This window comes from Papaver somniferum, chromosome 10 (genome assembly GCF_003573695.1).
Source record: "Papaver somniferum cultivar HN1 chromosome 10, ASM357369v1, whole genome shotgun sequence".
Lineage (NCBI taxonomy): Eukaryota > Viridiplantae > Streptophyta > Magnoliopsida > Ranunculales > Papaveraceae > Papaver > Papaver somniferum.
The window spans coordinates 6,752,754-6,824,842 of NC_039367.1; the positions used below are offsets into that span (position 1 = coordinate 6,752,754).

Consider the following 72,089-nt stretch of genomic DNA (forward strand, 5'->3'; position numbering starts at 1 on the left):
AGTGTGGACAATTGTTAAGACTGATGCCTGTTTGTCATACATGATCAATTGCCCTAGTAACTCCATGAGGGTCTTCGCTGACGCTCCATTATTACGATGAAGTAGGCATTCTATGTCTCAGCCAGTCTGAGATAATTTTGCTGATCCTGATTATGAATGTTTTTTGATACTTCATACCTCATGTCATGTGTAAAAGGCTAAGCTTCAATTGACAAAGTATACTGCTGTATCTGCAAATTGTGATGGGTCTAAGCCCAGAAACAGCATAATTACTAATTCAATCGTTTTGAAGGACTGAAATTGAACCAATCTAATAATTTACTAGAACGTCCAACTCATTTGCATTCCTTGGCTTTCATTTTACATTGTGCTGAATCAAATTACCCTTGGATCTCGTTGTAAAGTTATAACCATCAGATGGTTTGCCTCTTAACTGGCTCATATTTCTGGTACATTTAAGCCTCGAAATACTACTTCAAATTATTTGGATCTAGACAACTATCTTCAAGGACCTAAAGTTGTTCCTTCTTCTCGTTATTTTGCTGCAGGTACTGTTTTTGCTTACGGGCAAACTAATAGTGGCAAGACGCATGGAATGCGAGGATCAGTTTCTGAGCCAGGTGTATTCCTCTTGCTGTGCGTGATTTGTTCCGCACTATTCAAGAGGTACTTGTTTATTTTTTTAACAAAACGCCAAAATAGCAAATGAAAAGTCTACATGTCTTCGTGCTTGCTCTGGCTTGTTTATTTTAGGATATGGATCGAGAGTTTCTTCTATGGATGTCATATATGGAGATCTATAACAAAGAGATGTTAGCTCCTGAGCACCGCAAATTGCAGATCCATGAAAGCATAGATGTAAGTATTTCTATGTGCCCAAAAGATAATGTTTCCTATGTTTGATTGTTAACAATTAAATGATAGTTTGTTTAATTAGTGTATTTGTTTGTTTTTCTGGTAGAGAGGAATATTTGTTGCTGGATTGAAAGAAGAAACAAGTTCTTCAATTAATGGACTTTGGAGAATGTGAGTCTCTTTCTCTCTCTCTATCTCTGCTTTGGTGGTTTTTTTCTCTTTGTTGGTTCTTTTTCTTCACCTTTGTGACTTTCGTTCTTGAATACTGATAGGATACTATTGCGTAATTAATAATACGCAGCTCATTGCCACTTTGGTGAGACAAATATGAATACATACGGTAGCCGATCTCATACAATTTTTCGCATGGTAGTGTTTTCATTCCTCCTTTATGACCTGGTTCTGGTTGTGAAATACTGATAATCGAAGTAGTTCTTCAACTTGTTTATTTACTTGTACTTTTACTTTGAACTTCAGATAATTGATAGTCGAGATAGGACTGAAGATGGGGAAGTTGGCATTTCCTGTGATGATGTTCGTATATCTGTCCTGGTATGCTGTTGCCACATTTACTCATCTCCTTTCTATTATCATATCTAGTTGTAGTTTACTTTTTGTTACGTGGCCTATTTTCGTACATGCAAAGCTGATTTTGTCTTCAATCTACTAGAACTTGGTGGATTTAACTGGTTCAGAACTTGCGACGAAGACTGGCGTAGAAGGTATTCGTTTGAAAGAGGGTTCACACATAAACAAAAACCTTCTGACTCATTGAACTGTGATTAAGAAGTTGAGTGAAGGGGCTGAGAGCCAGGGGTAGGCTGAACATGATCTAATAATCTATCAAAGATTTTTCTTTCTCTGCTTTGCTCTTACAATATGTTTTGATCTGATGTAGGGGTCATGTGCCGTACAGAGACAGAACTCACTCGTATTTTGCAGCCATCACTGGGTGGAAATGCTAATACTGCCATTATCTGCAATATGACTCCTGCACAGGTAGGTATTAACTAAGAAATTGTGTACTACTTAAGTTTACGTTCAAATTTTGGTTATATTTGCTTTTGAAATTCTAATCCGGTTTTAATCTCGAATGTGGTGTAGATCCATACAGACGAGACAAAAAGTAGTCTTCAGTTTGCCAGCAGAGCATTACGTGCTACAAATTGTGCACGTGTAAACGAGGTTTTGCTGTGACTCAACTCCACCTCACTTGTTCATTAGGCATAGTTTAGATCCTAGTATATTCATGTACTTGTAGTACTTATAAATAGTTCAGCTTTATTTTTACTCCACCTCACATGTTCCTGTCCATACCGTATTGCAATCTCGTCCAGCTCTTTATTTTTTAGCTTTATAGCATAATGTTACTAAGTTCGTAGATATGTGATGTTAACTGGTAGTTCTGTATGTTTCCTTGATAAAATCCTCCGTGACTGGTTTGTAAATTTTCTTTTAAGCTAGTATTCGAACTACTAATAACTCTTTCAGTATTGTTCTTCGTCTTCTCATGTGTTCTCCTTTTCTCATCACGCAGGATAAGAGGAGGGGAACACAAGAGAATGTCAAAGGAGAGGTGACTGAATGTTTTAAATTGATTTCTCACTTTTTAGTAACCATCAAGCCATGCTTTTTCTTTCGATGTAGCACCAGTCGTTGGTATGGCAATGATCATACACTACTTTGACGAGAATGTTATTCAAGCTCATAGCAATAGCTCACGGTATCCCTTGTTGTTTGCATGGTTTTCCTATTTCCATTAGTTCAAGTGATTCTGAAGTGGGGTTTCAAAAATGCGAGATGGAGTAGACGAAGTCAAAAATGCAGCACCAGCAACTGCTCGTGTCTTGGCTGTGAATGTATACTGAGAATTGGTAAATTTAGAGTTCAGGTGTACATTTTAACTCTGAATGAATCGCAAAATACATGGCAAAATATATGTAGTTGCAAAATTACTATTATATCATTCATTTCAACATTAGAATCTGCAAATAATCATAATATTAATGCATTTTAATTTCATTACACATGTAAAAATATTTATTTAAAAATATTTCTTTCATCTCACATGAATCTTTAGAACCAAAACTAATCAGAGAAGTGAAAGTGAAAGTTCTCACTGCTTTCACTTTGTGATCTATGTGAATATTTATCAGATTACAAACGTAAAGACTAAAGACAGGTTGAAAGTCCAGTCTTGACCGAGTAAAATTGGGAAGGACTTGAAAGAGCTGGTGCACTCCAATTCGGTGGTTACTGATTGATATTGATACACTGCTGTTATATCCTCTTCCTGTTATTGACAGCGACTGATGACGAAGCAACTTTAATTAGCCTTGTTGGATTTAGAGAAGACCCCTGAATACTCAATCCAGGAGCCAGTCCTCTGTTACTTTTGCTCCTTCAAAAGTGATCCTTTTGGTTTAGGTTGGGCTGAGCCTCCTACGGCAAATGCCTCTTCATGTGTCACCCCACTTACCTGGTTCAACCCAAGACCCTTATATTAAAAAAAATGAACATTGAAAACAATATAAAATAAGAGACAAAAAGAAGATTTTGTGTAGGCCATGTATTAAGCGAAATATCTGAGTACTGGAAGCTCGAGTTCGGATCATAATAATGTCCATTTAGTTAACCCGATACACTATCAAGCTCCCCGTCTGCAACCATCTGAAGCAATTCAGTTCACTAAACAAAATAAAATCAAAAATACTCAACAAAATATACATTGATTCTCAATAAACCATACACCAATACTTAAACAAACAAACATGGTAACAATTCAAGGTGACTGAAAATGCAAGTGAACATGGTGTGTGTGAACTACCTAAATCTGGTCAACTAGCTAGTTCATTGATGCAACCTACAAACTATCCGTAAATAAGTAGAAATGTAAGCATTCAAACACAAACATAAGTAGCAACAATGTCAGACTATTCATCCATTCACTTCACCTATTATTTAACAACCATTCTTATGTCTCAACTTTTTTGGCCCAGAGACTCCTAAACTCTAGCTCGTACATGCTTATTGCTCAATAACAATAGAATAGGCATAAGATATTACACTTGGATTACATGCAACTGACTAGTTTTTGTAAAACAAAGACTACACTGCTAAGATGCTTCATTTGACTGACAAATGCACATTGATATTGCAGTACAGGACATCATACAGAGGAGGAAACACTGACCTCTTCAATCCACTTTCCATATGGGCATTCAAAAATGAAATGAATTGACACATCGGTTCTAAGAAAGCCTGCTTACATACCTCAATCGCACCGTGAAAGTCCACTTGAGTTGATTAGTTAGGAAACGTGGAACCAAGATTAGATATAACAGGCATTGTTGGCCTATACTTTGCGATCAATCTGTAATAGTACGGTAGAATCAACAAAATTTTACTAGAAACTAGAATAATTTTGTCACAGATTGTAGGAAAAAAACATCAAATACCTAGCAGCCTTTCCAGTTGAAGTGAAAACGATCATAACATAGGCCTTGGTCTTAATTGCAGCAAATACCTGAAAAATGAATCACAATTATAAGCTCAGTGAAGACCTCAGTGTGTGTTCCTCAAACTAAAAGGTACATAAACAAGTAAACAACAACCAGAAACTAAGTATCTTTGAGGAAGCAATAGATTCCAGGTGTGACATTGAATCTCCGTTTCAAAGTTTCCTTAAAATACAAGTCCTGGTAATCTTTTCTGCCTGCAGCATACTGAGTAAACAACGTATTGTCAGAACTATTTTACTCAATAAATCAGACGCAAACGTATTGTTGAAGCAAACCATCCATCTTATGCAAACATGAGTTTAAGCGATTTACACAAGACCGCTTCTCAGCAAACCAAACAAGTCAAAAATGGCTTACCTCTGCACAAATTCTACGAACAGTGGAGATGCTCTCAATAGAGTACAATCCTCTAGATGCATAACAACAGTTGCATCTCCTGGACTTCATGAGCACAGCTTAACCGAGATTCTCTACAAAAAGATAACCATATTTCATGCATCGAGTAAGAAGTCATATTTTTGGTACATTTTAAAAGTAACCAAACAATAAAAACTTCATGTCAAATAGAGAAATTAAGCTAGCAAGGCATTACTTTAACTCGAATGCAGAACCATTTCAAGCACAGATGTTCCACGCCCAGTCCGCGCAACCTAAACCAATATATACATCAGTATCATTGCTGAAATTTTACAAATGTTGATAAACTTGAAGTTCAATTACATTGTCCATTTCAAGAGATAGAGAAAGGAATTACCAATATTCTCTGAGATGATAAGCTTTTTCAAACAGGATATGACCGCTAAATCCATGACATGAATGTAATCTCGTACCTATACATCATAGAATGAAGACATTAGGGATAAAATTTCTTATATAAGAATTAAAAAACATCAAGAATATACGGGGGAAAAACCAACAGTTTCATTCTTACCGCACTTCCATCCTTGGTGGGATAGTCAGGACCATATACATTCAGCTCTGGCAACCTACCAACAGCTACTTGTTGGATATGTCTCTGCTGTGCAAAGAACAACAGCTGGCCATGACTTAGGATGTTGTTACATCCAATTCCAGTTGTCTTAGTCAGCAGAAAAATCAACAAGAAACATAATCAAAATCAAAACCATTTGAAATTATTAGCATATAAATTAGAACCAAAAAAACACAGTCAAGATACCTAAACTTCATCATCAACAATTCTAAACCAACACTACAATTAAAAACCCAATTTGAGCATCAACCCCAGAAGTTGACAACTACAAGTCTACCACTCCATTTGAGCAACAATCCCAGAATCTAACACAAGATACAGTCACTCATTTCGAAATTCCTCACTAAAATCCTCTCCAAACACTAACAATTCGTTAATCAAAATCAAATCAAGTTTTCCAATTACGTCAAATCAGTACATCAAAAATCAAGAAAACAACAGCCCTAACAAGAAAAACCCCTCAAATCAACCCAATCATACCAACATTGATAACTAAAAATCGAGAAGAAAAAAAAACCCAAAATTAAATGGTGTAAATAGAGATATAGATAGAAGGAGAAGAAATATCATCACCCACAAACAAACACAAACAGAAACAAATTAGACCAAAACCCTTAACCCGTAAAATTGGAAGAAAAAAAAAACACTCAAAATTAAATATGAAATTGAATATGAGTAGAAGAAACTGAATACTCACCAGAAGTGAGAGATTTAATCAATCCAGCTCTTCTACCTTTAAAATCTCCTGTTCAACAGATATCATTTAATTCTATCTAGTCGTACGAATTGTGATACTTGACTCCTTGGGAAATAATAGTATCTATCAGTCGATTTTATCCACGGTCATGGTCATATTTGTTATAACATATTTTCTTTGAGTTTTCTTTTTTAAATCAAAATACGTATTATCTGCATTTTTATTGATAATAATATTTGTATATTGTCTAGATTCGAGAAATAGATACTTATGTCAATTTTGAAGGATATCGAAATAATCTGATAAACATAGACTCAATGAGGGTATCTTATTTGTTGGCCTCACATTTGTAAAAATCTTCATTGGAATCCTAAATGTACCGATATTGGACACATTTTTCTTAATAACCTAATCGATTGAGTAGGAATCAACAATAAAACCCTGAATATATTGATGTTGGTCGTATTCTGCTTAACTACATAATAGATTGAATAAGAATCTTCAGCGGAATACTCAATGTTCAATGTTGTTAATATTCTACTTAGAGCAACTGCAGTCGTACGACTATACCCAAAGATCAAAGATCAAAAAACGGGACCAAATTTGAGTTTACTCTGTACTGTGACGCTACGGGATGAAGATCAAATTTGATCGAGCGGATAATTTAGTTACGTTTGAAGACGGGCGGATAATTCAGTTACGTTTGATTTGTGGGCGGAGATTTAAATTACGTTTGAGACAGGCGTAGGTTAAATTAACGCCTGACGACGGGCGTAAATATAAATTACGTTTCACGTGGGACGGGTTTTTAAATTACGCCCGTTTGTCAGGCGGATGATCATCTCACCATGCCAACGCACGTAAAATAAAATTACGCCTGGCGATAACACGTTTCTTTAGCACGTATACATACACACGGGCGGAAGCATTCTAGTACGCCTGAATGGGGCGGAAGCATTCTAGTACGCCTGAATGGGGCGGAAGCATTCTAGTACGCCTGCTAATGAGGCGTAAATTTTTTTTACGCCTATGTGGGACGTAAACGTAATTTAGATACGTATGATAAAACTAAAGATCAAATAGGCGTGATTTTAATGTCCGTTTCCATGATCATCTCAGCTGGGTGAAATATTTCCTCTCTAATGCGTCAATATGGTTGTGGCTAACTCTTTCCTATAATGTGTTCCACCCATTTTCCTCCATGTATAACTAAACGTTTGCATAGAACATTTGGTTCTTTCCCTGATACTATTTTTTTCTTGCCGAATACAAACGAATGATATGAAAATGTGAAAGGAATTCATCTGGTATATATAGGTATAAAATAAACCCGTTATTAACATTCAATTTCAAACGTTCGAAAGATATAAATATCTTACCAACGGTCAAAAATCTGCTACGCAATCTCCAACGCCAACGTTCGAAAAATTTATCATTCTAACGTTCGAAAATTTTCATTTCATGTTTCATAATTTTGCTGATAAGGCGTAAAAAAAAAGTCCGTTTGAGAGGGGCGGAATTTTGGTGTCCGCCCCAGAGAGGCGGAATTTTGGTGTCCGCCCCAGAGAGGCGGAATTTTGGTGTCCGCCTGGCAACGCGCGGAATTCTTTTGTCCGTCTCATCAGGCGTAAATTTATGTTACGCCCGCAACAAACGTAAATTTAAATTCCGCCCCACCAACATACGTAAATTTGGTTTACGCCCGTTAACAAGCGTACTTTAAATTTACGCCCAGCATCAAGCGTACTTTAAATTTACGCCCGACTATATTAGAATTTGGGATTTGGTCGCGACCATATTTGGTCTGGAATTTGATCTTTGGTCCAAATTTGATCTTTACTCCGTCCCACTGTGTTAGGATCTCATCCCATAAATTTGGTTATACTCGCCCACTGTGGATGCTCTTAACGACCTAGTCAACTGAGTATGAATCGTAAACGGAACACTTAACGTACTAATGTTGTCACGTTGGTTTGTAATGTAAATTTTTTTTTTGACCCCGTAGCATAAACGTCTTGGCTTCATCCCTGAAGCTACTTACCGTATGGTAAAAGGGCGATCAAACCTAATGCGCCATCTAAGGCCAGGAAAATATATACTCCCTCCTTTTTAAAAAGACTATCCGTTTTGATTTTGTCAAAATATTAAAGAGACCATAGTATTTTACTAGATTATCCTTAGTTAATTAATATTTTATTTTAATAAAATGCTAGCGATAAAAACTACCTAAAATCGTTAGGAGGATTATAAATACGAAACATAAAAGGAAAATTATAAGTTAATTAATTTATGGGGTATAAACTTTATAAGGAATTTAATTGTTGGAGTTAATCGGAATGAGAACCATGGTCTATCTCATGGTTATATCCCATGATATCGAAAAAAGTATATGAATACATCTTATGTTGATGATTTAAGTCAATATCATAGGTGTATCCAATGATATCAGAAGAATTTGATGGATCATGTGTCGACTTAGGTCAATCTTATAGTTATATGCCATGATATCGAGTGAATTCTATGAATACACCGTATGTTGATGACTTAGGTCAATAGCATAGGTAGATCCCATGATATTGAAAGATTACGATGGACCATATGTTGACTTAGGTCAATCTCATAGGTATATCCCATAATATCGGAAGAATTTGATGGATCATATGTCGACTCAGGTCAATCTCATGATCATATTCCATTATATCGAAAGAATTATATGGATAAATCGTTTGTTAACGACTCAGGTCAATCTCGCAGGTGTAATCTATAATATCGAAAGAGTACGATGGATCATATGTCGGTTTAGGTCAATCTCATAGTTATATCCCATACATCGAAAGAATTTTATGAATACATCATATATTGACTTAGATCAATCTCACAGGTAAGATAGGTAAGATGTCTTTGAGTCTATATGCGTCGGATTATTTCGATATACAAATATTATTATTAATAAAATATAGATAATACTCCCCTTGTCCCTATTATAAAGGCGGAATATTGGATTTTTCTAGTCCCACTAAATAGGCGTAATTCAAACTCCGGAAAGACTTTTAACATACATACCTTTATTTATGTTGTATGGGAAATTATAATGAGGATAATACAGAGGGTACAAACAGGAAAAAACATAAAAATTTATGAAAACCAAACAATTTCTTAATTGAATTTCACCTTCTCCGCCTATATATTAGGGATGGAAGGATTTGTATTTTGACGAACAACAAAAGGGGGGGGGGGGGAGATATGTACGACCGAAGGATTAGGGTTTGTTTGAGGTTTCGGGGAATATTCCGAAGGAATCTTACCTGTAAATGGAAGGATTCATCGTTCTTATTAAGTTTCCGACTTATAGTAGTTTACTCCCGGCTAGGTTTCGATCTTGGAGCCAGGGTGTGCATACAATATGCCAGAATAGGGTTTGGTTAAGGTTTAGGGGAATCTTCCGAAGGAATCTTACCTGTAAATGGATGGATTCATCGTTCTTACCAAGTTTCCGACTTATAGTAGTCCACTCCTAGCCAGGTTTCGATCTCAGAGCCAGGGTATGTATACAATATGCCTGAATATGGTTTGTTTAAGGTTTAGGGAATATTCCGAAGGAATCTTACCTGTAAATGGATGGATTAATCATTCTTACCAAGTTTCCGACTTATAGTAGTCCACTCACGACCAACTTTCGATATCGGAGCCAGGGTATGAATACAATATGCCAGAATATGGTTTGTTTAAGGTTTCCGGGGAATATCCCGAAGGAATCTTACCTGCAAATGGATGTATTCATCGCTCTTACCAAGTTTTCGACTTATAATAGTCCACTCACGGTCAGGTTTCGATCTCAGAGCTAGTGTATGCATACAATATGCCAGAATAGGGTTTGTTTAAAGTTTCAGATAATATTCTAATGGAATCTTACCTGTAATGGATGGATTAATCGTTCTTACCAAGTTTCCGACTTATAATAGTCCACTCCCGGCCAGGTTTCGATCTCGGAGCTAAGTTATGCATACAATATGTCAAAATAGGGTTTGTTTAAGGTTTCAGGGAATATTTCGAAGGAATCTTATCTGTAAAATGGATGGATTCATCGTTCTTACCAAGTTTATGACTTATGGTAGTCCACTCACGGCCAAATTTCGATCTCGGGGCTAGGTTATGCATACAATATGCCAGAATATGGTTTGTTTAAGGTTTCAAAGAATATTCCGAAAGAAGCTTATCTGTAAATGGATGGATTCATCATTCTTACCAAGTTTCCGACTTATAGTAGTATACTAACGGCCAGGTTTCGATCTCGGATCTAGGGTATGTATACAATATGCTAGAATAGGGTTTGTTTAAGGTTTCGAGGAATATTCCGAAGGAATCTTATATGTAAATGGATTGATTCATCGTTCTTATTAAGATTTCGACTTATAGTAGTCCACTCCTGGCTAGGTTTCGATCTCAGAGCCAGGGTATGCATACAACATGCCTGAATATGGTTTGTTTAAGGTTTCGGGGAATATTCCGAAGGAATCGTACCTGTAAATGGATGTATTCATCGTTTTGAGTCTTCTGACCAAGTTTCCGACTTATAGTAGTCCACTCACGGCCAGGTTTCGATCTCGGAGCCAGGGTATGCATATAATATGCTAAAATAGGGTTCGTTTAAGGTTTCAGAGAACATTCCAATGAAAACTTACCTGTAAATGGATTGATTCATCGTTCTTACCAAGTTTCTGACTTATAGTAGTCCACTCCCGGCCAGGTTTCGATCTCGGAGCACTAGTGGAAAATGGAATTTTTAAGTCTGATTGGGCTTTATAAGAAAGACTACCCTAGGCATTCTTTTTATATTGGGCTTTCAAAAATAGACCTATCCATAATGAAAATATGGAAAAGTAAATCTAGTTTCCAAAACAGACTTAATGCCATGGATTAGTTTAGGGAATAAAATACTCTGTGGATTTCGGATAAGTATGCCGAAGGAAATTGTTTCTGTAGTATGAGTTTTAGGCGGGAGTTATCTGGGTTTTTCCTTCCAGAAATAAGGGTCAGATATAGTCCTCGAAAAATGTCGACGGTGATGATGAAACCTCCTCGTTTATAATGAAATATCTTCTCCTTTTTTATACAGATATATCTAACCCTTTCTCGTTTTTGTTTTTATCAGTTTCAGACAACTATTTTCTCCAGTTTAGAGCTCTAGAGAAAAAACTCAGATGATGATCTGAAAGATAAGATAATTACTCTTTTTTACCTCTAACGATTTAACTTTTTTTGATTTCCTCTCCCGATTTAATCGCCCACCTAACTTTTATTTTCGTTTGGTCCGTGTACCACATGTGCGCTGCATAGTGGTGTATTTCTCTGGTGTATAAATGCGGTGTCTCGGTAGCATTTTCGTTTTGGGATCCAAATTTCCCTCCCACTAGACCGCCCAAAATTTCATTGCTTATTCCAAAATTTCATTGCTTATTCCAAAATTTCATTTGGTCACGTGTCATTACATGGATTTTTCTGTGTCAGGTTATTTTTGGCCCACGCTGAGTATGGCCAAGAAATCTGAAGTGAGCGGCCGGATGGAGATACCTTATCTCTTTCTTTTTATCACTTTAACTTTACCTCACAGGCTCACACATCTCCCTCTCACCTCTTGTATCTCCCTTTATTCTCTTCCCTTATCGTAACTAAAAAAACCCTAGCTGTTTCTCCCCAAGAACAAAGGGGTTGAATTATTAATCGAATAAGAAATCTCAAACCATGACTAAATCATGTCTTTATATTATTATTTTGGTTCTAAAACCAATTTCATCTTCATCTAAACTCAGAAGTAAGTAGTGGTTGAAGTAATTTCTTTCCATCTCAGAAAATCCGATAATTGATTATCCAGAATTGAAGAGATGGATGGAAATAGAGGAGCTAATCTAAGAACAGTAGAAGAAGTGATTTTAAAGGTAGAAGAGCTGAAATACTTTAATCTCTCACTTCTGGTGAGTATTCAGTTTCTTCTACTCATATTCAATTTCATATTTAATTTTGAGTGTTTTTTTCTTCTTCCAATTTTACGGGTTAAGGGTTTTGGTCTAATTTGTTTCTGTTTGTGTTTGTTTGTGGGTGATGATATTTCTTCTCCTTGTATCTATATCTCTATTTACACTATTTTTGTGAATTTTGGGCAATTTTTTTTTAATTTTTTTTTTTCTCGATTTTGGTTATCAATGTTGGTATGATTAGTAGATTTAGGTTGATTTGAGGGGTTTTTCATGTTAGGGATTTTGTTTTCGTGATTTTTTGATGTTCTGATTTGACCGAATTATAAAACTTGATTTGATTTTGATTAAAGAATTGTTAGTGTTTGAAGAGGATTTTAGTGTGTGGTTTCAAAATGAATGACTGTATGTTGTGTTAAATTATGAGATTGTAGTTGAATTCTGGGACTATTGCTCATATGGAGTTGTAGTAGTCAACTTCTTGGATTGATGCTTAAATTGGCTTTTTAATTGATCCTGTTAAGCCTTGGCACACCCTAAATTAGTTAGCCTTCTGTTTGATTTCCCTGGAGGGATTCTAGTACTGATTACTTAAGAATGGACTTGTAATATTTTAGTTCGAGCATAGCCTTCTGTTTGATTTCCCTTGACACCAGAAGTATGTGTAACTTTTGGTTGCTGTCTGCAGAGATATGAATCACCATGTTGGTCTAGATTTTTTTATTTTTCCAGGATGATATAGTTTAGTTTTCTTGGCAGGGGTTTTCTTCCCTCTCCCTAGATTTTCATTGCATCAAACCCAAGGCCAAATAAAGTTTTCTTGTTCTTTTTCGGTTCTAGAGGCACTTAGTTTCGCAAGTCTATTTTTATACGAATTACTAGTTTGTGTAGAACATGACTATTCCAATAGAGTTACTACCAAACAATTGTCCGCTGCGCTATTTTTACTGATTGTGATTTCCATTCTTTTTGCAGAGAGCTGCTCAAGAAGCCTGTTGTACTTGATAAGAAGTCAGTTCAATTTCCCAATCCTTGATGTGGAGTTGTTTCTGGCGCTCATCTGTTAACTTTATGGAGAGACTTTTTTAACTAAGATTGTTCATCAGAAATATGCTTGAGGTATATCATAACTTGCTGATACTTTTGCTCTTTACTCATTTGTCACTTTAATAGTTATGATGTGAGTTGGTGTATATGACATGATATTTTTCTTTTCTTAGTATTACCAGAACGACGCTTGAAATGATTAGGAGGGATTTGCTCACTGGACATGGGCACCTTACCTTCTATGGTAACTAGTTTAAAATCCTGCTATGAAGAGGATTGATGGTGGCAAGGTATTCCTTGCTTTACTTATAAACTTTTAAGCATAACATGATACTTTTGTGCATTTGCACTTCCCACTTGTACAATTTATGGATTCAGTTTGTCTTTGTTCGTTCAGACTTTTGTTGATATCCATGTTTAGAAATTAACTTGCAATTTGCTGGATCATTATTTTCCAGTTGACGCATCTCCATCTCCAAGTTCTCGCCAACATATTTATTTTTGGCTAAATAATGTTTACCTTAAAATTTCAGTTGTTGTAGCTAATAGTGGCCTTGTTGATAATTGATTAGGTGACTGCTCGCATACTACAGTTTATGACTATTGGAAAGAATAGCACTCCACAAAAGGTAAATCTAGTTTGATTGTCTTAATCCAAATTGGTAATCTCATCTATTTCTGGAAAAAGATTTGTTTGAGATTAGCTACACCCATTAATGTGGTCAGTCATCTAATTACATTTTCTCATTAAACCATGTTTACAATCTTTTCTTACCATGTTCTTGGTCCTGTCCATTGCATCTGGACCCATATTCCTCGATCTGTGAGTAGTTGTGTAGTTAACATTTCAAGAATATCCAAATCAATTCACTTGTAGCTATGATAGGTAACAATTTGTTCTTATCACATGAATTCGGTGTATAAGTTTGGTGGTGGGAAGTGTTTTCGCTTTTTTCTTGCTTTTAACCAGTGCCATATTTATAGTCTCACTCTCATCACTGTGCACTAGGTGTTTTCACTTCCATTCTAACCTGAAAGTTCAGCTCTGGTCTTACGAATCATTATTTGAACACCTCTTAAAATCTTATTATCTCTTTATCTTCTTGTGTGTTTGACAGATTGTTACTGAATTTAATGTCGAGTACGCATAACCTGCATTTCAACTTGTAATTATTGAATTAGTTTCTTTTAGGCTTTTTAATTGGTTTGTACCTGATTTGCTAACATTTGGCTGTAGGGTTACTGAATGAAAACGTGTCCCCTTTTCCCATTTGTGTTTTATATGAAATTTTTATTTCATGATAGATATCTTTCATACATTATGGATGTGGCTACACCTACGGCTGATTGCCTCACCTTATTGTATGATTTATTATATCCAGTAAAAGTGAAGGGCAATGCCAAAAGCACTTTAAGTTATCGAGAGGTAATTATTATATGGGTTTTGTTATCTTGTGCATCCATGCACAAGATAAGAGCTAATCATTGGCATCGGGAATGATAAAATACAATAAAAAAAATATGAGAGATAGTGTATCTTGCATTGGAGAAGGTAATGTTTGCAGAAAAATTCAAAAAAACCATGAGCGTTTACCTTCTCCAATCCACGGATACGCACTCTCTCATATTTTTTTATTGTTTTTTTATCATTCCCAATGCCAATAATTGGTTGTTATCTTGTGCATCCATATTCATTTCATTATTTTTTTGCTTTTGGATGCATAATGTTTTCATTTCATTACTTTTTTGCTTTTGGTTTGTGAGACTAGTCTGTTACTAGATCTACCAAGTGAACCAAGAATTCTGGAATGTTACTTCTCCCATGAATCAGAATGTACACTGGAGGTTTACCAATGCACATACTACATAGTCAATCCTTGTGACCATTTCTGAAAGGTAATATCCCCTGTTGTTACTAAATTTCTGACCATTGTTGGCATTTCAAAGACAATGCTCTCTTTTGTTTTAGTATACGATATTCAAATTGAAATAGGTAAATAAATTTTGAACATTTTCTTGTTAGCACATAGATGAAAGAAGAAGAAGGACCAGAGTAGGAGAGATGGGCGAAGAAAAATATCCCATAGAGATGTTGAAGTTTGCTGAAGAGCAAGTCTATGCTAAAGGCTCTCGCTTCCCTTTCAAACTCAGGTCAAAACGTTGATTGCTTGCAAGTGCTTTTATCTACCAGTCGTTAGCTGTTGTCCCTTGTTTTACATGGTCAAATTTGGATGAAAAACAATTGTGTGGCATGGAAGGTGACACACACATGAAAGAGTGAATGTCTTTATGTCCGGAAAAGAAATAAAATTCGGAATAGTTATATTTTTTTCCTTCACGGAGATTGTGCAAATTAGATGTAATACCTTGGTTTTGGAGCAAGAAATTTTGGAGCTGCTTACATTCATGTGCAGTATCAAAATACAGTTTTACCACAATTAAATTGTGTTGACTCTTACCTAGATGTGAATGGTGTGCAAAATTTCTCCATGTATTTATATACAAAATTTCGGCTAAAGAGAAATTTTGAGTCATCCCTGGAAAGCCTCGGATGAATATGCAAAGCCTCCCTCCTTGCTTTATATACGTTCACATGCAGTGTTGTGTAGTCAACTATAATGTAACCAAAATCCAACACACATTTGCATATTGTCAGGTCATATCAGATAGGATAGTACAGTCTTTTTTCCCGGGAAACAGACTATACGTTTTTCTTTTGAGGGGAAAATGATTATGAGAGCAAGTAACATGGTGGAATCTATCCATCTTCCACGCTACCTCAGCCGTTGGAATTGTGGATGGAAGCGCAAGTGTAATGGTGGAATAATAGAAACGTCATTATTAATGGAGCTAAAAAAAACGCAATTAAGAATGAAGCTTTTTTTCAGCCGTTAGATTTCAACAATTCATTTTAAATTTATGGATAAAAAAAAACGCTATTCTTAATGGAGCTAAAAAAACGCAATTAAGAATGAAGTTTTTTTTTCAGCCGTTAGATTTCAACAACTCATTTTAAATCTACGGATAAAAAAAAACGAAATTAAGAATGGAGCTAAAAAAACGCAATTAAGCATTGAGCTTTTTTTCAGCCGTTAGATTTGAACCAACTCATTTTAAATCTACGGATAAAAAAAAACGTAATTTTTAATTACGTTTAACGCTATTCTTATTGGCGCTCAGATGGATTCCACGAGCCCTTCCACGAAACCGTGGAACCTTGCTTGGATTTTCTGTGGAAGACCCAACTTGAAAGCCACTAGACTTGACATTCCATGGTTTTTCCACACTTGGAATAGTTTGGATTCCACCATAAAACTTGCTCTCACTAGCTGACATGCAAGTGAGGTATCATAATTTGTTTCCTCAAGCGAAAGATTGAGATACATGTGAACTTTTTCGGGTCAACGCTAAAAAAATTCGTACATAGCTTGGATAAATCAAATGGGACCCAGTCTTAGTTATATTTTTTCGGCAGTGCTATTTGGCTCCCTAATCTCCATCTCCCTATTCTCCTCCTTACAATCTAAACCCCACATTAGGAAAATGGTGAACCCCATCTGAACCTGAATGCAAATCTCGATATGGATGTGGGGTTTACATTGTAGGGAGGAGAATAGGGAACCAACTAGCATTTCGGATATTTTTTCATGATTTACCATTACTAAAGTACAAAAGGGAACAGTCTCAGTTAGGTTTCAACAAGAAGTTGCAATATCCAGATATAAATGGAGGGAACTTGGAAATTTTGCCGCCAATAAAAATCCGAAACATATTTCTTTGCATTTCAAACTGCAAATATAAAAAATGGAGGGAAATTTGGAAACTTTGCCGCCAGTAAAAGCTTCCCAAACATGCTTATATCCATCGGATAGAATAGTAATCCGTATGATTTTTTATCTTGATAAAAAATGAAGGGAGAAGATTTGATACTTTAGATGTTTTGTCTAATTTTACAATGGAGTGGAAAGGCTACTTGGGATAAGAGAAAAAAAGACTGTAGCTTACAGAAAATCATCAATCACGAATTCATGAGAATCACAACTAGTGTTGCTAATAAACAAGATTGTTAACAGGGGGACGGATTTGTTTGGGTATACCAAATTACATATATAAGATAAAAACGCCATTCCAATGGGTTGGTACACCCCCATTAGCAGAGCCTTGCTAATAAAGGCATGTGACTTCCATCTTGTTTGTTTACAGCTGACTCGGCGTCTGGATCTGAGTCAACCTCTGATTCGGGCCGAGTCAGCAATCAGACCGTTTGTTTTGTATTTTGAGTCAGATCTGACTCGACTTACGATTCAGACATAACCCCTGACTCAGACCCATTTGAGTCAGGTAACAAAATACCCCTGATTCACGGGACCAAACCACTGACTCACGTTTTTTGAGTCAGATAAGTCAGATCTGACTCAAAACAAACATATTGAGTCAGATTCAGATGACTCAGGTGATTTCACTCAGATCCAGACGACTCAGATGAATCAAGAATAACCAAACATAATGTTCATCACCAGATTCACTATTTTTAATTACAAAAAGTGCAAACTATACCACAATTATTACTAAATTCGGCTAATTGTGCGTGCTCTAGTGGAATTTAAGGAAAATTATGCATATTGGAACAAATTGTCTTCACTTGTCCTACTAATGCCTGTGCACATATGAATATTGCCTGCATAATTTTATCTTATGCAAGTGGAAATTAAATACATACTCAAATTTTGTGCACATGCAAAATTTTCATTGAGAGAGAGAATTAAAAGAGAAACTATAGTGAGTATAATGATTAAAACAAGGGAGTAATTATAGCTTTGAATAGATAGAATTAAATTACCTATTGCTTAAATAAAATTATATATCCTGCAAATCGGGCGACAGATCTGAGTTAACTCAGTTTTAGTTTTTAAAAAAATTTCCACGATTTCTGATCTGTTTTCATGCAATAATCTTTTCTTTTGTTTAATTTTTGTTTCTAATGGTTACACTGATCTAAATTATCTTATTTGCTGTTCTGCTAATTTATGTTTTTGATACTAAAATTTGATTTTTATAAATCCATGAGTTGCTAATTCTTTTCTCCTTAATGTGTTTACAGTTTGTAATATCCCAACTGGTGTTTACCATGTTTGCTGGTGTGATTCAAGTGTTTGCAAAAGTTGTTATCATGCTTTTTGAAGCCATTGTGATTTCACAGTTTATCAATTCTGTTCTTCTGGGAAAATTTCTCCGCCGAGTCTCAACAACGATTTAGTGGTTTACAGGTTACCGGTTCCAAAAGAAATTCAAAATCCAAAAAAGCCGTTACAAACTAATTCTGTTAACCCTTCTCGTAATTATCGGTGGCAGTCACAACCTTTCTGTTAGCTTTCCTATTTTACTTCGTCCATTCAATAAGAATAATCAGTCAATTATTTTCTCTCAATTACAAGATTTCCGGATGAATATCTTTCAAAATTCAATCCGATCCCATGTTTTTATAGGGTTCTCTCTATTTAAAAGACTAAATCTAAGTTGTGTTATCAATACTGAATACACAAAAAATAAGTTCAAAGAAAACTTTCTTGCAACAATGGCTGAGGAAGGTGAGAAATCAATTAATAATTTAGCTGCAAAGTTTATGCAAGCAGCTTTGGATCTAGGTGATGTTGATGAAGTTGTATATCATCAGTCTGATGAAGCTGAAGAACAATCAGCTGAAGTTGAAGAAATTAGTCTTATTGGAAAGATAATAATAAAAGGAAAAATGGGTATCAAAAAAATTGAGAAGAATATTGGTTTAACATGGAGTTTCATTCCTGAAGGAGGAGTTAAAGTTTTTGAGTTAGATGATAATATCATAGAGTTTCAATTTCAAGACCATGATACTAAAAAGAAGATTTTTAACTCTCGTCCCTGGAGTATTAATGGGCTTCTCATTAATTTGAGGTTCAATAATTCTGGAATGATTTATCAAGAAATTGATTGGAGTAGGCAATGTTTCTGGATTCAAATAAAAAAGGTATTACCAGAGCATATGAATGTGAAGGCAATAACAAAGATTGGGAAGATACTGGGTGAAGTCTTAGCCATTGTTCCAGAAGATGGATTTCCAGCTGAGGATGAACATGTTAAAGCTTGTGTTCAAGTAGATATTAATTTTCCTTTAAGAAGAGGTGTGATGGCAAAAACAAATGCTGGTTCAACTCGTTGGATTAAATTTTTTTATGAGAAGCAGCCATGCAAGATATGTCCCAATTGTTATATTCTTAATCACAATAAGGATGTATGTAAGGCAGCTGCAGACTAGTTAACTAAGGCTCATGCTAAGCCTCATTATTTTGGGGAATTAAAGATTGGTGCTACAAAGCAGACTGTGATTGCTAGAGATGGGGAACAGATTCCTGCAATTATTCAGAAGAAGAACACTAAGGGGAAGGTCTTTGTTCCTCCTAAAGATGGATATGTGATTGGTTCTACATCTATAACTAGAGGAGATAAGGAAGATGATTTTTTGGATGAAAGACTTGGAAAAAGGCAGAGAAGTGAAAATCCAGATATTATTTTGAACATGAAAATGTTGCTGACAAACTTGTGGAATCACAGACAACTAACATAATCACAGCTAGGGAATTGCAAACTGGAAGCACCGTTGGAGCCAAGGTAACTCTTATTACTTTCTTTTCTTTAACCAAATTTTATTTCCTAGTTTTCAAAATGAAAATTATTTCTTGGAATGTGCAGGGTATTGCTGATAACTTTACCAAACAACAATTTCAAAACTTGGTTAAAACTCAAATCCTTGACTTCGTATTTCTTTGTGAAACTAAGATAGATGAGAGTAGAATGATATCAATTGCTCAGTCAATCCATTACCTCAACTATACTTGTATTGACAGAATTGGTATTGCTGGTGGTTTAATTCTTATGTGGAAGGATGGTATAGATGTGGAAATTATAGGATGTGAAAACAATATGATTCATGTTGTCATACATATAGATCCTAGCAAACCCAAAGCCCTATTTACTTTCATGTATGGTTCTACTTACTCTGAACCTAAGAAAATTCAATGGAATTTCTTGGCTGAATTCAGTAATGATGTTCAACAACCATGGTTAGTTATAGGAGATTTAAATTTCCATCTGGATAAGAATAATAACACTTCTGATAAATGGGTTCAAACAAAAGTTAATGATGCAGGTTTGCTTGATATTGGGTTTGATGGAAGAGATTACACTTAGACAAGTAACTCTTATAGAACTGAAAGTAGAAAGGCTAGATTATATATGACACTTAGCAATAATGATTGGGGTCTTAATTTTCCTTATGCTAAATTGCTTCATTTGAATTTCATTGTTTCTGATCACTGTCCTGTTTTGCTTATAACTGATCCTATTCCTAAGCATCTCTGGAGACCATTTAAGTTTTTTAGAACTTGGTTAGGTCATAATGGTTTCAAAGACCAACTTGATAATGCTTGGAATTTGGATTTTCAGGGTAGTCCTACTCTTCAACTAAAACAAAAGCAACATAGTGCTAGGATAGCTTTGTCACAATGAAATAAGATGGAATTTGGTGATATCCATAAAAATATTAAAAACCTTCAAGATAGTCTGGAAACTGTTCAAAATGAAGCCTTTTCTGACACTCAGCATGATAGAATTAAATTTTTTACTAATGAGCTTGAAAGATGGTATAAAATACAATCTGAATTCTATAGAGAAAATTTTAGAGATAAAACTGGTCTGGATCTGGATAATACTACTAGATTTTTCCATACTATGGTCAATAAAAGAATGCATTCTAATACCATTAATGTGCTTTGTGATTCTGATGGTAATTGGTTGAGGGATAAAACTGATATTAGTAATCTTCTTACTAGTCATTTTAGTAAAGTTGCTAGTACTTCCAATCCTGTTTTTACTAATAATGTTTTTGATGTGATTCCCAAAATTATTACTGAGTCTGATAATGCTATTCTGAATATTATTCCTACTGATTCTGAAATTGAGAGTGTTGTTAAGAGCATGCCTGCATGGAGCTCCCCTGGACCAGATGGGTTTCAAGCAGGTTTCTATCAATCTCAATGGCAACTTGTTGGTAAGGATATTATTGAAGTTGTGAAAAAAAAATTTCAATGTGGTCACATGGCTAGGAGTCTTAATAAAACTTATATTTCACTTATTTCTAAGTGTAAATGTCCTAAATTGCCTTCTGATTTTAGACCTATAGACCTGTGCAATGTTTCTTATAAGATCATATATAAGATTTTGGCTAATAGAATCAAGCCTTATTTGAAAAAACTGATTTCTCCTTACCAAGCTGCTTTTGTCCCAGGTAGAGCAATTCATGACAATATCATTATTTCTCATGAAATCTATGAAACATAAGGAAGGATATTCTGGTACTATGACTCTTAAACTTGATCTGTCAAAAGCTTTTGACAGACTTGAATGGAATTTTCTAAATGAGATTTTACTGAAATTTGGTTTCAGTACTGATTTTTGTAATCTTATCATGCAATGTGTTACTACTACCAGTATTAGTGTTTTATTTAATAGTTCTCCTTGCAATCAATTTGAGCCTACTAGGGGAATAAGACAAGGAGATCCTTTATCTCCTTATCTTTTTATCTTGGCCATGGAATATCTTTCTAGGTCTCTATTAATTTCTGTGACTAATAAAACTATAGCTGGTGTTAAAGTCTCTAGGAAAGCTCCAGCTATCTCTCATTTGCTTTTTGCAGATGTCATTCTCATATTTGGTCAAGCTGATATGCAACATGTTATTGAAATTTTGAAGCTTTTGCAGAATTTTGGTACTTTATCTGGTCAAATGCTAAACTTTGATAAGTCTTGTGTTTATTTTAGCCATAATCTAAACCCTGAATACTGTGAATTTCTTGCTGGAGATCTTCAAATGTCTGTTGTTACTGATTCTGAGAAATATTTAGGTGCACCTTTATTGCTAGGACACTCTAAGTTGAAATCTGTTGATCCTATTGTACAATCTTTTGAGGCTAGATTTAAAAATTATGTGAGTATCACCTTAAATCAATCTGGTAGGTCCACTTTGATAAAATCTGTTTTGAATTCTTTGCCAACTTATCAAATGGCTTGCTTTAAAATTCCTACAACTTTGCTTAGTAAACTTGATTCTCTTCAGCTTAATTTTTGGTGGGGTCATAAGAGAGGTAAAGGCATCAAATTTGTAGCTTGGGATAGTATTAATCAAGCAAAAGAGTTAGGAGGCTTAATAATGCTCTCATTTGCAAGTTAGTTTGGAAAATTATCACAAATGATGGGGAATTGTGGGTGCAAATTTTGAGTACTAAATATTTTAAAGATTGTAGCATTCTTCATTTAGGCATGCTCAATTAAAATTGTTCCTGGATTTGGAGGGGCATTTATAAATGTATTGATATTATAAAAGATAACAGTTTATGGGCTATTGGGTGTGGTACCAGAACTAAAATTTGGCTTGATAGCTGGGTTATTGGACTTGATCATCCACCTATTCCTGCTGAAGGTCTGGTGAACACTGTTTCATATACTTATGTTTCTGATATTTGTATAGAGAACACTAGATTCTGGAATGTTCACTTAATCTATTATCTGTTTGACAAAGATTGTGCTGAAAAAATTATTAATATGTCTGTGCCTGCTACTGGTAAGGATAATCTTATTTGGTTGCCTGATAGAAAGGGTTAATTCAGTGTTAAAAGTGTCTACAATGTGTTGAATAAAGGAACTAACATTATTTGCTATCACATTTGGCGCCCCTCTAATGGAACATGCCGCCCCTATAACATGGTTGAAAAAAATGCAAAAGAGGGGGTCATAATCCCAACCAGTTTAATTAAATAATAAAATTGAAAGCAGGGATAAAGAAAACTCCATTGGACAGAGACAACTCAACAGTACAGTAATATTAATTAAAATTAAAAGGAGTTAGGTTACAATTCTTCGTGGGTATGTGGTGGTCACGGAATCATGAAATAAAATTTGACTAATAAAAGATGGGATTGACTGGTCCCATATTTTAGTTGATAAATTCTCCATTTGACTTCTACCTGCTGCTTGATTGGCTAACCCGTCCGCCGCTTGATTTCCTTCCTTGTAGTTATGCTGAATATCCGCCTGCGGGATTTGTCGAAATTTGATTTTTATTTCCTTTGGTTGGATGCCCTTCCTTGTTTGAATTGTACTCCTAGATAGATTGAAGGTTTTGAAGTAGCCGACATATTAAAGAATTGTTGAATTTCGTTTAATTTGGTCGGGTCTAGTGTTGGGTGATGGATGATTACTGATTTAGAAGTATTAATTATCTGCCCCACATATGTGCTATATGAGTGCAGTAGGGTTTTAAGGCGTTGGTTACTATGATTGGAAGTTTTGTATGTGATTAGTAAGTCATCCGCATACATTAAATGAACAATGGGTGGTGTTTTTTTTTTTTTTTTGATATGTTGAGCCCCGAACTGACTTTTGATTTTGGAAGCTTTCCATCCCCGTTCCTAGGTTTTGTCTTTCATGTTTATTTTGTATTTTTTTTGCTGGGCAGGTGGTAACCCTTTTCAAACCCTATAGACAATACAAATAAGTATATATTAGTTTATAATGATCGAAAGTGCAAGGAGGACAGGGGTTGCGGCAGTGTGGCTTCCACACTTTGGTGGCACATCCTAGTGCAAGGAGGACAGGGGTTCAAATTTCTAAGATTTTTCTTCCATAAAAGGAACACTCCACTACTTATGCTCCGGATGTCCACATATTGAATTTTCTGATGTATACACATCGGGTGATCACACCAATTTTTTGTTTAGGGCGTAACCAAAGTTAGGAAAACATAAAACACAGTCTGTCTCGTTCTTAAATTTAAATAGGGTATTAATGTTTTCTTAAATTCTAACGATGAGGTACAAAAATTAATAGATAATGTAACTCGCCCTAGAAAGCTGATATGACACAGATACGTTGCATTTTTTGTGAAAAGCGAGTAGGAGGTATACCTCGTTAGCACGCTACAACTCATCTTGTAAATAAAATACTAGAAAAGATTAAAGGTAAGTCATGTTTTGTCTTTCATGTTTATTTTGTATTTGTTTTTGCAGGGCAGGTGGTAACCGTTTTCAAATCCTTCAAACAGTACAAATAAGTATATATAGGTTCATAATGACCGAAAGTTGGTTGCGACGTTGTGGCTTCCACTCTTTGGTGGCACATCCTAGTGCAAGGAGGACAGGGGTTCAAATTTTTACGTTTTTTCTTCCATAAAAGGAACATTCCACTACTTATGCTTCGGATGTCCACATATTGAATTTTCTGATGTGTACACATCGGGTGACCACACCAATTTTTTGTTTGGGGCATAACCAATATTAGGAAATCATAAAAGACGGTCTGACTCGCTCTTAAATTTAAACAGGCTATAGTGTTTTCATAGATTCTAACGATGAGGTAAAATAAATACATAAATAATGTAACTCGTCTTGGAAAACTGATTTGACACAGATACGGTGCATTTTTTGTGAAAAGCGAGTAAGAGGTATACCTTGTTAGCAAGCTACGACTTATCTTGTAAATAAGATACTAGAAAAGATTAAACGTAAGTCATGTTTTGTCTTTCATGTTTATTTTGTATTTGTTTTTGCAGGGCAGGTGGTAACTGTTTTCAAACCCTTTAGAATGTACAAATAAGTATATATAAGTTCATAATGACCGAAAGTTGGTTGCGGCGTTGTGGCTTCCACTCTTTAGAGGCGCATCTTGTAATTAAAATACTAGAAAAGGTTAAAGGTAAGTCATGTTTTGTCTTTCATGTTTATTTTGTATTTGTTTTTGCATTAAAAGGAATATTCCACTATTTATGTTCCGGATGTCCACATATTGAATTTTCTGATGTGTACACATCGGGTGATCACACCAATGTTTTGTTTAGGGCGTAACCAATGTTGGGAAAATATAAAACACGGCCTGACTCTTTCTTAAATTTAAATAGGGTGTAATGTTTCCATATATTCTAACGATGAGGTACAAAAATAAATAAATAATGTATCTCGTCTTGGAAAGCTGATTTGACACAGGTTCGGTGCATTTTTTGTGAAAAGAGAGTAGGAGGGATACCTTGTTAGCACGCTACAACTCATCTTGTAAATAAAATAGTAGAAAAGAATAAAGGTAAGACATGTTTTGTCTTTCATGTTTATTTTGTATTTGTTTTTGCAGGGCAGGTGGTAACCGTTTTCAAATCCTTTAGACAATACAAATAAGTATATATAAGTTCATAATGACCGAAAGTTGGTTGCGACGTTGTGGTTTCACTCTTTAGAGGCGTATCTTGTAAATAAAAGGTTAAAGGTAAGTCATGTCTTGTCTTTCATGTTTATTTTGTATTTTTTTTGCATTAAAAGGAATATTCCAATATTTATGCTCCGGATATCCACGTATTGAATTTTCTGATGTGTACACATCGGGTGATCACGCCAATTTTTTGTTTGGGGCGTAACCAATGTTGGGAAAACATAAAACACGGCCTGACTCGTTCTTAAATTTAAATAGGTATAATTTTTTCATAGATTATAACGATGAGGTACAAAAATAAATAAATAATGTAACTCACCTTGGAAAGCTGATTTGACACAGATACAATGCATTTTTTGTGAAACGATGAAAAAGAAACAAAGAATGATACATAATACTTTATGTAGCCATTTTTGGCTTATGCATCAACTTATTTTCAATTTCAACTAATAAAACGATGTACTCCCCCGTATCAAGAAAAGTGATACTTTCACTTTAGATACAATTTTCAAAAATTGAATGCATAGCCATTATGTAAACCACCAGAAATGCTGCATAACACATTATGCAGTCATATTTTGATTTATGCATCGGATAAGTTTTCGTTTTTGGAAAAATGATATTTTCACCCTTATAAAAAAAATGATATATTCACTCCGTCTTATACTTTTGCATCTAGTATAACACATATAAATGGGTCCAATGGAAAATAAATAATCATGGCTAGGCTAGTGGTTGCTGCAGAGAAATAGCACGTGAGGCTAGAATAGAAAACAAACCTTTGGCTCTTAGGCATGCATGTGATGTGACTACACCACTAGGGATGCACAGAACCGAACCGTAACCGCGGACCGAACCGATAACCGCAGAAACCGAACCGTAACCGCACCGAACCGATAATCCAATGGTCGGTTACGGTTTAAATTTTAATAACCGTTAGATCTTCGGTTAGACCAACGGTTTCACCCATTAACCGCACCGAACCGAACTGTATTAACCGATGATTGATATCCATTGATTTATAATGCTATAAGATCTTAGCCGTCTATCCTCATTATATATTTAACTTATATCTAACCCTAAAACTAAATCACTCTTCTCTTTTCTTCTTCACTTCTTAGCAGCAACTCTTCCCTCTATCAGTTGCACCACAATCACCAGATTCACCACCTCTTTTTCCTTATTCTTTTCTTTTTCTTCCTTCCTCCCTCTTCTTCTTCTTCTGTTTTCGTTACTTTTTCTTCTCCTTTTCAACATACACCACCATCAACTGCTACACCATCATCTCCACCACCACCACCTGATACATTACCATCAACTGCTACACCATCGTCACGAGTACCACCACAAGCTACACCACCAGCACAAGCACCACCACCTTTTAATTGGTGAAAAATCAAAGATTAATAGAATTTTAGGGTTCAAAAATTGGTTTTTTTTTTGTCTTAATGTCTAATTAGTTAACTTTATGGGTTTCAATTCTTATTTTTGTAGTTGGTGTGTTGAATCAACTGTTGATGGATGTTTATTTGATTGGATTTGTTTCATGTAATCTGAAGAAATTGCAGATTTGAAGAATATATTAGAACTTTAGGGTTCTTAAAAATCCATATTTTAGTTCTATTTATCTTTTGATTGGAATCTTTGTACTGGGTTTCTTTGAATTTATGAAATTGAGACGGGGCTATTGAATTTTTTTTTTCTTCCTGTTGGATCGGTTAAAAACCGTAGAAACTGGCAAAAAAAGCCGAAATAATTGGATCGGTTAAAAACCGAACCGAAAATAGAAAACTTCGGCTATGGTTTCAAATCTGAAAACCGCAGTGTACACGGTTAGTTCAACGGTTTTATACATAACCGCACCGAACCGCACCGTGTGCAGGCCTATACACTACTACTGTCAGTCTTTTCTTTAATTACAACAAAAATTGTCAATTGGACCAGCACCCTGTTAGGGGAACAAACATCAAATCATGTTTGTTATTTTCTCGAGGGATTTGTTAACTTGTATTCCAGGATATACGTTAAGAATCATTTATTACACAAGATTTTATCTTGGATTTGGTAATTGTTTATTGAAATGACAAGAATATCGGGAAATTGAGTCACATTTATCAGTGAAACAAAAGTTCCTGTTTTACCCTTATTTCACGGATGATGAAACTTTTTTGTCGTACACACACTCTAGCTTCTTTTTGTTGCCGCTCCCATTACTTACTTACTTTTTTATTGTATTTGAAGGGTTAAATTAAAATACTCTATAGCCATTCGACGTCTTCCCTCTTTGCTCAAAAAAATCAAAAGCATCAAAATCTGACGTATCTTCATGATTAATAGTGAGGCCTCGTAAAAATGCTTCAAAAAAATAATCAAGATCAAAATTTTGATTTGTATCTTCACTGTACATAGACCCTTTCTTTAATGATAAAATTCCAAATTGTTAAGCAAATATCATTACTAAGTTTGGAGAACTATACTTAGAAAGAAATAAAATTAAAAATGAGAAAGATCAGTAAAAAAATTAATGAAACCCAAAAGAGTTAGGGTTTTAAGATCTTGAAACTAAATATTTACCATTCATACTAACCAAAAAATATTGTAAATCAAAGTTTTTCTAAAATTAGTTGTATTTTCCATTGATTAAGACAGCGGGTCCCACTGTAATTAATGACTAAACACATAATATATTAATAAACTTTGAGGGTAATTGTGTAAATTGATCACTATTTATTATAACAGATTTATTATTAATGATTATTTCGTTGTTAGCATAAAAAAGTGGGAAAAATAAGATAAAAGTGTATCATTAAATGCTCCTTAATCTGTATACGGGTATATAAATTAAAAGAAATAAAATATATACTTTTTTATTTATGTTTACGGGACAGTAGCTCCTCTCTCTCTTCTATTTCATTGACACTGTTGTGTATTCATTGAATTAATTTAGTACTTGAATTGAACTAATGAAGCAGTAGAAGAGACAATGGAACTTTGTTCTGTTTTCATTTCTAATTCATTTTCTTGAAGTACATATTACACTGGCCGAATAGGCTATTTATAGCCAACATTCCAAGCATGGTATATAGTATAAGGAGGACACGTATTTACCTTGGGTCAATGTGTAGGATTATGAGACAATCTTTAAGGGCTAAGTAGATAAATTCGTTTATCTTTATCCCAAGTATGTGGGCCCTATTTGACTCGTCAATGGTGGTTATCCACCAAGTCACCGACTTTAGAATACTCCCCTTGGATGACCACCATTTTAAGATCGTTGCCTCATTAAAATCTTGCCAGAAAAATATGATGGGATAAAAACTGGTCTAAAGAAAAGTACAATCTTCGTAGCCTCAAAATGGTGTCAGTCATGTCAAAGTTGTCCGGGAAAAACCGTATGGACAAAAACCCGAACACTTAAAGCTCCAAATGAGGTTGGTCACTTCGATGAATCTCTTCCTTTATCGAAACAGCGCCAGGAAAACCATTTAGGACAAAACCTGAGCTTAAAATGAGGGTCACGAAAAATTGTCTTTGACAAAACGGTACCAGGAAAACCACTTGGGACAAAACCTGAATGACAAAACCTCATAATAATATTGACGTCAATGCAAATGTTGCCTCGTTAAAAACCTTGCCTTGAAAACCCCGTGGGACAAAACCAGACCAGAGGAAAAGAGTACAATGGACGTCGCCCGATAATGGTGCTGGACACGCATGTGCTGCCTCGTTAAAACCTTGACAAGGAAAACCCATTGGGACAAAACCTTAGTGAAGGAAAAAGAGTACAACGCGTTTAAGTCCAGCCTATGATTCTACGAGTTTACTCCCCCTGAAGCGTGACTTCTTAAAGCGGTTGGTGGCGTGAATATTATACATCTTTCAAGAAACTGCTTTACTAGTCGCAGTTTATGGAGGATTGACTGCAGGTCTTGCGCCGGGTGTATCTGTAAGAATGTACACCTCGCATTTAAATCCTTCATCCGTCACACACCAAATTCAGATTGCCGCTTTAACTTCAGGCACAACGGTGTTTTTGTAAACTCATAAACACTGTAGAATCAATTTCAGCCTTTAAAAGTTTAACCTGCAAAAGAAAAGTTAGAACAACAAGATAATACATGTATTAAATCTGTAAATGGTACTTCTGGACCATAAAATATTATTTCTACGTACGTAACAGATGAATCACTTTTTCCACTCTATGTGATCCAAACTAATGGTGCTAATTTAGAAGCACGATAAGTATTACGAGTATCAAAACTAGATACTCTGGTATATACAGACAAGTTTTATTATGCTAGCATGTCCTCGACCTTCAGGTCGAGTAAATATTTCGATTTCAGCGAGATCTCAAAATTTAGTTCAAGCGTAGATTTTAGCACTATTAAGGGCTCGTTAAGAGGTCAAAGATGATATCATCAACTCATCCGGATTTTAGTCATTTTCGTAACAACTCAAAATACACAAAGGATTGTTCACAAACTTCTCCTCTTCTAAGTGGTGATTATGAATTGATTTCAAGCCTGACATAATTCATAAAGTCAGGTGGCTGCCTGAGTCAGAAACTCGAATCCTTTAGGGATTCATTACAATCACTAGTCAAAACAATATGTAATATGACTCCTTCAGGGACTACCACGCTAAAGTGCATCAACATTGGGAGAATATTTTAGTTTTACAGAACTAATCCTTGGGGTTCAGCAGGAAAAACCCTCAATCGCGCTTAAAGCGATAATACTATTCTCTCTGCGCTTCATCTCAAACACCAACCCGTAACATTCAGGCCTTACAATTTTACGGTGTGAGTCGAATCCGATCTTTTTGCGCTTTTCCGAGATATTTCATCCTCTAGCTTAGTTAGAGGGGAACATGTCATATTCCTACCAATCACAATGTCGATGTTCCTCTGCAGAGGGGTACACAACCACTATTGTAAACAGTAATCGACAATCATATACAATCTAACACATTCTCTAGTGCATGCACATTCATGAAAATTTTATAGACTGGTACCACTACCACTTCAGGGGCATTATCATATCCTCATTTTAATGAGGTATAAGCTTAGAGAATGTGGATCATATTCTGATAGTCTCCACGAGAACTATCTGTAGTCTCTTCAAGAGCACTACATATTATAAAAGCGATTGGATTCTTTTTTGTGAGGCATATATGAGGCATTCATTCAGGCCTCAAGCGTGTCTTAACACATGACTTGGTCATTGTGAGATGCATGATTTAACCTGCTGAGATAACTTCCTGTGTCTACATCCTCAAGCAAGTGACCATCAATATCATCCCAGCGCTCCTGCAGTTATTTGTTTTAATCATGAGTAATCTCCAACACCTCAATTACATCCAATATCTTGGTGTGAGAAAAAAAATAAGATATTTCACGCCAATTCTAGTGGCAGCCGAACTTTCTTTGATCAGGATAAAGCTTAATCAGATAACCTATTTAATTGTCGACTTGTTACTGCAACCTTTAGGTAATGCCTGTCATATCCATGACTTCAAAGGAAAGCCCTTAAATTTGTCGACATAATACGTACCATCTTCAGACGACAATCTTTCTCCCCCTGGTTGAGGCGGGAGAACCTTTTTAGGTTATCAACATAATTCGCACCATCCTCGTGTGGTGACTTTTCTCCCCATGATTAAAGTGGGAGAACCTTAAAGGTTATCAACCTTACTCTTGGCAAACTTCTGGTGGAGGGTTGTCATGCTAACTTCTGGTAGCATTTTAGTTTTTCTGATCATGGCGGAAACATTATTATCTCATTTCTGGAAGCTTCTGGTTCCATAATTGCCTGATTTTCAAAGGTAATTCTGCTCATGATAGTTTTTGGGTTTTAATTTAACCACACAAAAAGTACCCAAAAACAGTTGCAGGCTCGACAAGAGTGAGACATTTCACGCCGTTCCTTTTTGATGGCTTACTTCCTCCCCCTAACGGCGGGAATACAGTCTCATCTTCAATAAGACATTACCAACACATGGTTTTAAATGTCTTATGAATCGAAACCAACATATATGGCTAGGTGACGTTATGGACCAAACACGTAAATTGTAAGGCTACTTCGCAAGACATAATTGATGGTAAAAAGCTGTTCGAGCAATAAACTAAAGATGCTTAAACAAAGGACTCAACTATACCGAGTTGAGTATGCACATGTGCAATTTTGTGCTCGACATAATACCAAGTGAGGAAAAGCATCAGAAGCCTGTAAATTTACCACCAATATAAATGGACTTAATTGGAAAGTACAAAATGGATACGCAACCACAATATTTGCACAAACAGTTTGGCAAATAAAAAATTACGTGTTAATATAAACAAGAGACCATCTTTTAGATGCGTCTAGCAATACAGTAAAGTATTGAAAAATGTCTATAGTGTAGGATCCCTACAAATGCCACCATAAACTCTCTGCAGGTAATGTTGGTGATTCAATGAGTTACAATAATGCAATTTTTAATGCTAATTAAAGAGCCAAGTGTCTCAAGGAACGACCAACATAATTTACATCTTTATCTGATAGAAGCTTCAGGTTCTGTAAAAGATGTCTATGAGCATTTTGTATTGTGTACTCATCTTGGTAGAACTTGGATGCCCAAATCTATCATGCCGAAGCTTGAAAATTCAAATTCATTAAACTTCTGGTTAATAACAATGTGAGATTCTACTGATAGGATTTTCATATGGCGCACTCCATAAAAGAGAGAGTCACAAGCTTCTCTAAACGTGCTTCTGGCAGAAAAACAAATGAAGTAATAAAATATTTCATAAAAATGCTCATTTATCGTTTCAAGGTAGTAATACCAAATATTTTCAAGAATCGATGGATTCTTCAGGAATCCGTGATTGGGATAATAATAGTCTTTGTATCACCAGAATGATATACGCTCCTCCAGAGCTGTCTAGCATATGATTCGAACCGAAATGATATTTTCACATTTCCAGAAACCTCTTCAAGGTTATAAAATGGTTCGAAAATTTGTGTTTGTTGTTCCACTGTCTTTGAGACAAATATCTCTATCGTCTATTACAAATGGATGGATTACTTCAGGAATCCTTATCCGGTAGTACAAATAGACGAGAGAGGAATAGTTGGGCAGTTAACAATAACATTTTAGTAACTATGGGTTATCCCTGAATCCAAATATCATTGTAAACCACCTCGGGGCCCGTATTTTATGGTTACTGTTGGAGCCCATAAAATTTGGATTATTAAAGGAAACCAGAAATTCAATGGAGGATCATTTCTGGGGTCAACAACATCTTATGGATTGCTTCTGGAATCCATTATTTACATGACAATGACAAGTAAATAAAATAAACAGAACTTGAAAATAAAGAAAACATAAAGAAACAACAAATTTCCATTTTCGTTAACTTCGCTTTGACGCAATATAAATTTCTAAGTGTGCACATGGATATAGTCTTTGTGGCAAAAAAATTACCTCAATATTAGTTACAGGTCACTTCAGGGACCATTGATAGGAACCGACTAGCACTTTGTAACGGGTCACTTCTGGGACCCACCGGCTAGCGGAGCGCGCTTTTTGTATCCATATTGCCACACGATATTCTAACTTCTGGTGGAATTATTTCAAAATTTCTAGAGATCATTAGAATAACATAAATTAAATGTATTTCATCCTTTATGGATGCGATAATTTCTCGCTTCACCGGTATTTACCGTTAATACCATAATAAAAATAATAAAGCGAAAACTTATAAAGTTTGCGGACCGTTAATACCATAATAAAAATAATAAAGCGAAAACTTATAAAGTTTGCGGAGTCGCGGCTCTCACGTTTTCCTTTCTTACCACTGACCCCACTCACGTTTACCAAAAAAAATTTAGTATTTGGTTCTGTTTCCACTGCAGGCTTGAATCAGGTACCACATACAAATGGAGAAGCCAATAACCGACTCGATGTGGTTACTGCTAGTGACTTAACACTACAACTTTCCACTTGACTTTTGATAATTCCTCGCTTAGTTGAGTGATTCCTGCCATGTAACAAGTACAAATTAAAGGCAATTAAAACTCAAAATTATAAACGCCAGTGGAAACACAATGAACAAAAAGGGAGAAGGGATTCGTCTTTCTCTCTCAGTGAGATAGATGAACTTCACACGTATATTATCTGTGAAGTGAGTATCTCTGCTTTGATGGGTTTAACAATTGGAGACATGTCTTTGTCATAGTCGTCCTTCACCAGATTCTTTCCAACAAATACAACGAACGAACTGATAAGCCGATATTCATTAACGAGCAATTCGTGCTGATAACGTGTTGTGTATTCATTGAATTAATTTAGTATTTGAATTGAACTAATGAAGCAGTAGAAGAGACAATGTAACTTTGTTCTGTTTTCATTTCTAATTCATTTTCTTGAAGTACATATTACACTGGCCGAATAGGCTATTTATAGCCAACATTCCAAGTATGGTATATAGTATAAGGAGGACACGTATTTACCTTGGGTCAATGTGTAGGATTATGAGACAATCCATAAGGACTAAGTAGATAAACTCGTTTATCTTTATTCCAAGTATGTGGGCCCTATTTGACTCGTCAATGGTGGTTATCCACCAAGTCACCCACTTTACAATAGACACCTTTTTTTTAGTTCTATTTACTGTTCATTATAAGACCTTTTAAGGATAAGAACACATGGACTAATTACATCCATACAATTCAACTACAAGAAATATACCATGTGCACAACATCTGTTCACATGACCAAACTAGACTGCATACCCATATGCAGGTAAATTGGCTGTCTGAACAACACTTGTGCACATGCACATTTCATCTCATTACTCGACATGGTTGGTCAACCACTTTACACTTAATTAACTTAACCAAAAGGATGAAAAAAAAAACAAAAAATTATGCGACTACAAACTTCTCTAACCTGATCGGTTAATCCACCTCCCATACCACAGGGCATGAGGCTATGTTCGAAATCTATTTTAGACTACAGAAGCACCAATAAGTGACTGCACCCAAAACCAAAATGTGAATAAAAAGCAGATTTGGACTGACGGGATGCAATTTGATTTTATTTTTTTTTAACAGAAGGATGCAATTTCATTAACACCAATACCTATATAAGTGAGCCATATACATTTCATACGCAGCATTAACAACAGCCAAATGTGCCCTACTTGCTACGCATAAAATGTGGATGAAATTCTTTTCATCGGTTCCCATCTTCTTCTCTCCATCTTTAAACAAAGATTTGGTGGCCAAAATCAAGTTCAGATCAATATTGTCGCTCATTACCAAAAACAGACATAGAATCAGTAGCAGCTTGAGCAATCGCGGAGGAAACTAGCTGTGATAGGGCAGCTGTATATGCTCCTCCATATGAAGTGCTAGATGGACGAAGCATGTTATACTGAAACCGTTGGTAATGAGCATTCAACAGTAAATTATGAGCACGAGGTCATGACCATCCAGAACGGATGCTTACTCAGAAGTCACAATATTGCTAATAAGCTCAGAGTAAAATAAAACATTAGGAGTATTTAGTGGTAAAGATGGTATCACAACACATAAAGTCACAAGAAGTTTTAGTTCCTACCAAATCGCAGTGGCATTTAACATAGCACATACCCTTGATAAGGGACAGCAGATAAAAACATATAATCACAAGATGATCCTCTAATCTTACCATCAGCACCAATTGGCCATGAAGGAGCCCTAGTTGGAGCATCCAATTGCTTCAATATGGATTCATCCGCCTTCACAATGGATATCGAAAATCCTGTCGACACGGTCTCTACTAAATTAGTAATGCACTGGTAAGGACCCATATGTTCCCGAAAGCGAAGAGTTTCCTGCTCATTAACCCTAGTCACAAAATTTAAAGGGCAGTATATGACCGAGGTAGCTTTTAAGTTAATGTTGAAAACACACCGTTGACAATATTTGGTCGAGAACATGAGAAATCACTATATCCACAGGTTGAAAGTCTACCACCGCAGCACCAGGCTCTCCATGCTGAAATATGAATACACATTACAAATTTACACAAAAATTAGTATAATACATAGTGTCAAATGTAATTGGTTACTAATACAGGTCAACAAACAAACAAGATATGTCATGTCATAAGCATACTGATATCTTTAACTTGATTAAGCAGTGAATATTTTGAAGGTTATATGTAAACTGGACGAGCAGTACAAGATAAGCAAATCGTATGGCTAAGATAATCAAACTTTATGGCCTTAGCCTCTTATGACTGCAGAGGTATAACATAAGACACCTCACACGTGCAACAAAGACTCCAAACAGGCCAGGCCATACCATTACGACAGCCCAACATCCAAGTCTAAAGACAAAAAGTCAAAAGAAAGAACAGTAAAAGCAAAAGACTTCCATGAGCCTGAATTATTCACTACTGAATTTTTCCTATCAGCACAGTTTGCTATGTACAAATAACTATCATGAAATAGAAATTACATGCCAAATAGTTATAGGCTTACAACACTAAATAGAATGGATATTCGTTTTGTGAAGGAAATTAATCTCAGTTTGCCTAGTTCTTCATTGCACGTTGCGATAAAAGAAGACTATCATTGCAGTAGAAACATAGAGAAATTCCATTACTATATGAAATTATTTCAGAAGAACTATACCTTGCAGGCAAATTTGCAGACACCTTGTCAGTGGAGTTTTGGTTCCTTGACTAGTGGAGAAAAGACAAAGCAATATGTTATGTGAATGAGATAGGAAAGGACTTCCAATCGGATAAATTTCGAGATCAAACTTAGAGTTCAACATATGTCATACCTCGAGAACACAAATTTGTGCAACATATCACAAAGTACAAGGTTTCTGAACTCTATGGATCCTTCGTGCCGCAATTTGAATCTGATCATATAAAATATTGAAGTCAACGAAAGCTAACATCATTGAGATTGCTGGAATTCTGTTATAAGCTCTCTTCTACTGCTATAATTCGACAGAAGGCATCTGATAAGCCAGCCATTTACATTTTAAATATATACACGAGCACAAAATTTGCTTTTTGATAGTGCTTCAATCATTTGAAATCCAAGATGAATTTAATTAAATTTTGCAGTTAACTTCTTGTGTAAACAACAACCAATATTGGAAAGAAAATAGGTACCTCGTTGTGTGCCAAAAAAATCGCACATCCATCAATTGCTTGTCCTATACGCATCTGCAAATTAACAAAGAAGGTTTCTTTCAACTCATATGCAAGAAGAGCACACTTCTGGGTCATGTATTACCACAGCTGGTTTGTAAATAAAGCAGAAAGAACACAGAGAAACTGGAATATGATGCACAGAACAACTGACACTATTGACATACCAAATGGTCAGTTTTTGTTTACTCCTGAGGATTCTAATTTTATAAGACAAACCTTCCAGATTCCTTCATACCCATGGAACTTTAGCTCGTTCTCGAAGTCCTGGAACCTATTGACCTCCTGCAAGTGGAGGAATCAAAGTAAGAAATCAAGTCATGAAAGCAAAGTATGAACAGTCAGGAAACATTTTACTAAAAGTAATTTATAACTAGTGAAGTGCCATTCGTTCAGACTCAAAAATAAGCTAACAATGACAACTTTGACAGAGCTTGCAAGAAACACATGGTTAGAATCCGGAAAGCATTGACCGCCTAATATTCACTATCCCATAATTCCCAGAAACTATAGGAAGACACTAATCGTGCCGCCACTCTCCATCAACCCAAAACTTGTACTGATGTTATCTTGGCGGTAAGTGAGAATAACTTGAAACTTCCGCCTGCATCACACCGACGGGAAACCCTCCACCGGGGACATTGGAATAGACTCTATCCACCTAAGTTCAAAGTACACACTCCAAAACATGCCTACATTCGAGATACGTATGCAGCACATATACAAAACAAATCCAAATTGTTCAACACCGAAACATATATAACATCCCTGAATTTATAAACATACAAATTTAAGACACAACTCACCTTGCAAATTCAAATTAACACCCGTAGCAGCTCCAATCGATGATTCAGAGACATAATCTGCTCCCAAAGAGTACATTATTGTAGCCTAATCTCAATTCACTGTATAATAATTTCTTAAATCAAAAGCCCCAATTCTTCTAACAATCACTTGTCACAAAAATCATCAATCCTCCTACCAATTACTCAAAAAGGAACCACATTTGAACATCAAAATCCAAAACCCAGGTTTTGATTTTCCTTCCAAGATCATCTACTATTAAGCAGAGGATATATTAGCAATTACACATCTCTCATTCAGATTTAAAACCAACCTCCTTATACGCAGAAACAAAAAACCCAAATTTCCAACAATAAATCCTCAATTAAACCCAGCCCCTAAGTTCAATTTTCGCTTTCAATCCCTAAGTATCTAAATTACTCGATATTTGTTTTATAAATTCAACAACATTTGGTTACCTCAACCATATCGAATATTCAAACAAAAAAAGAAGAAGAAGAGAAGGAAATTGACAGATTCTATTCCATAGGGTAAGAGAATCAAAACCCTGGACAATAAGACATAGAAATAAAAACCTGATCATGAATAGATTCTACTCAATATTTGATTTCAGTTGCACGTCAGTTTATGGGGGCAGTAGCTCCTCTCTTCCTCTTCTATTCCATTAACACGTTTTTCTTTTAATTGATTGATTACATTTCTTTCTATTTACTGGGTCACTATAAGACCTTAAAAGATAAGAAGACACGTGGACTAATTATGGCCATACAATGATACTACATATAACAGACCGTGTGAACAACATCTGTTCACATGACCTAACTAGACCTGCATACCCATATGCGGGTAAATTGGCTGTCTGAACAGCACTTGTGCACATGACCAAACTAGACCTGCATACCCATATGCAGGTAAATTGGCTGTCTGAACAGCACTTGTGCACATGCACATTTCATCTCATTACTTGTTCAACTACTTTACGCTTGGTTAATTTTACCAAAAGGATGAAAAAGAAACAAAAAAATTCTGCGACTACAAACTCCTCCAACCTGATCGGTAGGGATCCACCTGCCATATCACATGGCATGGGGCTATGTTCGAAATCTGGTTTACTAACTACGCAGGACAGGACTCGAGTTGAGGCAATCAGTCTTCAGTTTGTTTTTTTATGGTATGCTTGAAAAGCAAATTCTTACAATGTTGCTGAACAACCAAACCCTGAACCTACAACTACATTTGCCTAGTTAAAGAATCTTAATTACTCACAATCCTGTTCCAGGCTACCTTAGTTGTTCTAGTCACACTCGCAGCGTAAGAAATAACATATATTATCCATAAATAATAGAAAAAGTCCATAGATTCTAAGAAAAAGAATAACATGTTATTATCCATGGTGGAAATTTGCCTTACGGAAAAAAGAAAAGTACGTAGTTTACCAATATGAAAACCTACCAAGTCACGCGTAATAAAATGATCCATGTAAGGGCGCAAGTTGACAGGACATTGTATTAAGCTGATCAAAAAAATAGATAAAAAAACTAATGCATTAAAGGAAGAAACAAAATCTAAACAGCCATCAGACTCAATAAATGAAGAGTATCACTCCCTCAAGCTGTGGTTCATTTAACAAAACCCAGCGTTACACGTACTGTCCTACTTCATCTGCCCAACCAGTATTTTTGATATAAAACCTCTATAAAGATGAAATTAATAGTTTTAACCAGTAACACTGACTAAGTTACTGCCTCGACTTTCGACCCTAAGAATAATTTCCAGTTTCTCTAAAGGTTTATGTATAAATAGTTGAGCTTAGTTGATGAAAATAGGACTTTTACAACTTACCAAATTGAGAATCCGAGAACTCGTGAATACCTCCTCCAGACTGCACAAGTTAAGAAATTCAACCACGATATCAGTCATAACTCATATATTCCAGCAAGTATCGGGAGGTCAATTTTAACCTCCCCCGTAGCTCTAGTGACCTGTATAAGGCACTAGGAATCCTGTGCAAAGGTCCAGAGTGGCCAACAATGAATATGATTATATATAAAACGAATGGCTGGAAACAAAACAAAAACTTTATGCAGACTGCGTTGCCTTGGAGTGCCTGGATTGTAAGGCGTAATGAACAAAATCAATAAGAAGATGCGTAACACCAGTTCATTTGCATGTAAGTAAACATCATCCATAGTTATTCATAACCCGTAGAAGACGAATATCCAGAGAAAAAAAATTCATGCTTACATGTGTATAAACCAAATCCCTTTCCCCCTATTTTTTGCCTTTGTATCTTTCCGGCTAAGAATAATACGGTAATAAAAACTAGGGAATGTTTGAGCTTGTTACAAGTTGTAACGAAGGCAGTGACTTTTTAGGGTATACACACAACAAAAAGTACCACTTTGTATTCCTTAAGAGGTAGGATCAAAACCAAATTGACACAAATAGCAGAATGGAATCATGTGGTTGGCAAAGAACAAAATTAAAGACAGATAGTATATAACCTGACAACCTGAGAGGTGTATAACAAGCTCAAAAATAAATATGACTTCCGCAAATGGAGAGGAAGAGTGGCCAACTGACCATGTAAAACACATCTTCCCAATCAAGTCTTTGGTCATCTGATTTGACTGTGTCGCCCAAATCCTTCACCATCTCCTTCTTTCTGCCCATATTGTGTTTAAACATTCATTGGAACGTCAAGAAACCTCTCAATCACTGATTTTACATTTTCCATCCACAAATTGTTAACTCCATGTTTACCACCTGCAACAACATTAAAGCAGATTAGCATTAGCTAACTAGTAATACAACCCGACAACTGGATGCAATCACACTGCTTGTATATACTACATATCTACCTCAAAGAAACCCCGTTCTTTGCAAACAAAATGAATCCTATCCAACTCAAACTTTGTAGTTATGGATTCTGTATCAGACCCTTAAAACTCATTTAATTACCACGTATTCTTTGAGGTCAGTCCATCCATTTTCCTGCTCCATGTCACATAACATCATCAAATCAGGCATCAGGGTCACTCACCGATGCTTTGCATTTAGTTTGATAAGATGAGACCTCGTGGTGATGCCACTGCCCCCTTTGTCTTTCAATGTCTCTGCAGGTAACCGAACAGTTAGTTGAAAGTTTAACCAAACAATGAAGAACCCACAAGCATTCACATGCATCCATTCATGCACAAACCAGTAGTTCACAAAGATAGTAAAATAAATATCTTCATAAAAGCCAATGCTAAAAAAACTAATATCACCTGTCCAAAACAACAGAAACGTAATTTAAAAGAAACTACAGTAGTTGTCCAAAAACATCAAAATGTCAACTATAGTACTGATCCAAAATCAAAACTAAAACTAAAGATTGAAACTTTATGAATTGTACATTATCAGAAATCTGAAATTGTTTATCCATGGGTTTATAACATACCCAAGATATTAAAATCCACCAGCAACTCCTCTAAATTATTCAATTGCAAATATCAAGAACAAGAATAACCCGCAAAGCAAATACCAAATCTCCACATCGTAGGAACCCGTAAAACAAATAGTTACAGGAAATAATATCTCTCTGCAACATGTCATCAAACATTTGCATAGCATTACTTCAATTTCAAAATTTCAACAAAAATTGATAACATAATTCCATACCAACAAATCTCCACCAAACCAATTCTTAAAGTATGACCATCAACAATTCTACCCGTTTTTTCATTAACCTGATTAGTACAACACTTAACTAAGAAATGATATGTAGGATAATCAGGTAACTCCATTTTCAAGCATTTTCTCTGTATAAAATGATGCATGAATTTTCAACCTCAGAATGAAAATCATCAATGTGATCCACAACAAATTCAACTTTAATCAGTTACACTTGCTTGACTATCGGTTAGATCTGAATTTCCACCTACAAATTTCGGGAAAAAAAACGCAAATACCTGTCGTCTTCTTCTCTACCAGCAACAGCCAACAAGTAATTTGTTTTTCGATTATCACATGGATGGGAAAAAAGAAAAATTGAGGATTAGGAATTTTGACCTAGAAAGATGAACTGGAAATTGGAATTTGATCTAGAAAGATGAACGAAAAAAGAGATTTTTACATAACAACTATGAAGATCCCTTTTAATTCTCAATCACAAACTTCATTGGAAGAAGAAGATGGGGTTGGGTTTGCTCCATGGAAGAAGAAAACTAGCTCTGTGGGAGAGTTGAAAATGAAGAAATAGAAGTGAATATCATTGATGAAGATGAGGTAAATCAAGATCATCTGGACATCAAAGCTCATTAGTAATAAATTACTGTTCACTATTTGACCTTAAAGATAAGAAGACATGTGGACCAATTGAGTCCATATAATGCTACCATATGAAACAGAATATCTGAACAGCACTTATGCACATGACCAAACTAGACCTGCATACCCATATGCAGGTCAATTGGCTGTCTGAACAACACTTGTGCACATGACCAAACTAGACTGCATACCCATATGCAGGTAAATTGGCTGTCTGAACAGCACTTGTGCACATACACATTTTACTCAACATGGTTGTTCAACCACTTTATACTTGGTTAACTTTGCCAAAAGGATGAAAAAGAAACAAAAAATTCTGCAAATACAAACTCCTCTAACCTGATCGGTAGGGATCCACCTCCCATTTTACAGAAGCACCAATAAGTGACTGCACCCAAAACCAAAATGTGAATAAAAAGCAGATTTGGACTGAGGGGATGCAATTTGATTTTATTTATTTTTTGAACAGAAGGATGCAATTTCATTAACACTACTACATATATAAGTGAGCTATATACATTTCATACGCAGCACTAACAACAGCCAAATGTGCCCTACTTGCGATACAAAAAATGTGGATGAAAGTCTTTTCATCGGTTCCCATCTTCTTCTCTCCAGCTTTAAACAAAGATTTGGTGGCCCAAACTACAAGTTCAGATGAAGCTCATTACCAAAAACAGACATAGAATCAGTAGCAGCTTGAGCAACCGCAGAGGAAACTAGCTGTGATAGGGCAGCTGTATATGCTCCGCCTAAGGTTATGAAGATAACCTGCAGAACATAATAAGAAACAGACGTATATGTTATTTAATTAGCTGTTAGAGAATTGAGTTCTTAACCATTAAAGTTTTCGGTTACATGAGTCCAATCTTTCCATTTTTCAGTTGTAGCAGATTGGTCTTAACAAATTGGTCGATTGTCTTTTAGAAGTTCAATTCTTCAAAAACTGTGTCGATTGTGTAGATAAGGTATACTTCAATAATTTCCAGTTTCTCTAAAGGTTTATGTATAAGTAGTCGAGCTTAGCTGATGAAAGTAGGACTTTTACAACTTACCAAATTGAGAACCCGAGAACTCGTGAATACCTCCTCCAGACTGCACCAGTTAAAAAATTCAACCACGATATTAGTCATAACTCAGATGTAACGTCAAAATCTATGTGCAGCCATACACGTCTAATCACTCAGAATATTACCTTTACAGAGAAGTACGCCCATGCATTTGGTTTGCTTTTAAAACTCAGTTCCTAAAAGAATCAAAATTTGAGATTTATCATAAAGGTGGCAGACAGAATGATAGACAAAATACTTTTTGAATTCTCCGCAAATACAAACCTGCACTTCTCACCAGTAGGCTTAAAACCTCCATCTGGGTCTTCACAAATAAGATTATGCTTCGAAGGCTTTACACAAAAATGAAGTTTGCGTTCTAATTTTTTCGCGAAGATTGTGGTCCGCCTCTAATTATTATAAAAGTCAGCAGAAGAAAGACAAACAACCTGAAAGACTACCCCGAAGAAATGAAATGCTAAACCTTTTCTCAACTACCATCATGCAACTTGAAAGATTACCCCACAAAGTACAATTTTTAAACATTTTAAGCTACCATCATTCAGCTTTTAAGTCTGCAAGGGGAAAAGAAATGTTACCAAACATAAAAAAAACTACAGTAGAAAGACAAAATAGATAAACTTCGTCAGATGAACACTTATATACATTCTTTCCGACTCAAAATAAGGTTGTGAGGTGTATGCCACAAAGTCAATAAAGGAACATTCTAGTGTTAACTGTAGTAGCTAAGAATTAGAATTCCACAAGAAATTATATCAGCTTCCCTAACCCCTTCTATGACTATAGCAGAAAGTAATTACTAGCTAGAAAACTCTAGATGGCTAGATCACTTGTCATTCTAATTACACGCTAATGTTTGTTTTGAGACTCTACAGAAAATCTGGATAGAGGTAGCATTTTTAGACTAACCCAACCTCACACCAAGAACGTTCATTATCATTCACAAGGAAATAACTGAAAAATCACAAAAAAAAAAAAAAGGATCCAGAGGGTTTTGAGACATATACCATACCTGAGTAAGTAAATCCTTAAGTATATAGCTGAAGCAGGTCATGCATGTTCAATCAACGCAGGTTCAGGCATTCTAAGTGCAGCTGGCATCCAATTTGAAAACGTGAGGTACGACCAAATTTCTCAATTGACGAACTTGGTTAATGCTCCTGAGCCTGCCGGACTGCTTCTTAGACCCTTGAGATACCATTTGGGAAAGTATACTCTATCATTGAAAGGTTGACAAAGCAAGCAAAGGCATATATGATATTGATACCCGCTGCAATCCCTATGTCTCGTAGAGTCGCCATCTATCTGTTTGAAATGACAAAGAAAACATATTACAAAACATAACAAGCTACTGATCAGACAATTATTCCGCAAATAGCATTGTAAAACCCACATAACTAGGATAATGACTAATAACCTGACTTCGGACCTGCCAAACTCAAATTCACAGTTTATATGATTTGTTGAGGTCGGAAGAATCCACTAAAGGAGGCTATTTGGTAGTATTTGTTAATTGATGGGTAGGACATCCAACTATCAAACTAGATGATTGCTGCGAGCAACTAAAACACTAAGACATGAATAACTCATAAAAATGTCACACTGAGATCGACAGTAACAGCAAAGATGAACACCTAATTGTTGAAGAAATGCAGTACACCTAATTCCATATTATGCCCAACTACTGTGAGGAGCATTCCTATTTGGAAATATAGAATGATTAGTGCATGGATTTTTGTTCCGAACTTGTAGGGTTCCTGGTATGATAAGCACGAGTATAAGAAACAGGGTTTGATGAGAGAGTGGGTGATCATTATTAAAGGAAATCACAAACTTTATGAGAAAGAGTGGGTGATGATAAATTACAGTTGACCACGAACTTTACGAGAGGGGAGTGTCTAACTACCCCAATTAACAAATAGTTTCTTTAACTCAGGTAGTTCACTAGGATGGACAGCGTATTCACTAAAGAAGTTAAGAGACGCTTTCTATTCTAGAGCTTTTCAGAGCATAACTTGATAACCAAGTGATCAGCACAGCATCTCCTTGACCAAGAGTCTGCCTTAGGTTAAACAAGAGTATGGCTCAGGAAGACGAAAAATAAAAATTAGGTGTAAACTTCTTAAAAGAACCACATTGTCCAGTATAATCACAAGCATTGTGAAATTCTTAACTAGTAGGAAACTGTTATTATGAGCAGAACGAAGGAAACTAATAACTAATTATGCAGTGCAGGTTCTTACCTATGTAGAAGAACATGTTTCAAATATTTCGATCGAGAGGACCATCGGAAGTTATGCAACATGTATACTACATAATAATAAAATTGATTATCTCAATATCTGGCTAAACGAGTTGAGCTTTGAAAATTGGCATACAAGAAGCAAAATAATCAAACTATAAAGAAGTGATGTGCTTAAGAAGTTCAAAATCGCATCTAATAACAATAGAACTGCAGAGATCTAATAGTTACATGGCTAGTGATGATATACTCACTGTATAAAAGCTATATAATTGGCATAAACACTCTTACACAAATCCTTAGCAGAAGCCTTCTTCAAATCATGAAGGTATGAGCATAACTGCCTTATTTCCTGTAATAGATGCAGAAATTTATTTAATTTTCCCACAGCATATAACTAAATATTATCTGAAGAAAAAAACCGTTGTAAGAATTGAGATAACATATGACGGAAGTAACCTCTTTTAGTGTGATGTGTGCAGTTAATGATCAAGTACGAAGAGAAGCTGTGATACAGAAGTATTATAGGTCTACTGCCCATGAAATGTCTTTATATGCATGAGATCGAAAAAAAAATGTAGTTCACTAGATTGACCATGTAAGTCTAGTTGTTTGACATTCTTGCAAGGATATTCCAGTTGCATATGGAGTAGAATCCTAATTCCATCAAGGTACAAACATGATCAAACCCTCACTCTTGTTAACTCACCTAACCCCCATCACTGATGAAACATTCTAAACAGCGCTGGGTTCTGATGTTTGGCTAATTTTTCTTCACTCAACTAAGATGTAAACTTGGTACCACAACATATGATAAAGGTATTTTGGACCCTTCAAACTGGAAATTTGGGACTAGATGTTTTCAACCATCTGCATACCACTAGGCATATGATGCAGACCAACCATTACCAATTTGATAACAGATATTTCTGATTTTCATTGAGACACATGGGTCAATACTAACATAATTTCAACCTAATTATAACCATCAAGACTCAAATTCAATCTATTTCTCACTAATTTAAGGCACCATTCCTTATCAATCAAATCACAATCTAGTAACTAGAACTAGAAAATATAATCAAACTAAAAACATTTTGTAATTCAAAAACTTGTAAATTGTCTAACAATCTAGTGAAATGGAATATACCAAATCCCCAGAAAGGGCGCAAAATCATACCTTTTCATTCAAAGACCATCTACAATTAAGCAGAGGATTTATTGGCAATTACACATCTCTCAATTAAGCTAGATTTTCAAGTCACTGAGATATTCAACTCAATAGCACTTCAGAACCGAGTTGTGAACAATATCTTAGTCATCAATTTGAGATTAAAGACAGATTCAGGAAAAACCACAAACTGTAACTCTGAAATTTGGAACCCTAACTTATCAGTTTACCAAATTTAAAACTGAAAATTGTGAAATTGACATAAACTAAATTGAGATGGGGATACTATATTCGGTTATATGAGTTCATACTTGTAGATTGTAGCCACCTCAAGCTTAGATGATATCTTGTCGACCCACCCTGAAATTACTGAAATGTGAAGGAAACTTTAGGTTGGGGACCACAAATGGGAATGAAGACATGTACTGAATATAGACATTTCAACATTCTGAAACAGAAGGCACAAAATCAAGTACATTAGGAGCCCAAGATATACGTAACTCTATTCTATGTAAGATATAGTTATAGCCTTGCAAAATAACTTAGATTCCAAATACCAATTGTGTAATTCGAATTTGCTCGTCTTACAATGAGTATCGTAATAAAGGTAAGCCTAACAGTCAGTAAAGTTCACTTTTAGTATTTGGATGAAATTGGAAAAAAAAAATCCTCCAGATTTTACACTTATTATTGTGAAGTGCATTAAGCAGTAACCTTATCTACACGTGTCACTCCATTAGAGTTAGATAATGTATGAATGAATGAATCTAGTCATGAAATCTGAACAAACACTTCTATAACGTTTGGAAGGCTAAACATACTTAGTTTCAAACTACAAGTAGCATCAGAATTGGGGTGCGCATACTTGTCCCATCAGAAAAGCGCTTACTTGTCCAAGCAGAGAAGCAAGACATGCACCTGTATGGACAAAAGGACCTTCTTTGCCTAGTGCAAGTCCACCTCCAACTGAGACTCTAATAACAGTCCACATTCGAGGTATATACGCAACGCACATACAAACAGATCCAAATTGTATAACACCGAAATATATTAAAAAATGGAATACCCGTAATATCCCCAAATTAGAAACATGCAAATTTAGGACACAACTCACCTTGTAAAAGATCCACCAATCCAAACGAAACGTGCTGGAATTGAATTAACACCCGTAGCAGCTCCATTCGATGATTCCGACACAGAATCTGCTCCCAAAGAGTACATTATTTCAGCCTAATCTCAATTCATTATATACAAATTTCTTAAATCAACAGCAAACTGAAGTAGGAGAATGGGAACAATGTGAACATGAACGCATGTAATAGACGTAACTTGGAAGTTTGAGTAGAAGAAAATGAAACCCTACCAGTGATCAGTCCACCCATTAAGCTTAAAAAGCTGTATGGTTGTTTATGTACATGATTTCATCGAAATTTCCCCACGCACTTTTATGCAATATTCCTCGAGATAATAGGAACATTATCTCCATTCAGGTCTGTGGTTGGTGCAGCCTCTATGGCCAAAGAATGGACTTGGCCAGCATAATCTTTATGTAAGATTACCTGACCAGCATACAACTGCAGAAACACAAATAACCACAAATACAGAAATACAATTAGTCCCAAGTCCCAAAAAGGAACCAAACCCAGATGCACATCAAGAGTTCTACAGAGAGTAAGAGGAAAAGACCTTCGCATTCACTAAGCATATTTACTAAATCTACAGACACCACATAATAAAATAAAAATAAAAACATATATCTCTCATATCTGTAGCAATCATATAGTGCCACGGCCTTTCTAACAGATTACTTTTCTCTACTGCTGCATAATAGTGTTAACACATCGAGATTACCCTTTCAGGAGCCTGTGAAACACACTGATTCATGATAATAATCATCTAATGCTTATGCTTTTGTGATAAAAATTCGTATCTAACACGCTAAGACATTGCCTATTAAAACAATGGAATAGACTCTGTCCACCTAAATCAAATTACATTCCAATTGAGACTCCAAATCATGCCCACATTGGAGATATATACGCAGCACATATACAGACAAATCCAAATTGTATAACACCAAAACAAATTAAAAAATGGAATACCCATAATAGTTTCTACTACCCATAACATCCCCAAATTTAGAAACATGCAAATATAAGACACAACTCACCTTGCAAATTTAAATTAACACCCGTAGCAGCTCCAATGGATGATTCAGACACAGAATCTGCTCCGGAAAAGCACATCATTTTAGCCTAATATCAATTCACCATATAATAACTTCTTAAATCGACATCCCGAATTCTTCTAACAATCACTTGTTACAAAAATCCTCAATTATCCTACCAATTACTCAAAAAAGAACCCACATTTGAACATCAAAATCCGAAACCCAGGTTTTGATTTTCCTTCTAAGACCATCTACAATTAAGCAGAGGAGGATTTTTGGCAATTACACATCTCTCATTCAGATTTAAATCCAACACAGAAACAAAAAACCCAAATTTTCAACGATAAATCCTCAATTAAACTCAACCCTAAGTTCAATCTTCATTACAATCCCTAAATATCCAAATTACTCGATATTTGATATGTAAATTCAAGGTGACCTCAACCATAACGAGTATTCGGAAAAAGAAGAAGAAGAGACTTTAAGGAAATAGATAGATTATATTGTATAGGGTATGAGAATCAAACCTTAAATCAGGATAGAACATTTGTTTTTCGACATGGATGAGAGAAAAGAAAATTGAAGATATGGAATTTGACCTAGAAAGATGAACTGAAAAATAGGGGTTTGATCCAGAAAGATGAACGAAAAAGGAGATTCTTAGTTCTTACATAACAACTAAGAAGATCCCTTTTAATTCTCAATCAAAAACTTCACTGGAAGAAGAAGAAGAAGAAGATGGGGTGGGGTTTGCTCCATGGAAGAAGAAAAATAGCTCTGTGGGAGAGTTGAAAATGAAGAAATAGAAGTGAATATGAAGATAGGTAAATCAAAGATCATCTGGACTAGGGGTGTAAATTTTGCCCGGCAGCCCAAGGCCCAGTACCGTCCGTCCTGTCCCATGACAGCCCATGGATGACCGTGGCCCTTTACAGGCTGGTCCGACCTAGCGCATTTAAATAAGACGGCGGGCACAGGCCACAATTCAAATTTTCTTGCCCGGCCCAATACCCTCCCTATTATCCCGTCAATGTTACCCGCCATATTAGCCCGCTAGTGTTATCCATATACCTAGCCTAAGTGACTGTTCTCATTTGTTTTATCCTAGAATATACTTGGTACATATACTTAATACAGTCAACCCTCATAGTTTTCATATGTATTTCTTAACTTTTATTCCATTGGAGTCTAATTTTGTTAACCATATAGAGAAAATATTGAGCAAAATCTAAGGCAGTTTTCTTTTCTGATGATTCAATTCAGGAAAAATTATAGGAAGTTTGGTTTATCTTATTCCCATCTCAATTCTCGTATTTGGTTATTAATTTTAAGTAAAACTTGTGTATTATTACTACTTTCTTTTTATTTTTAACAATATATATGTATAATATATTTGTTTGTAATATTCAAGGCCCTCCCGACCCTACCCGCCCGAGCCCAAATTACAAAACAGGCTTGGGTTGGCCATGGGTACTAACTATAGATAAATAATCCTGCCCGCCCGGCCCTTTTAATTTCATGGATAAGAGATGTTCCGGCCCGCCCTATACCGTCCCATTTAATAAATAGGTCGGGCTGCCCGTCCCAACCCAATTTACACCCATAATCTGGACATCAAAGTTGATTAGCAATAAATTACTGTTCACTATTAGTCTAATAATTCTTCTTTAATCCGTATAATTCTTGTATAATCAAATAATTTTTGTACAATACGTTATAATCTTTTTGTTATTATGATTAATTTTTTTGTTAATTACTAATAGTTTCGGGTGTGCAGAAGTTTGAAACATGGTTGTCTATATTTATCAAACATATATTATGTCTGGATTCTGAATGTCTACATATCCTTGCTACACATCCACGTGGCACCAATAAAAAAAATGGTGGAGTCTCAGTCAAAAATAAACTTACCATAATATTATAAAACCAAAAAGTAATAATAAAAAAATCCGAAATCCACACTCCACATATCACAAGTACGGATAGGATAAAATCCGGGATTTCTGTAAAATATTAGGGCATATACGTCGGTTTACCGGTCATGGTCACACTTTTAGAAGAATTTTCAAATTGGTCACATTTTTGGAAGAAATGACAGGATTGTTTGGTGACGATGTTTAGGTAAGTTCCCGAATGACGATGTTTGGTGACTGACAGGGATTGTTGTGCTGTTGGAGTTGACCGGAGAAGTTCGAGCTGGTGATGAAATCGATGGAAAGAATTGCCGAGAGCTGATGATGTTGTGGGTTATGGATGGAGCCTGAGATTGCAGTAGGCGAGAATGGCCGAGTCCTGAGATGGAAAGGAATGATGATGATGCGACATTGTGGTGCTGTGGTTCGATGTAGAGATTCATATGGAATCACGAGCTATTCATGGAGATATGTAGCTGCTTCCATGCTCGGTGGTGGAATAATGTAACTCGAACAGATGGAGGAATCTGTAGTTGATGATGAGAGAGCTCTGTGGTGTGTGGTTAGTACTGTGAATGACTCGAGTCTGGAGAATGGAGAAGGCAGTATTGATGCTAACTCTCGATGGCGAGAATTGAGCTATAATGGGTTTGAGGCTGTGGATGATTGACTGATGGATGTCGAGATAATGGTGAGGAGGCTATGGTTGCTTACAGTCATCGCAATAAAGATGAAGATGACTACGGATATAGTTTGGCAGTGAAAATGGAGTTGAGATGATTGCAACCATAGACGAGAATGGATTGATTACTGAAGCTGATGGCAGCTGAGCTCGAGCCGTAATGGGAGATAGAAGAACTAGAAGTCAGTGATGGAGAAGATGAAACTGAGTTGGAGGATATGGTCTCTGCTAGTTCGAGATGGTATGAAGTAATGATCAATGAAGGTCTGTAGAATGCATGGAGGACGACAGCCGAGTCTGCATGGAGTGGCGTGGAGTTTTAAACACAGTAGAGATGATGGAAGCTGTGGCTTTGGGACAATGGAGAGAGTTCAACAGGGAGAAAATTCAACCGTAACTAAACTCAGGGAATGGCTGGAGTTTACAGTTTAACCTACGGATGGGTTTACAACCGTAGGAAAAGTCAGGGGAAAAGAATAGAATTCCGTGGAAATTTTGAAGGAATACATTGTCGGTCTTCTGTAACCGACAGGCCAAAGACAGCTGAGAGTTGGATTTGGGCTGGACTTTCCAGGTTCCTGCGAGCCCAATGTGCAGAACTTGAGTGTTGTCACACGGCCATATTCTGGGACGTGACTGGTTTTAGGGAATTTGCGACTTTAGGCAACTGTTTTCGACCGGGATTGGCGCACGGTCACATATACATACAAAAAGAGATTTTCTATCATATTTTATACTCCCTCTGTTTCAAAAAGACCGTCCTCTATTCCATTTTCGTCAGTTTTAGAATTATGTCCACCTTCTGTTTATAGGCGTATTTTTTCAATAAACTCTCTGTTATAGCCTTTATTTTTTTATATTCATAAATACATATTAATGGGACCTAATCTAAAATATTAAAGAAACTTGTACAATTAAGGAAACAAATATGTTCTTCATTCCTTTTAAAAGACAATATATTTGGCTCCAAGAATTAAATTCCCTAAGAGCGTCTCCAACAGAAGGTAGATTTATTTATTTTTAGTGACACATAGGATTTTAGACTCATGTTTGACATAAATTCATCTCCAACAGTAGGGTCCTACAAGTTAGGAGGAACCAATTATTAAATATGAAGGTATTCAAGAAAGTGTTATCTACACCTCCGGTTGCACCTCCACGTCATGTTTTTAACTAATTTCCTTTTAATTCTAAGGGTTGAAATTCTCGCTGTTGGTGATGGTATTTTAAATATGAGGTCCTATATTTACTCTATGTGTGGACCCCATAAATAAAAGGACTAAATTAAAAATCCACGTAGAATTTTTTGCACCTTCTCTTGGAGATGCTCTAAAGAGTTTATACTCCATAAATTATTTTTTCTTTTTTATTTCCTATTTACAATCCTCTTATAGGCAGTTTTTAATACTTGCATTTTTATTAACATAAAATGGTAAATAATTAAGGGTAGTCAAGTAAAGTATTATGGTCTCCTTAATATTTTGACAAAGTCAAAGCGGACCGTCTTTTTGAAACGGATGGAGTATCATATACTTTGGAAGAGAAGAGCTAGGGCTTGCAGTTGGAGATTTTTCTACAACCTATGGTTTGGTTTATTCATTCTTTTTTAATATATTTTTCATGGGTTTTAAGAAACCCATGAGTAGATAAATATTTCATATTGGTTAACAATGTAGTCGGATATCATATACATGCTACTAAATTAATAGATTGGTTTTGTTATCTCAATCAAATTATTATTGTCTTGTTCTACGATTTATTTTCACATATGATTGTATTGATTGTTTGTTTAGGAGCGCTACTAAATGACCATGAATGCATATCTGTAGCTAGACTAGGGTTTTGAGATACGTAATTGTTGATAAACCTTGTCATAAGTAGTATATTGTGATTACCAATTATATTCAAAACCTTTGCGTGATTGCAAGTAGAAGCTTGACCTATGTTAAATAGTTTACTCGTAGTATTTCTATTGCATGGATTAGTCTAATTCGTAGAACTTAAAGCTCTTGGATGATTAAACCTCATAGCACGTTGCATTAGGTTGTTCGCTAAGTAGTATTCATATATTCATCGTTATGGTATATGATGACATAAGAAATTTACCGGAGTATGCTCTCGATGGCGTACTTTAGGACTCTTGATAATGAATGATTGAGTGACAATATCGACTATTAGTCGAAGTGCATGTATTATGATTGATGATGGACCCTTAACCAGTATTCTCAACTTATTGATTCTCTTTATTTGTTATTTGCTATTATTATTTTAATTATTTTAAACTTAAATCAAACTCCCCACCCCAGGTTACTTAAGTTAACAACCCATATCTCCCTGTGGAACGAATCTGTTCTTATAACTATACTATTATTTATAACTGTGAAGTGAAAGAACTTAAATTATTTTTGCGTTGGCTGACAACCAACCAAATTTTGGCGCCGTTGCCGGGGAGGCATAGCGGATTGTTATTTTGTTTTTGATTTCGTATTTTTATTTTTTTATTTTGTTTTTGAGAATCTTGTTTCAGGTATTTGATCTCTGGCATCCAAACTTTGGGATTACCAAAGGTGCGGAATTTCAACTCGCAGAGGACAGTACTACAAGAACCTCGAAAATCACAACAAGAAGAGATGGTTGGCGGAATGAACAACAATAACACTGGTAACCGGGGAAACCAAGGGAACCAGGGAAATGACGGCGCTCCACCACCTCCACCTCCCAAGAGGACACTCAAAGATCTGACATCCCTATTGTTTGATCAACAAAAGTTGTGTGTCAACTTGGAAGATTCAATTGGGATCAAATCTCAGTTAATTCATTGGTTACCGAAGTTCAAAGGTCTTCCAGGAAACGATCCAAATCGTCATTTACTACTGTGTCAACATAGGTTGACAAGTTTGAAGCCAACTGGAACTGATCAAGGAAGATCTTTACTGGCAACTTTCCCATTCTCTTTGATTGATTATGCATAAGAATGGTTTTATGGTCTTCCACTTGGAAGTATCACAACGTGGAATGAGATGCAGAAAACATTTTTAAAAAAGTACTTTACCGCCTCTAAAACAGCAACTATCCGCAAAGCAATTAGTGGGATTGAATAAATTACTGGTGAGACTCTTTACGACTACTGGGAACAGTACAAGAAGTTGTTAGCGAGCTGCCCACATCATCAAATCTCTGAGCAACTCATAGTGCAGTATTTTTACGATGGTTTGCTCCAATCCGAGAGAAATCTTATTGATGCATCTAGTGGTGGTGCTTTAATAAAAAAAACCATTGACGAAACAACATAATTGATCGAGAATATGGCTGCAAACACGTAACAATTCAACACAAGAGGTATGTCAATGAGTCGAAGGGTTAATGAGGTTACTTCTTCACCGCACTTAGAACACATGATTGGTAATATGGAGAAGATGATGCAACAAATGGCCGCAGTAATCACTCCCTCTTATGAGGAAGAAGTTGAACAAGTGAATGTTATTTTCCCAAATCAGCAAAGGCAACGATATGATCCTTATTCCAATACTTATAAACCAAGGTGGAGAGATCATCCCAATTTCAGCTATGCGAATACGCAAGCAGCAGCTTCAGGGTCGATTTTTAATCACCCTATTGGTTTCCAATAACAACCACAACCAGCGCAGAACTCAGAATCATCCGAGATGCTTGCTATGATGAAGAATCTAACCACAATGGTGCAAAAGAATTAGCAAACGACTGATGGTGCAATCAAGGAGTTGCATACACAAATGAGCACCATGGCAGGTAGATTGGACCTTTTGGAAACGCAGAATAGTGGTAAACTCCCTTCTCAACCTATTAATCCTAGAGAAACTGTTAATGTTGTGACAATGAGAAGTGGTACACCAAATGTGCAACCAGAAGATGCTGAGAAAAGCAAAGAACCCAAGGGACGGTTTTGGAGAAAGATATTACTGACTCTTCCCAAACCGATGAGGTACCTAAAACAAACTCTAAACCTCTTGTTTTAACTTATGTTCCTCCTTTACCGTTTCCTGACAGGTTTGCTAACAAAAATGTGGAACAAGACAAAAAGATTTTAGATGTACTCAAAAAGATTCATGTGAATATCCCGATGATAAATGCAATTAGGAAGGTTCCTAAGTACGCAAGAGTTTTGAAAGACCTATGCACCAAGAAGAAACGATTAACCGGTAAAGAGGTGATGAGTGTGGGGGAAAACGTTTCTGCTATCCTCCAAAAGAAACTTCCACCTAAATGCAAGGATCCCTGTAGTTTCGGTATACCTGTTGTGATTGATAATAAAAGGTTTGGAAAAGCCATGCTTGATCTAGGAGCATCGGTTAATGTTATGCCCGCATCTATTTATGAGTCTTTGAATTTGGGTCCTTTGAAAGAAACCCGTATTGTTCTTGAACTAACTGATCGTTCTAATGTTTACTCTAGAGGTTTTATTGAAGATGTGCTTGTGTAGGTAAATCAACTCGTATTTCCAGCTGATTTCTGTGTATTGGAAATGGATAGTGGGTCTGATGCATTTATACCGCTGTTATTGGGGAGGCCTTTCATGAAAACGGCCAAAACCGTTATTGATACTGACAAAGGAACGCTCGCAATGGAATTTGATGATGAAAAGATTCGCTTCAATATCTTTGGAGCAATGCGGTATCCCAGCAATGTTCATTCGGATGTCTTAGACGCAGGCTAAGGAGTAGCCAAAGAGTCTACAGTCGGGCTGACGATGTTAAACCAAGCGCTAATGGGACGCAACCCATAGGTTTTGTATCTTAATCCTTCTTTTTACAGATTTTATTGTTTTCATATCATATTTGCATCTCCATGTTTAATTCCGTAGAGTCCGAAATTTATTTTGAAGAAAATTTTGATGAATTCCTTTGTTAGAGCACTTCTCGGTCGAACTCACATGCGTTGCTATTTCAAGCATGTTTGTCAATGTTACTGATCAAAACTATAAGTCTTGATTTCTAATCTACTATAGCTAAGTTTCAGACTAGGATAGAAAGTGTATTTGGGCTCAAGAACTCCATGGCGATCATCATACAAGACGAAGGAATATTCAAGAAACTGGTGGAACTTCATCGATTAAAAGGTATGTGGAGACTTGAACTTATCTATCACTCAAAAGTCTATCTACTCTATCTCCTATATTGAGACAAAAGTCGTTTTGCTATTTAGACTTTGAGTATACACTTTTGTTATTTCGAGCCGAGTTTATCTCGCCTATCTATTTCTCGAAATATGTGTTGGTAAGCTTTCGCTTTGGCCAAGTTCATCTTTACCTAGTGACGAAAGTCATGTTATGTTTCAACCACTTTGAAAATGGCTTTGACGAAAAATGGTTTGTGAATAACAACTATATAACGTCCTCTAATAATGTTTCAATGATTTAGATGAGAGTTTAGATTATATAACCAATGTTGGATATAAGCATTCTGTGGCAACACATATATGTATAAGTCCTTATTCCTTGAACCAAAGTATGCGTACTTTGTTGATCAGGAAAAACCGGAACAAGATCTGTGAGCTCAGTCCGCGACCCAGTCCGCGAACTGGCGAAGGTTCTCATCCCGAGAATATTTTCTAGAGTTTGTGAACTCTTTCCGGGAACTTAAGTCCACGAACTAAGTCCGCGAACTTGAGTTGGTTATATCTAAAGACGATTATTTGTGAACTTATATTTATATTTACTAAGGAATGCAAATTGCAAACCGTGGATATAAAGTTCATGAATCGATTCGAGTGAATCAAATCGTTTTTGCTTCGATTGTGTCTTGTATAGTTATATAAGATTTATACAATTGAACAACTCTCTAACTAGTTTACTTGAGTCATTTGAACTAGTTATGGTGAAGAAGAATATGGTTGATATGAAAGTGCTCATATGGCTAACCATTTGGTTAACTACTGTTGAACCAACAAATGTACATGTTTGGGTACGGTTACACAAACCTAAAATCGTGCATTTCATTTGCGTGTAACAAGCTAAGTTTTCGATCTAACGGTTGAAAGATATTAGCTTGAATCTAATCAGGTTTTCATCTAACGATGAATATTGAATGCTTTGTTACCAAGCTAACATTGATTGCAAACCCTGATTTGAAAGACTATATAAAGGAGAACTCTATCAACTGGGAAACCTAATCCCCATACCTCCTGTGTGTAACTAGTTGTATTATATAGAGTCGATTCCCCTTTAACCTTAGGTTTCTTCTTGTAAACCAAGTTAAAGACTTAAAGACTTCATTGGGATTGTGAAGCCAGACCGATAGTACTTTCTCGTAGTTGTGTGATATGATCTTGCATATTCTATCGTGTTGAGTACAATCGTAACGATTGGCTTGAGATTGATATCTCCGATAGGCAAGATATAAAAGTACTCACAAACATCTTCGCCTCATCGTTTGTGATTCCACAATATCTTCTTTCGCCGCGTCGATTAAGATTATTGTGAGGTGATTGATAATACTAGGCTGTTCTTCGGGAATATAAGTCCGGGTTATCAATTGGTTCCTGTTCACCTTGATTTATCAAAAGACGGAACAAAAACTTATAGGTATTTCTGTGGGAGACAAATTTATCTATTACCGTAGACTTTTCTGTGTGATACAGATTTATTTATTAAAGTCTTGGACTTTGGGTCGTGGAAACTCTTAGTTGTGGGTGAGATCAGCTAAGGGAATCAAGTGCATAGTATCCTGCTGAGATCAGAGACATAAGGAGCGCAACTGTACCTTGGATCAGTGTGAGATTGATTGGGGTTCAACTAAAGTCCAGACCGAAGTTAGTTTGTAGTAGGCTAGTGTCTGTAGCGGCTTAATACAGTGTGTGTTCAATCTGGACTAGGTCCCGGGGTTTTTTTGCATTTGCGGTTTTCTCGTTAACAAAATTCTGGTGTCTGTGTTATTTATTTTCCGCATTATATTTTGTTATATACTTGAAATATCACAGGTTGTGCGTTTGAATCAATCAATTGGAAATCCGACCTTGTTGATTGAAATTGATTGATACTTGAACATTGGTCTTTGGTACCGTTCAAGTGATTTCTCTTGTATTCAATTGGACTCGCAGATTACTATTTGCATGAGTAAGAATTGAATCGAGAAAGAGAGATATAACTCTTTGATATACTTTATTAAGATTGAGTCTAGTTGATTCTCTTGAACGTATATTAGAGTTAGTCCATACAGATTGTTAATCGAAATATTGGGTGTGTTTGTTGTACCCCCGCTTTTTCAATTGGTATCAGAGCAGACAAATACGTTTAAAGACCTTACAAGTCTGTGTTTGTAGCTATCAGACTCTATGGACAATGAGAATATATCCGATAACGCACCATCATTTCAGAGTCACCCTTGTGAGTTTCAAAGTCCTGAAGCTCTTAAAAAGGACCTTGTCTCTGGTCCGTTTTCTGAATCTGCATTTAACTGGGAGAAATCTCTTGATGAACAGTTGGATGATCTTTCGGATGACAGTGATTCAGAAGAAGGACAAAGTATTGATGAGGAAGTCTCTCAGTATATCAAGTTGTTTGACCGTGACTTGAAAGAAAAGAAGTCAACAACTTGCTTGAGTAAATACATGGATCCTCTTTTTCAAGAAAACAGAAAATTGAGAAAACTCTTTAAGGGATATGATTGTGGATATAAACTCTTACAATCTATTGTTAAAGTCATGAAGAGGATGTACTATCGAAAAGATCTGAATGTGATAATCTTCTACGAAATCTCTTTGTGTTGAAAGAAAAACTTGTAGAATCTGAAGCAAGATATGACTCTCAACAAAAATGTTTTAATGACAAAGAACTCAGTTTTCTCGCCAAAGAAAAGTCCTTGGAGACTGATCTTACTGCTGCTCTTGATAAAGTGAAATCACTGGAAGAGAGTCTGAGTAGATTCAATTCTAGCTCTATAAAATTATCCTCTATGATTGGAGCATGTAAAGAACATCGTGATACACGTGGTCTGGGCTATAAAGGAATAGACGCTCCAAAAACTAGTAAGATCAATTTTGTTAAAGACAATGACAATTCTTCATGCGAGAAAACTTTTGCAGCTTGTAATGATTCTGGAAACAAGGATCTTGCTCTTTCTAAATTTAATCACACGAGAACGGTAAAGAACAATTCTTTTAACTGCTATTATTGCGAAAATAAAGGACATTATGAGCGAAGATGTCGTTTTCGTTTAAGGAATGAAAAACTTCACAACATTATTGCATGGATGTCAAAAGAAGTTATTAAACTTGTCTCTCATATTGTTGGAGTAAAAGGCATTGTCGACAATCAAGAAAAATTCCGTGATAAGACTTTTCTTAATTGTGTTTTTGAAACAAAAAATACCGACAATGGCAGAAGGATGACTGACTTCTTAAATAACTCTGAAAAGATAAAAAGGCATAGGAGAAAGAAAGAAAAGTTGGGTTCCTTTTCTCTCTCTAAAGAAGACTGTGGATCCAAGTCTTCTGCTCCAAATTTCGTTCATATCAATAATCGAGTCTCAGAGCTTAAGATCAGCATAAACATACTAAAACGGAGCATCAAAAAGACAAGGAAAGCGGCTGGCTCAGGTACTTCTTGTTCCTCTCTTGATAAAACTTCTTCAAGTAAGTCAAGTGATTTTTCTATAAATCCTCTTAAAGGAGAGAAAAAAGAATTCAATATTGATGAGAGAATTGCTCATCTGAACACAACATGACTCTTCAATATATCATTCTTCTTGTAGTTTAAGAAGGATGCTCATAGTCTCAAGAAGTGACTTGAGAGTGTTGTCTAGGTTGTATGTTTTCTCTTCTTTCTTCCTTTTGTTGTTTTTGTTGTTGATGATCTTAAAAATCTGTTGAGCTTCGCTCCATTTCTTCTCTTGAAGATATTTCTGTTCATCCTCTTTTGAGAAAAATTCCTTTTTTGTGTGTGTTTCCTCCAAATAGTTGGTTCTCAACTATTATTCTTGACACTTTTTTCATTCTTTGTTCAAAATGTCTCTTGAGCTCTCAAGAAGCAGTCCAAATTTGGCCTGTATCCTCTTGGTCACACATTAGGGTCGTGACCACAATTGCACGAACAGCTGACCCACACGGACGTATACAAGTCTTCCTAGGGTTTTCCATGGAACTTATTTATATACACTTACGTGTCATCTCTTGATACATAGTTCCGTAAGGTCAAAAGGTTCTACCGAATTTTGGTGTGTGCAATGAATGGAGGCAACAAAGATGATGAAGTCAAGAAGGGGAAGACTATCGAGTTTCACAAGAATCCTGTTTTCATAACATGCTATCATGCTATTGATCATGAAAACAAACTACCAGTTCAGATGTCATCACAACTGGTAGGAAATCTTCTTCGAGATTTTGAGGTCGTACGTGAACAACTCGGAATTGCAACAAGGAATCTTGATTTTCTAGAAAATAAACTGAAGAAAGCAACTGATGAGCTCGTCCATATTCAATATCTAGTTGCTGACCGGGTTTAATGTTTTGTAAATCATGTTCTCTAAGAGATATTTTTGCCTAGTAAATCTTCTGTTTTATTGTTTTGATTAGAAGAATAACTAGAGTTTGGAAGCCATTATTGTGATTACACATAGCTATGTCCAACGTTTTCATCTTCATGTTTTTAGGTTTATTTGTTTAAATTCTAAAAGTGTTTGGAAGATGATTTTTGCAATATTAATCTTTATGGTTTTATATATTGCAATTTGTTATGGGATATGTGTGTTTGCGCCCGTGAACTGTGATTGTCCCATACCTTGTCAAAAGTTAAGTCTTTCATATGTCAATATGCATGTATTGATAAAAGAATGAATGGACTTTTGACATCACAAAAGTTTGAAGCCTATTATGTCATTATTAATGGAAGATAGGATGAACTTTTGTTGACAAGGATTATGTCTGTTGTATGTCATTGTGCGAATAGTGATGGAAAATAGAATGAATCCTTGTATATTCTGCAGTATTGATCTTCCCTGATCCATATTTTTTATGTATTACTCTGAGGCTCCGTAAGTTCTCTTATGTCGAGCATGATCAATTGAATTCGTCACTTTTTGTGGTTAATTTGGTTGTATATTTCCGATTAGATTAATTATGGGTTCTCTTGTGATTAATCTAATTGAGTATTTTTGGATTCAAATTCATATTCTTATGTGATTTGTTATGTCCAAAGAAGTCCTTCTTTTCTTTTGAAATTAAGGTCGCTCTTGTTGTTCTTTCGGGAATGACATTTTATGGGGAAGGGTTCTTAATTGAACTTGTGCTTAATGCTAAAAATCTTTGTGGGGAATGCGGCTATGTAATATTATAGGGGTTATCTTGTATCTTTATAAACTCCTCGATGAATGCATTTAGCTTCGGCTATGATTGCATCTAAAAAATTTGATATATGCTTTCTTTTGGTCATGAAATGTCTCTTTTGGAAATTTCATTAGGATTCCGTTTTCGTACCTTTGCCAATTTTATTGACAAAAAGGGGGAGAATTAATATGTAGTTCACACTACAAGTACATATGGTTTTCGGATCATTATGTAAGGGGGAGTGGTTTCCATGTGAGATGGAGTATTGACTAAGGGGGAGTGATACATATCACCATAGTATTGTTGTTGAAGTTGTGATACAATTGAACTTTGATGCTGCATAATGATACAATGACACTGTATAACAATGATTGGGAATTATTTTTCTCATTGTTATAGCTACGAATTTTCAACAACGATGATGTTGAACTTACAACCTTTGGGATCATTGGAGTACTTGGAAGTGACGAAGATTTCGAGTAATGTTGAAGATTAGGCATGTGGAATAGGAGCTACAAAATTTCATTTATTTATTTTTGTATTCCATATGTATTGATAGTTTTGTCACTAAAATTGACAAAGGGGGAGATTGTTAGAGCACTGCTCGGTCGAACTCGCATGCGTTGCTATATCAATCATGTTTGTCAATGTTAGCGATCAAAACTATAAGTCTTGATTTATAGTCTACTATAGCTAAGTCTCGGACTAGGATAGAAAGTGTAGTTGAGCTCAAGAACTCCATGGCGATCATCATACAAGACGAAGGACTATTCAAGGAACTGGTGGAACTTCATCGATTAAAAGGTATGTGGAGACTTGAACTTATCTATCACTCAAAAGTCTATCTACTCTATCTCCTATCTTGAGTCAAAAGTCGTTTTGCTATTTAGACTTTGATTATACACATTTGCTATTTCGAGCCGAGTTTATCTCGCCTATCTATTTCTCGAAATATGTGTTGGTAAGCTTTCGCTTTGGCCAAGTTCATCTTTACCTAGTGACGAAAGTCATGTTATGTTTCAATCACTTTGAAAATGGCTTTGACGAAAAATGGTTTGTGAATAACAACTATATAACGTCCTCTAAGAATGTTTCAATGATTGAAATGAGAGTTTAGATTATATAACCAATGTTGGATATAAGCATTGTGTGGCAACACATATATGTATAAGTCCTTATTCCTTGAACCAAAGTATGCGTACTTTGTTGATCAGGAAAAACCGGAACAAGAGTTGTGAGCTCAGTCCGCGACCCAGTCCGCGAACTGGCGGAGGTTCTCATCCCGAGAATATCTGCTGCAGTTTGTGAACTCCTTCCAGGAACTTAAGTCCGCGAACTTGAGTTGGTTATATCTAAAGACAATTATTTGTGAACTTATATTTATATTTACTAAGGAATGCAAATTGCAAACCGTTGATATAAAGTTCATGAATCGATTCGAGTGAATCAAATAGTTTTTGCTTCGATTGTGTCTTGTATAGTTATATAAGATTTATACAATTGAACAACTCTCTAACTAGTTCATTTGAGTCATTTGAACTAGTTATGGTGAAGAAGAATATGGTTGATATGAAAGTTCTCATATGGCTACCCATTTGGTTAACTACTGTTGAACCAACAAATGTACATGTTTGGGTACGGTTGCACAAACCGAAAATCGTGCATTTCATTTGTGTGTAAAAAGCTAAGTTTTCGATATAACAGTTGAAAGATATTAGCTTTAATCTAATCAGGTTTTCATCTAATAGTGAATATCGAATGCTTTGTTACCAAGCTAACATTGATTGCAAACCCTGATTTGAAAGACTATATAAGGGAGAATTCTATGAACTGGGAAACCTAATCCCCATACCTCATGTGTGATACTAGTTGTATTATCTAGAGTCGATTCTCCTTTAACCTTAGGTTTCTTCTTGTAAACCAGGTTAACTACTTAAAGACTTCATTGGGATTGTGAAGCTAGACCGATACTACTTTCTCGTAGTTGTGTGATCTAAATTGCATATTCTATCGTGTTGAGTACAATCGTAATAATTGGTTGAGATTAATATCTTCGATAGGCAAGATATAAAAGTACTCACAAACATCTTTGTCTCATCGTTTGTGATTCCACAATATCTTCTTTCGCCGCGTCGATTAAGATTATTATGAGGTGATCGATAATACTAGGCTATTCTTCGGGAATATAAGTTCGGGTTATCAATTGGTTCTTGTTCACCTTGATTTATCAAAGGACGAAACAAAAACTTGTAGGTATTTATGTGGGAGACAGATTTATCTATTACCGTAGACTTTTCTGTGTGATACAGATTTGTTTATTAAAGTCTTGGACTTTGGGTTGTAACAACTCTTAGTTGTGGGTGAGATTAGCTAAGGGAATCAAGTGTGTAGTATCCTGCTGAGATCAGAGACGTAAGGAGCGCAACTGTACCTTAGATCAGTGTGAGATTGATTGGGGTTCAACTACAGTCCAGACCGAAGTTAGTTTGTAGTAGGCTAGTGTCTGTAGCGGCTTAATACAGTGTGTGTTCAATCTGGACTAGGTCCCGGGGTTTTTCTGCATTTGCGGTTTCCTTGTTAACAAAATTCTGGTGTCTGTGTTATTTCTTTTCCGCATTATATTTTGTTATATACTTGAAATATCACAGGTTGTGCGTTTGAATCAATCAATTGGAAATCCGACCTTTGTTTGTTGATTGAAATTGATCGATACTTGAACATTGGTCTTTGGTACTGTTCAAGTGATTTCTCTTGTATTCAATTAGACTCGCAGATTACTATTTGCTTGAGTAAGAATTGAATCGAGAAAGAGAGATATAAATCTTTGATATACTTTATTAAGATTGAGTCTAGTTGATTCTCTTGAAAGTATATTGGAGTTAGTCCATAAAAATTGCTAACCGAATTATTGGGTGTGGTTGTTGTACCCCCGTTTTTTTCACCCTTTTCGTAAGAAAAATTCAGACTGCACGTAGTTCGGTCCAGAGACCATACATGTCTGACCATACATGTCTGACCATTTGTCTAACACTGCGCCCTTTGACACTTTGTAGAAAAGACGTAGGCGAACAACTTTTGCGAAATGGTGTTTTTCCATGTTCCTTACCAATTTGTACAGTTTTCGTGTTTATATCTGCTACCACGACAGAATTCAGGATTTTCAGTTTTGCACATTGAGGATAATGTGAAGTTTAAGTGTGGGGGAGTATTTTGCATATAGAGTTTTTAGATTTTTGCCTAGATTTTTCAAACTTTTGTATATATTTTCATAAAAAATAAAATAATAATAATAATAATAAAAAAGACCTCCAACTTGTTAGAGTCACTAGCATACTTCTAGATATGTTTACATAGAAAATTATGGCCGACATAACTGAACTTGGAATTGTAAGGGAACTACGTTCAGATTTCTTTCTTTTTAGAGTGTTAAATAATGGATTTAATCATGCCGGTGATGCAAATGAGGAGCAGGGAGAAATGCATTATTAGAGTTGCTGATCAATCATTAGTGGAGACTACCTATGTTCAAATCAACAGAGGCACTAGACCAAAATTATTTTTTGTAGTTGACTAAAGAGCTTTCTTTTGAGTGTGTGTCACCGTACGTTAATTCCGGATAAAATGGTGATCTACCCAACCTCCCACCAATAGAAGCACTATTTTTGATCTCTTGAGTGTTAATTTTTTCAATCATGATGGTGACGTCTATAGATGAAAACCACCTTCTTGTATTTTGATTTGCAGTTAGCACCACTCTCTCTCTCTCTCGCCAACGACAGCTCCATAGAAACACACCATCATCATCAACAAGCGGAGCGACATCAAGATCTACAAGGAAAGTTGAAGACGTTTAAGGTTTACAAGCAACAATACGAGGAAGAGCACAATTTCATATCTAAGTAAAGCAACATACAATGGGTAGATTTTTATACACATGTTAAAGACTTACACATAATGAGCGGAATTATATATTCAAGTTGAAGACTTATTTACAAGAGCGAAGAAAATCTAAAGATGATAATTATATTGAAATTATCATACGAAGACAATACAAGTTGTGAAGAATCAAGCGGTAAACTACTTATCCCATGGCCATAATAATTTCATTGTTTATTTTATATTCAGTTTGTAGTTATTTCTCTTGTCACAAAAAAACAAAAAAAAAACAAAAAAAAAATAGAAGAGAAATTCTTTGTATTATTTTAGTTTGTATTCATTTTTGTATTCATTTAATAAAGCCATGGGGAAGAAGAAAAATCTATGAAGAAGTTTCAAGCAACAAGGAATTGAAGAAAAAGAGTTACAAATTGTCGAAGTTCTACGAAGTTCAAGAGTTTATCATCAACAGCTGAAGACCGAATACGAAGACCAAGAAGATGAAGACGACGAGATGAAGACTATATTTCTATTGGATGCTATGAGAGTGGTGCTTTCGTCACTGCAGATCGGATGTGAAGGTGGTAAGTACTCTCATCCTTGCTATAGTGGTTGATTTCCTTTGTTAGAGATCATCAGAAAAAGTCTTTAATTTCCCACGATCTTGTGGGGTCTCCAGAAATAATTCAGAAGTTTTTCTTTCCACCATTCAATGTGTGTAGGATTCTCTCTTCATTCCTATCTGCACACATGTGAGACCCATAAAAAAGCCGTCTTATTGAGTGCAATTATCATAAAATCCTTTTAAGTGAGGCAGAAGTCGAGGCAAAATGTTTATTGATCTCTCTCAAACACGCATTATCTCATTATGGTGTGGTTATTTCTCACTCAACATTAAAAATGAGAATATGTTCTTTGGTGTTTCTAACTTCTTATTACTTGCATGCAGAAACTCTATGTCCTGATATCTTTTTGGATGTTTGGGAAGATGGAACGCTTTGAAGTTGGAGTAGGTTTTGTGGGTATACCTATTGTAAGCCCTCGCGAGACTATAACTCGTCCACTAGGGACACCTAGGGGTTTAAAGGCCTGTTGCACATGCTAAGTGCAACTGTGAATTCGACGACAATGAGTTGTTGTACCTTATTTTATTTTTGTATTTTGCTCGAGGACTAGAAAAAGGCAAGTGTGGGGGAATTTGATAGGTGCAATATTTGCACTAGTTAAGTACTCAAATGTTTGCTTTCTTGGTAGTTTTTATATCACTATGCTTTGGTTTTGTTCGTTTTGAGTTTCTTAGGTGTTTGAGGCTATCTTTATCAAAAGGAAGTGGAACTTGTTCAAATCTGGGATTTCTTCGCACCATCTCAAAGAGAACGACGAAAGAATGGAGCGATTCTGACATCGAATGAAAAAGTTATGAGCATTTGAAACGAGTCGAAGTTGCGACAAACTAAGACAACACATAATTGCTATTGACACCCCATCGTATGTTAAGGGGCTGACAAATTTCAAGAGAAGACTGAACTGCCAGTCTTGGGAAACTGACAGCTGAATAGTAATTATAAAAGTGTTGCTGGCAGTAATGGCAGTGAGATTGGAGATCGACAGTTCAGGGAAGGAGGTGAACTTGATGGAGCTTAAACTGTTATCTCATAATGAAGGCAGTGGTAATGATTATCGGAGATACTCGATACTGTTCCTGATAGTTAATGGTGGATAAAATGGATTTGTCCATTGATGACAAAGCTCTAGTCTGCCAACGATTGATGGAGGTTGGCAGTCGTGAACGGGGTTGCTGCTGTGTTAGTGGTGTTGTGATTGATGGAATCTGGGTCGAGATAAAACAGAGAATGTGGGGCGCGAGATGTTGCCTGCTGGTGTTGTTAGTTGGCAATTAGAGAAGGAGGATATAGGTGTTGTTGTTGATAGCATCAAATGAGATCATTGGAGTTTGTTGTCGAAGGATTAATGCTGAGAATGATGACATTTGGTGACTGGCAGGGATTATTGTGTTGTTGGAGTTGACCGGAAAAGTTCGAGCTGGTGATGAACTTGATGGAAAGAATTGCCGAGAGCTGATGATGCCGTGGGTTATCGATGGATCCTGAGATTGCACTAGGCGAGAATGGCCGAGTCATGAGATGGAAATGAATGATGATGATGCGACATTGTGGTGATGTGGTTCGATGTAGAGATTCATATGGAATCACGAGTTATTCATGGAGATATGTAGCTGCTTCAATGCTCGGTGGTGGAATAATGTAACTCGAACAGATGGAGGAATCTGTAGTTGATGCTGAGAGATCTCTGTGGTGTGTAGTTAGTACTGTGAATGAGTCGAGTCTGGAGAATGGAGAAGGCAGTATTGATGCTAACTCTCGATGACGAGAATTGAGCTATATTCGGTTTGAGGCTATGGATGATTGACTGATAGATGTCGACAGATAATAGTGAGGAGGCTATGGATGCTTACAGTCATCATAATAAAGATGAAGATGACTACGGATATAGTTTGGCAGTGAAGATGCAGTTGAGATGATTGCAACCATAGACGAGAATGGATTGATTACTGCTGCTGATGGCAGCTGAGCTCGAGTCGTAATGGGAGATAGAAGAACTAGAAGTTGTCGGGTGCAATAATCAAAAACAAGGAAACATCAAATAAGCAAAAGTTATTGATACTTAGCTCCTTTATAATGGAAGTGATCAATTTGATGAAACGGACGAGCTCCCCAGATCTCCGCAACAGCAACAAGGCAAAACTTTGGAAAACAGAGTGAGTCACGTGTTAAACACGCTTCCCTTAAGACATTAGCGCCCGAGTACACTCAAGAGTGATGTTAAAGCCTTCACAAGGCCGATATCTCCAGGATAAAACATCCTACTACACCTACTACTATCATACGTAGTAGATGCTCAACTTGATCTTGGCAACTCCGAAAAAACTGTTAAGGAAAATCGCGAACCTTTAAGAAAGCAATATAAAATATTTTCCCTTGGGGGTATCTCTAAAAAATAGAGAATCCCCATTCCCATTGATTTTACGAAAGTAGTGAATTTTGTTTATATAATGGAATAATACAACTTAAAAAGATGAACTCCCCGATGTGGGACTAAAAAGCTTATATAGTCTCTTAAAACAACTAAAAAGTGGAAACTCCACGGTGTTGGACTAATAAGTTTTTCATTCACAAAAGAAAACAATAAATTATAATTTTTGTTAAAACTTTAAAAATCATATTTTATTAATCGTTTTCCAACAATCCCCCACATGAATGAAAACTCAATAAAACACGAAAACACATATATATATTTTGGTAAATCAACAACCCAATCTCACGACCCGAACTGACTGAACTGACAGATGGATCGTGCATGTTGAAGTCATACTAGCCACTCCAATGTCATCTCCCTCACACAACAGTGTGTTGACCCAGGGTCATACCATGGATTGCAAAAAACATATAGTATAGAGAGATTTCATCTTTAGTTCCTCACAAGTGAGACTAAAGGTTCCTTTCACCAAAGTGAAAAAGCATGAACTAGTGAACCCTTAGTGACCCTTAGGTCCTAAGTTCTAGTACCAAAACCATCAAAACGAAAATCACATAAAAAGTGCGGGAAATACCATTTTAGGCAGAGGTGTCCATGAGGTCTTGAACCTTTTCTTAGTGAGATATTACCGGAATTACTTGCTAGTGACAGTGAACTATGTCTTGAACTGCTAGTGTTTGATGTAATTCGCGATAACGACCACGTATGATATCTCCAAGGTTGCTGCCAAGCTTATGCCATTTTGTTCAATTTGGCCCTGGACATATCCTGTTTCTCAAAATGCTCTAGAGAATCAAAGCTCATATTCTCATAGGAAGCGGCCCCACTTCCTCATTCAGATAGGTGAGTTTCCATAAAAAGTGTTACTGCTATACCCCACTTCAATCTTAAATTGAAACTATAGAACTCATTAAGACTTCTTAAAAGTCATCATTCACATGCAGTCACACTATTACGTCTACACCATAGGGAAGGGACAGAGAATGAAATTCTCTAATAGTGTTTACTTTTACCCACCACAAATTAGTTGTCTCATTCGAAACCTTGATATTGGGATCTCCAGTCAGGAAGGTTGAGTATCCTTCATGGCAAGTTTAATTTATGAGCTTAAGCCTCATCCCCCTCGATGCATTTTTAACTATCTATTTATACAAACCTTTCATCAAAGGTTGTGCGATATTCTCCTTGTACTTTATCCAATCAATGGAAATAACGTCGATTGAGATTAGTTATTTTTAGCTTTAGCTATTATAGCTTGGCTAACACAATGTATAGATATAGCTGGCACATGCCTATGCCATAGAGGAATGTCTTCTAAAAAGCATCTTAGGCACTCGGCCCCCTCTCGTGCTTTATCTAGCGCAATACTCTCAGACTCCATAATGAATTGAGCAATATAAGTATGTTTGGAAATCTTCCAAAAATAAACCCTCATGTTAGAGTGAAAACATATCCACTCGTAGACTTAGACTCCTCTGAGTCAACTATTCAGTTTGCATCACAAAGTCCCTCAAGGACAACAAGATACTTTTCATAAATCAAACAAAAAGTAATAGAGTATTTTAGGTACCATAATACTCTACTAAGTGCATCCAAATGCTCTTGCTCTGGACTACAAGTATATCTACTTAACTTACTCACAATATAGGCAATGTCTGGACTCTTACAGTTCATTAAATTCATCAGACATCCTATAACTCTTGAGTATTAAAGTTAAGATACTCCATTACCCTTATTTTTCTCGAGTCTACAAGAAGAATCCTATGGAGTACATGGAGGCTTACAATCATACTGATTGTATCTCGTAAGCACAAATTCAACATAATAAGAATGACTAAGACTATAAATGTTTGATTATCTTCTAATCCCTAAGATTAAATCAAAAGGGCATAAGTCTTTCAAGTCAACGTCCTCATTCAGTACATGTTTTTAGTGGAATTAATCACATCTATGTTTGTATCAAGTATAAGCATATCATCAACATACAATCACACAATCACACAGGCATCCTTAATAATTTACTTGTAAATATACTTGTCAGATTCATTAACTTAAATCCACTTATCACATGATCAAATTTTCCATGTCGTTGTTTACGTGCTTATTTTAAAATCCATATAAAGATTTGTTCAACTTACAAACTTTGCCTTCGTAACCTTTCACTACAAAGTCCTCATCAGGTTGGTCTATGTAAATTTGTTTATCTAATTCACGGTTTTAGAAAAGATGTCTTAACATCCATCTAGTGTATCTCCAAAATTTTTTTATGGCAGCAATATCAATTAGCATCTTGACAGGAGTAATTTTCGTCACAAATGAATACGAATCAAGAAAATCTACACCTTCTTTTAGTTTATAGCTTTTAGCTACCAACTTAGCCTAATATTTTTCCACAGTTCCATCTACCTAACGTTTCCTCTTAGAAACTCATTTACATCCCATGGTCAAGTCTGGTTCCGACGGACTGAGTCCATTTCACTAAATGAAGCTTCTTACCAGAATGGAGTTTCCGTAGATGTCAAGGATTCTTTAAAAGTCTGGGCTTATACTAAGCTAGGTATGTTATGAACTTGGCTTTATAAGAAGTCTCACTGATTGTTTTACTTCTCTTAGGCTCAACCTCAGCTTCATCGTCCTTTAAGATAAGTTCTGACTATTTGAAAATAAATCTAGGGTATCAACATCACATCTCTAATGAGGTACATGATTAAGAATAAACATGTTCAAAGAACTCAGCCTCCATAGATTCCGTAATAATATTCACACCAAAGTAAGAAAAAATCAGAACACACAACCAAAAATCTTTATGTAGAAGTATACTCAGCATACCATATATGAAGACACAATCAACATTTTTGGTTTATATCTAGTTATTTTAGGAAGGGGAATGACAATCTTAGTTAAACACCCCCACACTTTGACGCATTCATAAGAAGGTCATCTACCTTTCCGTAAATTATATGAAGTTTCATCTGATCCTTAAAAGGGTACTCTATTCAGGATATACTAGTTAAGAGGACTGCCTCCCCCCACAAGGCCGCAGGTAATCCTGAACTAACCAACATGGCAATTTCATATCTTTAAGGATACAGTTGTTATTTTCAAGGCTTCTAATTGGTTTTGAACTTCTAGTTTATACATCTTAAGTATTCTAAGGCATCATCCTTATCCCTAAGCAAGTATACAAGATAGTACCTCGTACAATCATCAACAAAAGTTATAAACCATCTTTTACCATAGTGGTATTGGGTTGAACTCATGTCAACTAGGCCTAACTGAATTAATTCTAAGGGGTTAGAATTACTCGGAACATTTGTACTAAAAGATTTTATAACATATTTTGATTCTACATAGATTTCACTTTTGTGTTCAAAATCTGAACTGAATTTGGGTACGCAGCCTATGATGGCTAGTTTAATCATTGACTTCTAAGTTTACGGTTCCAAGTGTACCACGAAAACATTCAATCACACAAAGAAAGCACAAGAATGAACTATGTTCACTTCATCAGTTTTTCCATTAAGCTTATATAGACCCAAAGTCTTATAACTCTTGCCTAAAAAATCACTGCCTAGGTACAACAAGTTTTCCAGATTCAATTAAAATTTTAAATCTTTTACCATCTACAACAGAACAAGATACAAGATTCTTGCATATGCTCGGAACATGAAAACTTTATTCAATGTGAGAATATTACAAATATGAGCTTCTGCTTGACCTTTTCCTTTTATGCAACCTTTGTCGCAGATGAGTTACTCATAAAGAGTTTCTCGACATCCCCTATCCTCTGATAGGAGGTGAACATGTCTCTGTTTGAACAAACATGCTTAGTGGCTCTATAGTCCACCCATCAGTATCTCACATTGGTTATTAAAATAACTTCTAACATCATACTACTGAACTCGTTCTAGTTTGTTTCAATTAAATTAACAT

At 35.9% G+C, this 72,089-nt stretch overlaps 1 protein-coding gene, 1 long non-coding RNA gene and 1 pseudogene across 38 annotated transcripts; 2 read left to right on the top strand and 1 right to left on the bottom strand.

Moving 5' to 3' along the window:
- Positions 1–3,169, top strand: part of LOC113317886 — a 3,513-nt pseudogene extending 344 nt beyond the window's left edge.
- An 8,357-nt stretch (positions 3,170–11,526) lies between these two features.
- On the top strand, positions 11,527–15,541 carry LOC113317954. Of its 8 annotated transcripts, none has more exons than XR_003344148.1 (6): positions 11,644–12,036; positions 13,012–13,155; positions 13,257–13,373; positions 13,656–14,509; positions 14,853–14,979; positions 15,107–15,541. It is a non-coding gene; the product is annotated as an uncharacterized LOC113317954 (long non-coding RNA). The 8 variants fall into 8 exon arrangements; XR_003344149.1 differs by having other exon boundaries at positions 11,646–12,036; positions 15,114–15,541; XR_003344145.1 differs by having other exon boundaries at positions 11,527–12,036; positions 13,656–14,979.
- A 19,292-nt stretch (positions 15,542–34,833) lies between these two features.
- LOC113318567 lies at positions 34,834–49,140 on the bottom strand. 30 transcript variants are annotated; one of them, XR_003344644.1, is made up of 25 exons: positions 48,860–49,138; positions 48,333–48,389; positions 47,526–47,736; positions 47,277–47,364; positions 46,474–46,531; positions 45,246–45,343; positions 44,993–45,059; positions 43,762–44,054; positions 43,014–43,303; positions 42,875–42,925; positions 42,735–42,774; positions 42,198–42,450; positions 42,019–42,067; positions 41,322–41,582; positions 40,330–40,484; positions 39,952–40,134; positions 39,211–39,250; positions 38,821–38,881; positions 37,371–37,427; positions 36,784–36,849; positions 36,526–36,579; positions 36,186–36,266; positions 36,032–36,081; positions 35,307–35,390; positions 34,834–35,154 (listed from the first exon to the last, which is right to left on the bottom strand). XR_003344644.1 is itself a non-coding variant. In XM_026566750.1 (14 exons), exons 8-14 carry the CDS (start codon positions 43,045–43,047, stop codon positions 40,093–40,095), a joined length of 333 nt encoding a protein of 110 aa, XP_026422535.1. In that variant the 5' UTR covers positions 43,048–43,303; positions 43,762–44,054; positions 45,246–45,343; positions 46,474–46,531; positions 47,277–47,364; positions 47,526–47,736; positions 48,333–48,389; positions 48,860–49,140; the 3' UTR covers positions 39,591–40,092. The 30 variants fall into 30 exon arrangements, 2 of the variants coding, with proteins under 2 accessions (XP_026422534.1, XP_026422535.1); XR_003344641.1 differs by lacking the exon at positions 44,993–45,059 and adding an exon at positions 46,172–46,304 and having other exon boundaries at positions 46,449–46,531; XR_003344658.1 differs by lacking the exon at positions 44,993–45,059 and having other exon boundaries at positions 43,027–43,303; positions 48,860–49,139.
- Between the last annotated feature and the right edge of the window lie 22,949 nt (positions 49,141–72,089).

Excerpts from the sequence above, each read along its gene's own strand:
- LOC113318567 (XM_026566749.1), bottom strand. The coding sequence starts at position 36,557 with ATGGATGTGCGATTTTTTTGGCACACAACGAG. Across the intron at positions 36,267-36,525 it reads TTTTTTTGGCACACAACGAG|ATTCAAATTGCGGCACGAAG; the intron begins GTACCTATTTTC and ends TTATATGATCAG. Across the intron at positions 36,082-36,185 it reads CACAAATTTGTGTTCTCGAG|TCAAGGAACCAAAACTCCAC; the intron begins GTATGACATATG and ends TTTCTCCACTAG.